This window comes from Petaurus breviceps, unplaced genomic scaffold, assembly GCF_028583685.1.
Source record: "Petaurus breviceps papuanus isolate PSGF00001 unplaced genomic scaffold, PetGlider_PUasm1.0 181, whole genome shotgun sequence".
Taxonomy (NCBI): Eukaryota; Metazoa; Chordata; class Mammalia; order Diprotodontia; family Petauridae; genus Petaurus; species Petaurus breviceps.
In genome coordinates, this window is record NW_027185784.1 from 24,218,669 (window position 1) to 24,275,827 (window position 57,159).

Below are 57,159 nucleotides of genomic sequence, written 5' to 3' on the forward strand. Positions count from 1 at the left end.
CACACACACACACACACACACACACACACACACACACACACACACACTGCCTCTCTGTCTCTGTCTCTGTCTCTCTCTCCCTCTCTCCTCCCAACACCAAAGAACATGAGATCTCCATAAGCAAAGCCAACTATTCAAGAAAACAGTGTCAAGGAACAACTCTGGGAGGGAAAGGAGACTCAGACAGAAACATAAATCCACCCACCAAAACCACATAAAGAATACAATTACTACACAAACTTGTTACCACTACATCACTATCAGGCTCAAGAATCTTCAGTGGCTAACTATGAATCTAATTAAATTGCTCATTCCAACCTTCAAAGACTTGCCCCTCATCACCAGCCTCATTTATTTATTCTTTATCACTGCTTGTGTGAATCCATCACCTCAGACAAGCTTACCTGCAGGATTAACACTCAATATGCCTGATTTACCAGTTCTTGTCATCCAGTGAGGTGTGCACAGCCCTCTATAATGCCTTCCTCTCCATTATTTCAGAGATCTTCCCAGGATAAATACTTTTTATATATCAGTGAGCAGAAATGGTAAGTTAACCGGGTTAAGAAAGGTGACCTATCCCCTACCCATAAGCATATTCCATTAAGTCAGGGAGTCTGCAGCCTGGAGATGATACATGGTTCCAGAAAAAGGTCAGGAAAATATTAGGAGAAAATCAGGAGCTGTATCAAAAAGAGAGGCAGATAAGGTGAATGGTCTGGATAAAGTGGTATGACTGAAAAAAGTAGAAGATAAAGGAAGGTTACTTTCAGGAAATATAAAGCAAGAGTCAAGGGGGCAAACAAGAAAGACAAGGGATGGAAGTAAGGTTGTTAGTTCTCAGGGGAAAACAAAAACTTTCTCTTTTTCCAGGACAAAACAAAAGAGGAAGCATAATACAACAGAGAGGTTTTTCAAATTCCAGCAACCAAAAACTCCCTTAATTGCTGCCTAATCAGGTTAAAATGTAATTAGGAAATGTTTAACAAAATAAATAAAAAGACAACAGATAATGTTAATTTGTGGTTTCTTAAGTCAACATGAGGCCAAGGGTTTTGCTTCTGAGTTAGTTTGACACCACTGGTGTAACAGATAGTCATGCCCTGAAGCCAGGAAAATTCTCTAAGATGAAAAGTTACAGAGGATGTGCTGACCTGCACTGGTATAGGTTTTCTCAAGCAGGAATTCTCTATGCCAGTGAAATCGCAGGTTCAGGTCTTATCCTATGTCCTAAGTCAAAACTAAGAAGGTCTTATTTCACATAATTTCCTTATCCCATTTTTATGACAAGCATATATGGCACAAAATAATTCACAAATTACAGAGCATTAACCATCACAAGAACATGTCAACAAGACCAAGTTGCTGTAGTATGTCTAACTACTATTTTATGGGTTGCAAAGCATTGGAAGACTTACAGGAACAAGTCGCTAAAAATACTGTGGTATGATAGAAATAATACTGAATTTGAAGTCAGAGACTGCGTTTGAATCCTCACTTGACTACTTAGAATCTCTGTAAACTTGAACAAGACTTCTTTGGCCCTCAGTTTTCTCATCTGCAAAAGGGAGCTGGACCAGATCACCTACAGGGTCCCTATCTCTTAGTCCTATAATCTCAAAACAAGGTCACTTGGTTCCAATCTCTAAGATGACTCCTGGAAAACAAATGTCATTCATGTACAAATTCACTATTTGTTATTTTATCTCTGTCTTTTGGTCAGTGTTGTTTCACATTTCTACAGAAGCCTGCATCATTTATAACTTTTTGTACAGGATATCTAAATAAGGACTTAAATTTTCAAAAGAAAACTAAATTCAAACTGTTACCCCATGAAATAGCTTTTCCCGTTACCTCAGTAGTCATTAACAAAATATTAAATTTTTTTAAAAGCTAACAATATAAAGAGATTTAAAGGAATATCACTGACACATGGATAATATATGTGCTTCATTTCAAAGTATATAATTTGAATGCTGATACTAATGTAATTTATAAAGCTATTCCTCAGAATGAATCAGGTCACAAACTTAGCATTCAAGTGAAAAGGTAAGAAAAGGCTACTTTAATTCTTAAAATTAAGAATTATTATTTGCACCTAAGCTATTATTAGCCTATTTCATACTTAAAGGGTTTTGGGGTTTGTTTGTTTTTTTACCATAGGTTCTATTCTTCTCCTCACACTTCCCACCTTCCACCCCAAGTTTCTATTATCATTCCTATTATGGGGGGGGGAGGGGGCGGGGAGGAGGGAACTGATTTAACTTGAAAGAGAAAGGGCTTAAAACAAAATTTGAGGTTTTCGGAATAAAGAGCTAACCTCTCAAAAAAAAAAAAAAAGTAATGTGACTTCATAGAGCTGAAAGAGTGCTTAGAAATCATAGAGGACAAATCCTTCCACTGTGCTCTCTAGATTACTTGTTCCATAGATAACATACTTGTTTTCATCTTTAAAATATTTTCCTTTCCCAGTTTGTTTGGCTCAGAGACCAAGTTCCTTTCTTCCCTGACAACAGCATCTAGGACCTCCTTTTCCTCCTCCATTTCCAGTGGTGGAAGAGTTGGAATATTCCTCTCTCCAAGTTGCTATTTCTAGGTTCTCCCTCTACCACCATTGTTTAGTAACCTCTCCTTCAAGATTCACTCCATCCATTTTTATCACCTAATCAAAATTTTGGTAGCTGTTGTCTCCTGAACTCCAGGACACCACCCTTCTTTTTTCAGTAAGTTCAATGTTTGACTAACAGTCTTTCTCTCTTCTTTAACTTCTAACCTGCCTAGGGAACTTCAAGATACATATTGATATTCCCTCCAACACCCTGAACTCACAGTTCCTCAACTTACTCATTTCACATAATCTACACCTTCACCTACAACACGCTCCAGTGACACTGACCTCCCTGCTGTTCCTCACACAAGACACTCCTCATCTCCTGACTCCACACATTTTCACTATCTATTCCTTATGCCTCCTCCCTCACCTACAACTCTCCCTTATCATCTTCACCTCAAAGTTTCAATGATTTCCTTCAAGTCCCAGCTAAAATCTCATCTTCTAACAGGAAGCTTTTCCTGATGACCTTTAATGCCAGTGCCTTCCCTCTAATTATTACCTCCAATTTCTCCTGTCCAGATCATGTTTGTACACAGTTGTTTTCAGGGTGTCTCCACCATTAGACCATGAACATCTTGAAATCAGACACTGTCATTTACCTTTCTTTGTATACTCAGTGCTTAGCACAAGACCTGGTACAAAGTAAATAGACTCTTAATAAATAATTACTGACTGACTGATAAACTCTCATTTTATAAGTGAGAAAAATGACACCCAGAGAAGTGAACTATCTAAATCACTAGCCAGTAACAGTCTGAAATTTATGCTTCCAGATTATTAGATCACCCAGTATTTCCACTACAACCAATTCCTAAAACATTTTCCTTCATATATACTGCAAATCCCTCAGAATCCTACTAGAAATCTTAATTTAAAAAAATAAACTTTGAAATTTGAAAACAAAAGCAGATAACCTGCTTTTCAAAATGTAGAAAAGACTGCTGTAAACTACTGAAAAGTTAGTCTGAATGTCCAAAGGCAGCAATAATGTATAATAACTTATTCAGGTATTAATAGTCACATACAGCTAGGAATGCAAGTCAATTCAGCAAGCATTTACTAATGCTTATAGTGTACTAGGCATTGTGACATGCAAGGGGTCTAACAGTTTAAATTCTACTAATGCATTCATAATGCCATACATATAGAGGGTGTTTAATAAATATCTATTGATAGACTGATTATTCAGGGTTTTTTGACCCTGTAATTATTCTAGTCAAGTGAACAAGTCATTTATTAAACATCTACTATGTACCAGGCACTATGCTCAGCAATGGGGATAAGAAGAAAAAAGAAAAGAAGAAAAAAAAAGAACCTGTCTCCAAGAAGCTCACCTTCTCTCTCTCTCTGTCTGTCTCTCTCTGTATATGTGTGTGTATATATATATACACGGATATATATATATAGATATACACACACATACATACATACATCATACACACACAGAATATAGGTGGATTCTGAGAAAAGAAGGAATTTGTAGCTTAGGAGGTTCAGAAAAGAATGAGTAAAATGCACAGACAAGTGCCATAGTGTTGTGTTCAAGTGACTGGTCTTGCTGGAACAGAACATGTATGAAGAGTAAAGTCTAAGAAAACTGGAAGGCGAGAAGGGAACAGATTTTGAAGGGCTTTAAACACCAAAGGAGTTTACATTTAATCCTGGGGGGAACAAAGCCACTGAAGTTCACTCTCAGAGGGTAGAGGGAATTTGACATGAGAAGCAGAAGATGAGACTGGAAAGACTTGAAGCAGGAAAACTAGTTAGAAGGCAACAGTACAGGCAAAACGTGATGAGAGCTTGAACTAGGGCTGTGGTTGTGTAAGGGAAAAGAAAGGGATGCATATGATTATATCTGTGAAGGTAAAAATGACGAAATTCAGCAATGTATTTATTGTATATTTAGAATGGTGAGACTGAGGGGTCAAAGAAGACAATGAGATTTAGTACTTTAGTGACTTAAGAGGGTGCTGGTGACCTCAACAGTTATAGGAAAGTTGGGGGCGGGGGGAGGGATTGAAGGAGGAAGGTAGAAAAGATTTCTGTTTGGGGCATTTTGAGTTTGAGACGTCTACAAGACATACAATTCAGGATGTCCAAAAGGCAGTTGTTAAAGTGGGACTGGAGCTCACAAGAGACACTAGGGTTAGCTATGTAGATCTTAGAACCATTTGCACAGAGATAACTGAGCTCAAAGAAGTTGAAAAGATCAGCAAGCAAGATAATACAGAAAGCAAAGAGGACGCAAAAAAGAACCTTGTATGACATGCAGGGTTAGTGGGTACAAGATCAATAAAGAACCAGCAAAGGAGACTGAGAATAAAACAGAATAAGAGAAAAGAATAACATAAGTAAAACCTAGTAAGGAAAGAGTATCTACAAGATCTGTATGAACTGATACAGAGTGAAGTAAGAAGAACCTAGACCACAATTTACCTGATAACAACAACAAGGTTAAACAATTTTAAAAGGTTTAAGAACACTGACCAAAAGCAATGAAAATTCCAGAGGACTGATGGTAAACAACATGACCCACTCCTTGACAGAGAAGTGATGGATTCAAGATGCAGAAGATATAAATTTTTTGGACATGAACAATGTAGGAGTTTGTTATGCCTGACTAGGTATATTTGTTATAAAGGTTTTGTTTTTCTTTTTTTTTTCCCCAATGGGGGAGCAAAGTGGGAGGAAGAGAAAAATATTTGTTAATTAAAAGATAAAATAAATGCCAAGAGTTATCCTGGAAGAGAGGATGATCAACAATGTCAAATGAGGCAAAGAGGTCAGGAAGGATTAGGAATGAGAAAAGGCCATCGAATTTGGCAATCAAGAGATCAATGGAGAGAAAAGTTTCAATTGAGTAATAAAGTCTGAAGCTGGAATGAAAAGGGTTTGGTGGGGGAGGGTCCACAGCTTGTGGGCAGAGGATAGAGTGCTAGGCCTAGAGTCAGAAAGATTCAACTTCCTGAGTTCAAATCTGACCTCTGACACTTACTAGTTGTGTGACCCTGGGCAAGTCACTTAACCCCGTTTGTCTCAGCTTCCTCATCTGTAAAATGAGCTGGAGAAGAAAATAGCAAACCACTCCAGTAGCTTTGCCAAGAAAACCCCAAATGGGGTAACTAAGAGTTGAACATGACTCAACAATAAGAGAAGTGGAGGCATCTAGTGAGGATAGCTTTCTCAAGGGATTAAGCCACAACCAGGAGGAGAGATTCAAGATTATTAGATGGAATGGTTAAATTAAAGGGCTTTTTTAAGGGGGAAAGTATGAGTGAGTTTGTAGGCAGACCAGTTTCTGTTTTTCTGAGATATATTAGTGCTCATGAATATTTACAACAGAGTTGTTTAAAAAGAGAAAAAAAGAAACTTAAATCTGTCAATTCAACTATGTAGTTAGTTTCAACAATAGGTTTTACAGGAGAATGAAGAGAAATGCCTAATTTATCTGACATCATGAAATAAGGAAATATCCCTATACATACCTAACATCCTAACCTAAAAACCTCTTATGGAAATCTTTCCAAAATATATAAATAAGAAAAAAAGACATTCACCAAATCCCAAAATATGAGAACCTTGATACCTGAGTAAAGTTAAGAGAAATAAATGGAAAAACTAGTTTGTGGACTATCTTAACCCCAAAGAAGTGGTATAGGTAAATACAAGGACTCCTCATTTGCCTACAGTATCTTGAAATGAGGTATTCCACTTAAATTTTAAAAGATGGTTGTCTGTCTCTATTAGAACACAAAATCCCGAGGCAGCTAGGTGGTGCAGTGAATAGAGCACCAGCCCTAGAGTCAGGAGGACTTGACTTCAAATCTGGCCTCAGCCACTTAACACAAAAACTAGCCCCATGACCTTGGGCAAGTCACTTAACCCCAATTGCCCTCCAAAAAAAAGGCAAAAAGAAAGAAAAGAAAACAAACTCCCAGAGGTCAGGAACTTATCTTGATTTTCTATCTCTAGAACCTGGTGTTTAGGATAGTGCTTGGCATATAGGAAGGATATAACGAAAGTTTTTTCATTCATTCCTAGAAATATAGACTTTTAGTTTTACATATCTTTTCAAGACTGTCTTTGCCCCTCTTTTTCCTATCTCTCACTCCATTCTGTCCCTTGTCATCTCATAGACTCCGGTGGCTTTAATTATCCCTGTACTCTTGTAGCATCTCTGATTCAATGTCCAAAATTGAATTCCTCATCTTCCTACAAAAAAAAAAAATCTATCCCAACTTATCTTCCCTTTTTATTGATAGCACCAACACTGACCCAGTTATCCATGGCTCAAAACCTTGGGAGCTGACTTTGACTCTTCCTTCATTCTACACAATCAATCAGTAGGCAAGATCTATTAATTCTGTGATAACTCTCCTTCCTTTACCTCCTTTCCGTTTTCCGTGCTGCCACCCTAAGACTAGTTACCCAACTCCTGTCTTCTAAGCTATTACCCTGTAAAAGCTTCCTAACTAGTCTAACTGCATTCAACTCTGTTCCCACCAATAAAATCAACAAATATTTATAAAGCAGCAACTATGTACCAAAGACTGAGGTAGAAACTGGGGATACAAAGACAAAAAATTTTGAAATCTCTCAAGAAGTACTCTTTCTACCAGGCCAAAACACATGTACACAAACAGTGAATACAAAACATATTTGTATCAGAATAGTTTGTTGTGGGAAAATAATTTTTCATGTGAAAGGACCCTATCACCAAGATGTCATTAACAACTCAATATGCTAATGATTTAAAATACTTCTTTTTGTATATATGTAAATCAATTCCACAAAATCTCATAATTGTTAGTTTTCAAACTATGTAACATCTTTACTTTCAAAGGAAAGCATCAAATGTTTATGACAGAAAATTATCTATACTCAGAAAAGTTTACTTCAGTATTGTAATTACAATAAAATCATGTAAGTTTAATTCAAATTGGAGATAATGCTTTTTTTTCCACTTAAGTCCCTTTCCTAGAGTCCTTGTCTCTTTGCCCTTAAATTTTCAGTTAAGTACAGTATTATAAATTTCTTTGTAAAAGTCACTAGGAAAATAAACTTAACAAACTGTTGCATAGCACTAAAAATATCAGATACCTAAAAGTCAAATAATTTGCTTTATAAACTATATCCATTTTTCTTACATTTTAATTCAATACAAACAACAAATAGAGCATAAGTGTGACCAACTGTACCAGAAATTGCTTTCAATTTTGTTTCATTTTATACATACTTTAAAAGATATTTATATATCATGCCCCAAGTTCCAAAATTATGCAATCTTATTTTAGTTTACCTGCAACCAAAACTACAGGATAAAAATGTGCTGTAATGCAGAAATAGGATATCTGAATGCACAATAACAACACGGTAGAATTAAATATTCTACCCATTTAAAGTAAAGGGCAGATATCACTCATTAGCAGTGAACAGTGCATCTGACAAATAATTCAGCATTGATTTCAACTACAAGATGATCTTTTGGGTTACTTCCAACTCTAAAATTTTATTTTGTGAATTTTCTATGTTACAATAAGGTCATCAAACTACTCGAAAACTAAATATTAAATTACCTAATCTAAGGAGCTGTCCTCCTAAAGATCTGAGAGGTTTTTCACTAGGATTGTTTATACCAGAATTTCCTACCCAGGGAGCTATTGAAGTAAACAAAACCGACCTGTCACTTCGGTATCTCCAGAACTCTGGGCACAGATGCTCGAGCAAGATTACAGTACTTAATAGCTTTCCTTTCCCGAACCAGTGGAGGGCGCCAAAGATGCTTAGTCCTGTGATGTTTTTGTAAAATGGGGGGGAGGGGGAAGGAAGGGGAGGATGGGGGGGGTGTATTTAAATGTCCTGCTGTCAATCAAAGGACATTTCCTACAATCACAGCCACCATATCTGCCACCACTTCAGAGCTTGATTTTGACAAGATATTTGCCCCAACCCAGGCCAGGGAACCCACTTCCCCTGAGGATCCCCCCAGGGTAGTGCCTGAACCCCTAAATAAGGACTTTGGTGGCCCATTCTCAACTAGTTTCTTTGTTTAAATGCCCGAGAATCCCTCCCACGCCGGAGTCCGGAGGCTGTGGCGCCGCCCTTTATTAGCCACACACTTTGATTACAAAACACACGAGTCGGCGGCCTGGCCGCCCCACGGCTGCCACAAACGTCAAAGCCAGAAACGCGGAGGCGACTCGCTTCTGGTAAAGACCTTTGCCACCACCGCGACCGAGGCGCCAAGTCCCGACACAATCGACTAAAGTTCATTCCAGTAAAACCCCGGGGGGGGGGGGGGGGGGGGAGGCGATAAGGACGGGGTCGGTCCTAGTGTCTCTCCGCCCGCAGCCCGAGCGAAGTCTCTTTGTAAAGTTTCTTTTGGGGCGAGGAGGGGGGTCTAAGGGGCCGGGAAGCCGAGCCTCCCCCTCCTCTTTTCTCTCCCCCCGCCCCCCCCCATCTTCAAGGCCCGGCTGTCCCACTGGGGTGGGGGAGGAAGCCTCCAAGTGGGTGCCCATTTCTGCCTCCCAACCTGCCGCCCCCTCGGGAGAGACCCAGCGCCGAAAACTTCCAATTAACAAGATGGAATTTTCTTCTTCCTGTTCTTTTTTTAAGTACCCGACAGACCGTGCCTCCTCATCTGTTGCTATGTTTACTTGAGCACGGCTTCCCGGGGCTGGGGCTTTCGATTGGAGGCGACAACGACGTCGCGCCCCCCGACGCAAGCACAGGGATGAAATGTTTCCATGAAAACACAATCATAATTTATTTTAACTGGGGGGGCGGGGGGGAAGGGAAGCTCGGGACGTAGAATTCTGGCAAAGCCCGAGCCCGTCCCGAAAGCAGGGAGGTCCCCCCCAATCCACCCCCAGCGGGGGGTGGGGGTGGGGGGACGGCTGGAAGGGCCCCCCCAACCCCACCCCGAGCCCCCCGGGCAGCGAGACGCGGTCCCCGGCGCCAACTCCTCCCCTCTGCCAACTTCACTCTCGGGCCCCCTTTGTTCCTGTTTGTTGTGGTGACTCTTCACCCCGGTCGCCACCTCGTCGCCAGCCGGGACCCGGCGGGCGGAGGGAGACCGGGCTCCCGGCAGCCGGTCCGGGCCGCAGCGGTCGCTGCCGGCTCCCAGCCCCGACCGTGCGGTCCCGGGACCCGGGACCGGCTCCCCGCGGCCGGGGGCTGAAGGGGAGCAGCAGCGGCAGGAGAGGGGGGTGTCGGTTTATTTACCTGCCATGGAACCAGTCCTTACAGATATCGCACTCGATCATGAAGCGGTTCACGTCGTACGGCTGCCGGCACACACAGTACACGGGCGGCGGAGGCGGCGCCGCCGAGGCCCGGCCCGGGGCCGCCACGGCCACCGCGGCTGGGGCTGCTTCGGCAGCTGCTCCTGCGGCCACCGCCGCCGCCGCTCCGGCCATCTTTAAAAGACACTCTCACTCGCTCGCTCCCTCGCCCGCTGACTAGAGCGAGCCCAGCCGCCAGCCAGCGCCGCCTCCCGCAGCCGCGGCGGCACAGCAGCAGCAGCGGCGGCGGCGGCGGCGGCGGCGGCTCAGCAGCAGCACCAGCGGCGGCGACAGCAACTGCGCCGCGGCGCGCGGACTGGCGAGCGGACGAGCGAGCAGGCGGGCGCGCGCCTCCGACCGGCAGCCCAGCAGAATCCCCCTTCCCCCGCGCGCCCTCCTTCCGGCGCTCTTCGCGAGGACGTGCGCAAAGACGCACGTTCTAGCGTCCGGCGCGCGCTCCTGTCTTCCTTGTCTGCCCCGGGCTGAGGAGCTCGGGAGGGTACGGGTGGGGGGGGGGGTGGCGGGGGGGGGGGGGGGGGGGAGTCAGCGGGGGAGAGTGCGAGCGAGACGGGGGGGGGGCGGGGCGCCTCGCCACCGAGACGGAGAGCCGCGCTGATTATTATGGTTTTCTTTTTTAAGAAATCAAAGAGACCACGGGAATTACGTAGGCAGGGGAAAGGGGATAAATGTTGCTCCTTTCTTTAAAAAAAAAAAAATGTGTTGCGCGTGGGTAACCCTGAGCGGTCGGGGTGGGAATGAAAGATAGCCCAGGAATCCCCAGCCTAACCTTAAAATGCGTGCGGGGGGTGGGGGTGGGATGGAATCTTCCATCAATTGCCGACTAACCAGCACGCTCCTGCATCTCGGCGAGTTCCCCAGCCAAGCCGCTGCTGAAATGCAGCTCGATTCCAGGAAAACTTTTTCTGTGCTTCCCACAGAACTTACCGAGAAGCCAGAGAAAGAACATTTCTGGGGGTGAAGCCGAGGGGGGCGGGGACCCAGAACGAATTTTCGTGGCACGCACGAGGGCCCAGCGGGGAGGGTCAGGAGAACCGGCGTGTATGTAGAGATCTCTGTGCTTCCCAAGCTGCGCTTCACCCAGCATCTGGTTTGAGCCTCTCAGCAGCCCAAGGAGGGAAAGGGAATCGTAATTCGCCCGTTTTACAGATGAGGAAACTGAGGGAGATTACGTGACTTGTCCGTGCAGCTAGTTAAGTGTTTGAGGCTGGATTTTAACTTAGGTCTTCCAGACTCCCAAGTATAGGGCTCTATGCAGACTTCATACTATCTAGGTGAAATCACCCCAAGGGGCCTGGCCCATTCAATGTCTTTATTGATTATCCCGAGAAAAAAATAATTGCAACCATGTTTAACATGTTCAGGTAATACAGATTAAATGAGGTGGGCGACAATACAAATCTACCATCATACCAGATTCAAAACTGATCACCCCCAGGGGCCTGGTCCGTTCAATATCTTTATTGATTATCCTGAGAAAAAATAATTGCAACATTGCTCAGCATATTTTCAGGAACTATGAATTAGATGAGATTGGAAGGTAGAATTCGAAATTATCATAATACCCAATTCAAAAATACCAAACCTGGCAGAAGGGCTATTACAAAAGCAGAATGAAATCCAGCCGGGGCAAGTTTATAAATCGGCAAAATAAGGAACAACCGATATCCAGGGTAATACAAATATAGCATTAAGGAAGATTCGCTCCTAACACATGTAGCAGAAAAAGAACTGGAAGTCCTAGGTGACAAGAAAGATATGAGGGCAATTGTGTAGAAGAGCCACCGTGGCCCTAGGGTATGTTTAGAGGGAGCTTGTTTCAGCAGACAAAGAGCCAACACTCTAGAAGTCAGATAGGTTCTAATTCCATCTCTACCGGCCAAGTTAGTTACAAGCTGGGTGATTTAGGGAGGCCTCTCTGACCCACAGTTTTTCTCATCTAAAATACGGAGACAATAGCTGTCCTGCCTGTTTCAAAAGATTCTCATAAGAATATATGAAAATATTTTACAATACAAATTCTATGTAATAATGATAATAGTTGGCAGGAATAGTGCCTCAAGATTTCCGAAGTGCCTTTGCCTTCATCTTGTCATTTGATTATATGTAAGATATTATTCAAAGATCTGTAAGAAAGGCAGGGCCCAGAAGCTAGCAAGTCCTAGAGACCATGGGAGAGGCTCTTCCAGAAGAGGATGGTAGAAGAAAAGATTGTAATCTTCTAGTTAAGCCTGAGAACTAATAAAGTAGGATGGTAGTTAGCCATGCCTCAAAGTCAAGAAAGGTTCAGTCATTAATTGGCCTCCTAACTGGAAAAAGGCAGGCTCCTAAGGTGTGGAATCCTATTTCATGTGGAGTTGGGAATATGTAGGCATAAAATGTATAAACGTCCATATTAGACTTTTTTTTTTACTGGAACTAGTAACATAAAGTAGATTAAGGAACTGCTACCACTCCTGATCTGGTAGATGTCTGTAAATTATGAGGCTACAAAGGTACAAAAATTTTCTAATGGGATAAAGAACATCACTTTTCAACTGGCTTAGGTGCTGTTAAGTTCCCCCTTAAAGTATTCTCTGAAGGCCTGTATTGTCAGACTTGACAATAAAACCCAAAGCAAAGAAACTTGGGGGTCAGTCAGAGAAGGCAAGTTGCAATAATTTGCCTTCAAAATTGAAAACACAGAATAGACTAACTGGGATATTGAAAGGACAGGGATTACACCTGATTTCATTAGTACAGGGAATTCCCAGTGAGGGAATCTCTCTACAATCCCTTTACTTTCTCTTACTCTTAGAGACCTACAGAGTTAACCCAAAGCACTGAAAAGTTAAGTGACTTTCCCAGGGTCACACAGCCTATAGGTGTCATAGTCAGGACTTCCTCCTGTCTTGGAAGCAAGCTTTCTATCCACTACAGGCTGCTTCTAGGATATTTAAATAAGAGGAAGAAGTGGAGAATCACAATAAAACTCAATGTTACAAAAGAACTAATTTATTTTTTTTAGTTAACAAGCATTTCTTTTTTCTCCCTTTTATTCCCCTTCTCTCCACTGAACAACAAAAAGGGGGGGAACCCTCCTAACAAACATGCATAGTCAAGTAAAGCAAATTTCCACATTGCCCACGTCTAAAAATATATGTTTTATTCTGCATCTTAAATCCATGTCCAATCAGTTGTCAAGGCCAGTCAATTTTACCTTCATAATATCTCTTGCATGCACCCTCTTCTCTCACCTGATAGTGCCACCATCCTGGTACAGGCCCTCACACCTATATTATTGCAATAGGCCGCTAGTGGATCTGCCTGCCACTAGTCTCTCCCTACTCCAGTTGTTCCTCCACTCAGCTACCAAAGTGAACTTCCTAAAGTGCTAATCTGACCATAGGCATCACTCCCCTCCTCCTCACACTCACCAAACTCCAATGAATCCCTATTACCCCCAGGATCAAATATAAAAGCCTCTTTTTGACATTCAAAGCCCTTTGTAAGAAAGTCTCCATGTACTCCAAAATATTTAGAGGACCCCTTTTTGTGATAGCTAAGAATTGGAAACAAATGCCCATCAGTTGGGGAATGACTAAACTGTACATGAATGTAAAGGATGACGTGTGTGACAAATACAGAGAAGTGTACATGAACTGATGCAGAATGAAGCAAGCAGAGCTAAGAAAACAATAAACACAATAACTACAACAATGTATATGGAAAGAACTACAGACCCGAAAAATCTAAAGCAAATGTAACAAAATTATAAAGATCAAACAGGATTCAGATGAAGAGATATGAGAAGACACTCCCAAACTACCCCTTCATGGAGGTGGGAGGTCCTCAAGTGTTACAAATGCACATGTTTTTGGACTTCAGTATATCAATCAGTTGTGCTGATTCTCCGCACCCCAGCCCAGCCCCAAAAATACTATTTGTCACATGGTATCAGTTGCGCTCATTTTTTTCCTTTCTAAAAAATACTGTTTGTAACATGGTATGGCTCTTAAGGATAGGGAGGAGAAGGAATATTTGGGATACAAGGAATACTTGCAAGAAACAGAAAAAATCAATAAAAATTAGTTTAAAAAAACCCTTCCTAACCTTTCCCCCTACCCCATTTTTCCAGTCTTCTTACACTTTACGCCCAATGTACTCTTCCGTCTAGTAACATTGGCCTCCTTGCTGTTTCTCAAGCAAGACAGTTTACTTCCTAACTCTCGGCATCTTTACTGGTTGTCCCCCAAGTTGTCTACCCATTAGATTCTGAACTCCTCAAGAGCAAGGACTGTCTAATCTTTCTGTCCCTAGTCCTTAGCACATTACCTGGCTTAGCTTAGGCACTTAATAAATGTTTATTGACTGACTGAATGACCATCAGGACATGGGTGGTATCTGTCCTCTGGAATCATATTCTGTCATTGCATTGATTGGAATCCTCAAGTCTTTCAAAGTCGTTTTTATTTATAATGTTATGTAAATTAAGAAACTAATTCCTTAATATGTCATTAATAGCTTTTTTTTAGTAGAGTGACAGCTAAAAGAACAGTGACAGCTACCTGTTGAGCTCTCTCCTTATTTATTATAGCTTGCTTCTAATGACTTCACAAGGATATCACCAATCATTAAAAACTCCACCCTATTCTACTTTGAATCCCTTTTCCCAATTCCTACCCTCAAAAGCTATATACAGGGACTTAGCTGACATGCCAACTTAAAGGTAATTTGGTGACTATCACAAGTTCTTTGTACACTTTAAGCATCAATATAAACGTGAGTTCATATTTACTATCAGACTGCTTGCCTAACCAGACTAGAAGGGCTTTTAATACAGGCCCAGTAACAGAATATGTGTCTTTTTGTCTGTGAACCAGCTTAGCTAAGAAAGAGAAGCTCTAGGTCACCAGGAGATAAACTTTCTTTGTCTTGGTGATTTTTCTGTGCTTTGATTTGTACTACTGATGAAATCACAGATAGCTCTAAAGTAATTTTTAAATATATACTTTTTATAAGGGGTGGCTAGGTGACAGTGTATAGAGCACCAGCCCTGGAGTCAGGAGGACCTGAGTTCAAATGTGGCCTCAGACACTTGAAATACTTACTAGCCATGTGACCTTGGGCAAGTCACTTAATCCCAATTGCCCTGCCCTCCCCCCTCCAAAAAATTTTTAAAAAATTAAATTTAATATGTACTTTTTATAGAAATATGCAAGTCATCACAAAATATTCTATTTAAACACTTAACAGTTTTTCACTATTTTATATATTTTGATGCAGTCCTGGGAGAAATCTAGTACCAGTTTACTGTTCTAGAGTAATCAAGTCCATGTCTCCACACTGCTAAGAACCACCTCACATCAGAAGCTTTTCCTTATTCCCACCAGCTGTTAGTGTTACCATGTTACAAAATTTCTTTATTTCAAAAAATACATCTTGCATTTACTTACCTGTGTACATGTCATTTTCTCCCAGTAGAAGATAAGCTCCTTGAAGGCAGGGACTGTTTTATTTTTGTCTTTGCACTCCTAGCATCTGCCATAGGACTTGGCACGTAGGTACTTAACAAATATTTATTGAATTGAATTGTCAATTCAGTTGTCAATTGTCAATTCAAAACACACATATTTGTCCAATGCTGTCAATGACCCTTCCCATCATCACCTTGCTTCCAACTTTCAAGTCATTTCTAATTTACTCCCACATCTAATCTTCACTCAAGTACTGCCAATTTTCTCCCCAAAAATGTCTTTTACATCTTCCCCTTCATTTCAATTACAAAATCAGCCTCTTAATCCACATTCATATCTCATACTTGAATGTCTAGAATATTTTAATATTTTAAGTCTCCTCCAAATTTCTGATATCAAAAAGAACAAGTAGACTCACCTTCAAAGCCCAAAAGAATTTATGAGGAACTTGGAACTATGTGCAGCATGGAAAGACCAGTTTATTTGGGCTAGTCTTTGGAGCACACTCAAATATTCCTCTACCTGGTTTCCATCCAAGTAACCACATGGAAACTTGGTGAGCCAAGTTCTGTTTCTTTCTTAGCTGATCTTAGGCAAGTAAGTATTCCTAGATGGTAGTGCCCAGGTGACTGAGTGAGGTCAGGAGAAAGTTCCTGTCAATGACCCCAGGCAATAATAATGACCAACAGAGTGGTAATGACAGAAGTACCTGCAGACAGTGTGGAAAAATAATCACTAGAGGATGGCTACAGTCTTAGTGAATGAGGTCCCTCTGGTAGAGAAGTGCCAATTACCAATTCTAGAAATTCATCATTCCTCAGAGTCTAGTGAAGAGTAACACGCAAGAGAATTTCTTAAGAATTCTATGGAGAGATAGCTAAGTGGTGCCGTGGATAGAGCACCAGCCTTAGAGTTGGGAGGACCCAAGTTCAAATCCAACCTCAGACACTTGACACTTACTAGCTGTGTGACCCTGGGCAAGTCACTTAATCCTGATTGCCTTGCCCCCTCCCCCCAAAAAAGGGTGTTTAATAAAAAGAAAAAAAAGAATTCTACAAAGGAAAAAAGGATTCCTAGGACCAGTAGTCAGGATATACCCTTTTGCTAAACATGTTCTGTATTCATGTGCCTCAAAACAATTATACTTGAAGTTTTAGTTCACTCTCCCCAAGTACTTTGTGTGAACACCCCAGTTTGGGGAAAATGTTTCAATCACATTCGACTCTTTGTGACCCCACAGACCATTGTATACCAGTCCTGTCCATGGGGTTTTCTTGGCAAGGATACTGAAATGGTTTGCCATTTCCTTCTCCAGTGGATTAAGACAGACAGAGTTTAAGTGACTTGTCCCACAGCTAGTAAGTTTCTAAGGCTGGATTTGAACTCAGGTCTTCCTGACTCTAGTCCCAGAGCTCTATCCATTGAGCAACCTAGCTGTCTGTTCTTCTTGCTAAACCTTTCAGTGCCCTCAGTCACTCTGTAAATCTATAAGTTGAAGATTAGGTACCAATCAGAAGAAGCACAGGAAGCTTCAGCATCAAGGAGCACCCTAAACTTGGTAAATCTCAGGTCCAGAATTTTAAAAAATTTGAATCTTATTAAAAAGGGCTATACAATAGAACAACATTCATCCTGCCCATGTAGTATTGGCAAGTAATGAGTACTAGAGAGCTGGGCTATGGCGGAACAATTAGTGTACTGTACATGTGACATTGGAAGGGTATTGTTCATAGAACTTTGTACGGTGAGGATCTCTTCTGCATGGGCTGATAGGAATTCCTAGTTGGTTATGTCAGATTCCAATTTGCCAATGCAATTACCTTTGGCTTGATGAGGATTCAAGGCCAGGTATCACATAGGCCAGCAAACACCGGCTGAATTTTTCTAATAATCGTAATTGCAGATAATAAAAACAAAAGCATATCTAAAGTGCTTTACAAACTTTAAAACTTATATAGGTAGATATAACTATATGTAGCTATATATGCAGCTTTATATATTGCTATTTGTTAAATATTCTATAAATTATATATAATTATATAGTATATTAAAATATAAAGCTATATGTAGCTTTGTATGTATAAAGCTATACAGAATAGATAGATAGATAGATAGATAGATAGATAGATAGATAGATAGATAGATAGATAGATAGATAGATAGATAGATGTGTGTGCATATAGCTTTAAAGTTTGCAAAGACTTTAGCAATAAGACTTATGCTACTTCATTGGGTCTTCCCAACAACTATGTAAAGTAGAAGTTATTCTTATTCCCATTTTATAGATGAGGATACTGAGGCTGAGGTCAGGTGGCTTGCCTAGACTCACACAGCTAGGCTCTGAGACAGGATCTGAACTCAGGTCTCCAGGTGCAGTGCTCTCTCCACTGCACCATCTAGTTCCCGTATTTAGTTCCCATGGAGGCTATGGCAATGCCCATGCAATTCTATAGGTGTGGCAAGAACCAAAGATGAGCAGAGTTCACATTATGTGTTGAATCCTCCCCACTTCAGGATCAGAGACACAAGACTGACCCAGCGCAGTGGGAATCAGGGAATATGAAGCAATACAATGTTATCGGGAAATTGAGGAGTTACTTTAGCTAGGAAGGAAAAGAAGTAGGAGGTGTTAGAGATAGAAGCAAGGCCAAAACCAGAGATTCCTAACACAATCTGTGAGGCAGGGGCTAGCCAGCCAAAAGACAAGATTTCGGGCAGCAAGAAAATTCAGTGCAAAAGACACAAATGAGCAGGTGAGGTACACAAAAGCTCTTTCTGGTGCTCCAAAGCCATAAGAGAACTTATAAGTTCTGACTGGTTGAACCCAATTGACCTCTTTCTCCAGATGTGTCCAAATATCTATCATATGTGAATTTTTTTCCTGTCACTATCTCCATTCCTTTCCATGGAATTTACAGGACCATAGGTTGATTCATCCCCCTGTTGGCAGGCATATGTCATCATCAAAACCACCCCCAATTTAGTAACCTCTATGGATTTTTAAAATTAATTTATTTATTTTTAGTTTTCAACGTTTACTCCCATAAGATTTTGAGTTTTACATTTTCCCCCCCTCTCTTCCCTCCCCTCTCCCCAACATGGCATGCAATCTGATACAGGCTCTACATATATACATTCATATTAAATATATTTTCACATTAGTCATGTTGTAGAGAAGAATCAGAACTAATGGTAGGAGCCATGAGAAAGAACAAACAAAACAAAACAATGAGCAAATAGTATGTTTTCATCTGCATTCAGACTCCAAAATTCTTTCTCTGGATGTGGACAGCATTTTCCATCATGAGTCTTTTAGAGTTGTCTTAGATCCTTGCATTGCTGAGAAGAGCTAAGTCTATCAAAGTCAGCCAATGCAATGACTTACTGTGTACAAGGTTCTCCTGGTTCTCCTCAACTCACTCAGCATCAGTTCATATAAGTCTTTCCATGTTTTTCTGAAGTCTTCTTGCTCATCATTTCTTATAGCACAACAGTATTCCTTTACATTCATTTATCCACAACTTGTTCAGCCATTCCCCAATTGATGGGCATCCCCTCAAATTCCAATTCTTGACCACCACAAAAAGAGCTGCTATAAATATTTTTGTACATACAGGTCCTTTCCCCATTTTTATGATCTCTTTGGGTTATAGACCAAGAAGTGGTATTGCTGGTTCATAGGGTATGCACAGTTTATAGTTATTTGGGTATAGTTCCAAATTGCTCTCCAGAATGGTTGTATCAGTTTACAACTCCACCAACAATGCATTAATGTTCCCAATTTTCCCACATCTTCTCCAGCATTTATCATGTTTCTGTTTTGTCATGTTAGCCAATTTGATAGATGTGATGTGATACCTCAAGAGTTGTTCTGATTTGCTAAACAATAGTGATTATCAATAGCAATTATCAATTGCTCTAATCAATAGTGATTTAGAGCAATTTTTTTCACATGACTACAAATTGCTTTAATTTCTTCCTTTGAAAACTGCCTGTTCATATCCTTTGACCACTTATCAATTGAGGAATGACTTGCATTCTTATAAATTCTACTTAGTTGTCTGAGAAAGGAGACCTTTATCAGAGACCCTGGCTATAAAAATTGTTTCCCAGCTTTCTGCTTCCCTTCTAATTTTGGTTGCATTGGCTTTGTTTGTGCAAAAACTTTTCAATTTAATGTAATCAAAATCATCCACTTCACATTTCATAAAATTATCTATGCCAAACCAGAAATAGAGAACATTATGAAATGCAGAATGGATGATGTTGATTACCTCCATAGATTTGACAAGTTGACAGACACACAATTGACAGGATCGTAGGTTTAGAGCTATAAGGGACCTTAGAGGTCATTGAGTACGTCCTCCCCATTTCACTGATGAGGAAACTGAGACCCAGTGAAGTGAGTTGCCTAAGACCACAGAGACAGCAAGGTTCAAAGGTGGAGTGGGAGCTCGGTTTCTGACTCCAAATCCACGACTCTTTCCACTCATCGCCTTGCCTCCCTTGTTTCATTACATTTACTTTTCTGTTCTACAAATGTCTAAGCCTTCGGTTCTTCCTCTTCTGTCAGACACTTTCCATCTTAAATGAAAGACAAAGCAAAGAACGTAAGGCTCTCTAAATTCCCAGAAGAAATATACCTCATGTGAATAAAAGATTAAATGTGGATAATAGTAAAAGCAACATAACAATAGAATTCACTCCATGCATTTCTGTGGTGGTGAATATCCTATCTCATTTGTCCTGATCTCAGCTAGCTTTAGCTATGAGCAAATAGAATATAGGGCTACAAAGCCCACTTGCCAGAAAAATTTTTAACATCAGCGTGTAAAGGAGCCAACAATTTGGAACATCAGGTCATTCATGTGGTTTGAGACTCTCTCTTTTTCTCTCTCTCTTTCTCCATTCTCTGTTAAAATGCAAACATATTAGTTGGGAGGAGTGACATATTAACCTATTAGCATTAGCATGGATTGGATGCTAATAACATTACATTTGGGACAGAACTTTATACTTTTCAAAGTTTCTTATCATGTGATCTTGACGATCCTATCAGATTAGCTACCTGTTACTTAACAACACAGGAAAGGGTCTGAAATTATAGAAAGAGGACTAATGCGTTTTTCTGGGAAAGGGGGATAAGCAGCTAGTCCAGAACATGGGGCAAGGCCCAAAGAGGGAGAGAGAGAGACAACCAAAGTGGAGAAGAGGCAGAAGATAACGTCATCTATTTTGATAGAATGTAACCTCCTGGAGGGCAAACATTATCTTACTTTTTGTCTTTGTGTCCCCAGTATCTAACCCACAGCTTGGCACATATTGTTTGATTGTTCGGTCTTGTCCTACTCTTCATGACCCCATTTAGGGTTTCCTTGGCAGAGACACTAGAGAGGTTTGCCATTTCCTTCTCCAGCTCATTTTACAGATGAGGAAACTGAGGCAAACAGAGTGAAGTAACTTGTCCAGGGTCACACAGCTAGTAAGTGTCTGAGGCCAGATTTGAACTTGGGAAACTGACTCCAGGCTGGGTATTCTCTCTAGCTGTTTAGCACATAAAAATCAGTATTTATTGGAGTCTTTTGTTTGTTTGATTGAGTGATAATTTTGTCTAAGGATGGCCTAGTACTCATTTCTTTACTTATGTCCCTAGAGGGCAAATCATGATCTGATTAACTGAGGTTGAATAATAAATATTCTAAGTGAGAATAACAAGTCACTTTCCTTTAGTGCTTGAAGGTTTGTTTCCAAAGTGCTTTTCTCACAACAGCCTTATGATCTCTGTAGTAAAATAATATTCTTCAATACTTAAAGGAACTGATTTATGTGGTGTATATCTATTGATAAAAAGTGCAGTCTTTCTATGACTTGGTAGATCATCTTTAAGAGTTGCTGTAGGGGCGGCTAGGTGGCGCAGTAAATAGAGCACCGGCCCTGGCGTCAGGAAGACCTGAGTTCAAATGTGGCCTCAGACACCTGACACACTTACAAGCTGTATGACTTTGGGCAAGTCACTTAACTCCAATTGTCCTCCAAAAAAAAAAGAGTTGTGATAGCCCAAAGCTCATATCCCACAGTAAAGTCCCAATAGCTAAGTAGCACAATAGATAACCCTGGAGTTAACCCTAGGGTCAAGGTGTGCTACCTAGCTACAGGAACCTTAGTGTGCCCCTTTCATAACCTAGACAAATCTAACAAAAATATGAACAAGAAGGAAACTATGAAATTCAATGTAATTTTTGAAAGATTAGTTTTGTAAGATCTTTAATGATTGCTTAATGGGAAGCATACATATTTTCAGCTTTTTGTGGAAACTTTATAAAAATTTACCATCTGCTAGGGTATAAAGAACTCATCAGGAAATAAAGGTAGAATTTTTAAACAAATTATTTATTGACCAAAATGTAGTAAAAATTTTAATTAATAAAGGAAATTTCAAGAAAGGATTCAGATTTAAATGAAGGCTAAATAATATAATCTTAAAGAATGAGTGGTTCAAAGAATAAAGTTATCACTAACAAAATTGACTGTTCTCTCTCCTTTCCCCTTAAAGTATGAAAAGTTTGATTTACCAAATAAAATAGGGAAAATACAATCAAGAAATTTAGAAGGAAAATCTATTTCAAATTTTTTGGAGTTTTGTCCATTTTCATTTATGTTTGATGTTTTGCTTTACATAATGCTAATCATTGAATTAAAACAATTCAATTCAATGAACATTTTTCAAGCATCTACAATGTGTGAGGCATTCTTCCAGGTGCTGGAAATAATGCTGGAAATTAACTTGTTGTTGAATATTATCAATCGGACATTAAAATAAATGAGGTTGAGATTTATTAATGGGGGCTAAATAAGGGAGAGTAATAAAAGTACCAGTGTGCTATATTCATGAGGAAAAAAGAACAATATTGCCATGGATGAGTTCCTGAAAGGTCCTTTATAAATTATATTTCCCATTGACTAACATCCTCATCTCTATTTATTTATGATTGATTTCAAAGAGAAGTAACTCTTAATGGTCATTAAGGAAACACTTACAAATTCTGAGAGCCCAGTATTTCAAGGACTCAACTTCATTGAACATTTATTAAGTATCTGCTACATATAAGGTCCTATACAAGGCGCTAAGTACTGTTCTAGGCACTTGTGAACTATATAAATAAGAATGATGGAAGGATGTGAATAACCGTACCCTGATTTATTTCTTTAGGAAGTTCAGATTTTGTGATCTTTCTCTTCTTTAAATAATTATAGTCTTTTCGGCCATTCATTTTGACACAATGATATTACTGCCTTTTATTGTCTTGAACTGCTTTTCATTTATTTGTCTTTTATTCTCAAGAAGATTATTTATCTCCTTAGTTCTCCAACTTTTCTATGTCTTTTACTTCTTTTAGAAGGGGTACTGGAGCTGTTTGTTAGTAGAGCATTCCACCACCTAGTCGGATCGCCTTGTGACTGTTGGGGGAAGGTAATTCAGGGTCAAGATAGCAGTCCTATCAAAGGAATATGGTTTTGTGATTCTCACTGGTGCTGCCAGTTTCATATATTTCACTCATTTTGCCATCAATGTAGGCAAGGCTCGGAAGAAGTACAAGGTGGAGTATCTCACCATGTACAGTACTGATCCTGAAAATGGGCACCTTTCCAACTGCATTCAGAGAGCCCACCAGAATACATTGGAAGTGTATCCTTCCTTTTTATTCTTTCTAGCTGTTGGAGGTGTTTACCATCCTGGTTTGGGGATTGCATGGATAATTGGAGGCGTACTTTATGCTTATGGCTATTACACAGGAGAGCCAAGCAAGCGGAATCGAGGCTTGGTGGGTTCCATTGCTCTCCAGGGACTGATGGGGACAACTGTGTGCTCTGCTTTCCAGCGTCTTGGTTGGATGACCCGAGGCTTGGTCCAAGGGCCTAAGAGTTGTCATTGAAGAAACAAAGGCTTAACTATCTCCTTTTGGATGATAAATCTTTAACATTCAGGCATGCTTTTTTCTTTTTCTAAATACAATAAACCTATTTGGCATTAGCCTCATACTTATAAAAAAAAAAAGGGTACTGGATTTGAAGTCATAGGATCTATGTTAAAATTCTGTCTCTTCCACTTAACATTTACCTGACTTTAGGCAAGTCACTTAACCTCTGTTGGCCTTAGTTTCTCATCTATAAAATAAGGGGATTAGACAAGATGAACTCTGAAATTCCTTCCAGCTGTAAATCTATGATCCTATAAGCCTGAACCTAGGAAGTACCTAAGCTATTATATATTAGGGACTTAATAAATACTTGTTGAATTGAATTAAGTTTGTTTTCTTTGAAGTTCAAATAACAAAGGAATAAAAATCCAATATTTTAATTGAATAACCATTCCAAACAATATAATTAGAAGAGATTTGGGCCTAGAAAAACCTTAAATAGTTATGCCAAACTGACTAGCCTGTGAAATATTGTCATTTCACATTTCATAACAGCAGAAGTATCCCCATAAAATGTTTTTGTGTGTAAGGACATTGGAAAGGATATAGATGGATAAGAGCACAGGCCAAATGGACATAAGATAGCAAGTGCTGGACCAGAGTTTAAAGCGGAGTGTAATTCTGAAGATACGGGAAAGGACTAATACTAGAGAAAAAAGTGGAGAATTCTGAGATGCTAAGCCTAATAGGCTTGGGAGAGTTGAGGAACAAGGATAAAAGATAAAATAAAAGATGGTAGAGTCAGGTTAAGCATGATACGTATTGCTACCTGCAGACTTACATTGTTACCTGAAAAAAAATTCAGATAAATTAAAAATGAGCAAATTAGATATATTTCACTTTTGGTCAGCTAATAATGAAGCCTCTTGGGGCAGCTAGGTGACTCAGTGAATAGAGCACCAGCCCTGGAGTCAGAAGGACCTGAGTTCAAATCCTACCTCAGACACTTAAATACTTACTAGCCATGTGACCTTGGGAAAGTCACTTAACCCCAATTGCCCTGCCCTCCCCCCTCCAAAAAAAAAAAAAGCAAAATAATAATAATGAAGCCTCTTGAAATATGATTCTAGATTTTCAGTTCATGCAAATCAATGAAAGATCTCTGCTTTGGGCTTTGTTGGAATCCTCATTTTTTATTTAAAATAAAAAGGACATCTTACCTGTGGATAATTAATACTTTACATTTGTGTGACAAATTCAGGGAATCCCAGTCTCAGGTTCAGCAGAGGGGAAGAAAATAATATTCCAGTGCAGACCAAGTAATCATCTAAATTTAAATAATTAAATATTTAATTAAATTATTTTAACTTAATATTTAAGTAAAACTAAGAGGAAAATCCATGTTGTATAATCCTTCCTAACTCTTCATATACCTGTGGAAAATACTTCCCCCTCCTCCTCACCTCTCTACTCCCACTTTAATGGGGGAAAAGTAAACCAAAACCCTGGGACAGACAGAGGAAGGGAATTCATTCTCCAGAAACACCAGAGGGAGGGCTGCCACAAGTTGCTACTAGAACAGCTCTCCAGGAAACTTCTTGAGACCTCAGCTGTCACTGGGCAATGTCCTATCTCTGCCATTGTCAGTCATAGCCAGCTCAACCTCCTAAGTGTTACATGCCTTGGGCCTACTTCTACCATTGTTGATCCATCTGCACAGACATCATTCTGCGGCAAAGGTGCCGCTCACCAAAGCTCTACTTTGTAGCTACTGTGCCAGGTGGAAACCATCATTGCACACCATCTCCAGATCTGCTGCAAGCTTCAGGTTTCTTTGCTGTATTCCACTTTTTTCCCATGTATCTGAGGGCTGTTGTTACTCTTATTTTAGAATTAGTTCTCTCAAGACTCCCAGGGCCACCAGGTCTGTCTTTAATCTGTCTTTTTCACAGGTTCACAGTTCTGCTTAGGTGGTCCCCAAAAGGGATCTATGATGGCTGTTGTGAGACAATTTGCCTCAGAGTTGCAACAAGGTAACCTAAAAGAATTCCTCGTGAAGTCGTAAGACACCTCTTTGCTCCTTTCCATGAAAGGTCTCCTGTTCGGGTTAGGATGTATAACTTGCTTTAGCCTGTCTTACTCTTCAGCAGCAGGCAACATGCTGTTGAACCCCACACTCTCTGGGTTTCCCATCGTCTTTTTTCTGAGGTTGAGAATAAACACAAGCATCCATCTTTATTGGTCCTTTTGATTCCCATGACGTCTTGCCATGCAAATGTCCTTGAGTGAGTCCCAAGAAGGCACCAACACACTGATGGGAGAAGAGCACAAAGATTGAAGCCTCCCAAGTGAATTCCTCCTTTCAAAGCAAAGCCTCACAGTTTACCAAATGCTTTCATCTGGAATAGATGATCTCATTTGGTCCTCACAAGCAGAGTCATGGTTAGCAATCTGGTGCCAAAAACAAGCTTGGGGGGAGATCTGAGACTTGGGATCCAAGGCCCTGTGGAGGAGAAAACGAAATACTGCAATACACTGAGGCTACTATGAGGGAGGCCACCACCAGGGTCAGGAAGCAGAAATGAGCTTGACTGGGGCAGAATTTACCTGTGATGCAGAAAGGACAGAAGGTATCTCAACCAGAGGATACTAACCTTCATCTTCATTTTGCCACGAATAGATTTCACTTAATTTATATTCATGTTATAGTCTGTGTTTCAAAGTGTGTTGGGTGGGTAGATAATGTTATCACTAACCCTAAGCGTCCCCTAGTTGCACAGCCCTAGATCCAATAGCATGAAGACATTGCAGATAGCTACCCTGTCCTGGGGCAGTTGTAACAGAAAAGGCACAGTCCATCCCCTGAAGAGTCTAGCCCATGTTTTCATATCCTAACTGATGACCCTGGACCCCTGGGATCAGAATGAACATAGTCGTAGAAGAGAGTGGAGCAACTGTTGTCTCTCTCTACCCCAGGATATGGTAGACCTTAGGAGAGAGATGCAATGGCAATGGAATCATGAGATATAGCATCCTGGGGGCCTGGGCAAGAAAGAAGTAATTACATGAAAGATACAAGGGGCTGTTATATAGGACAAAGGACTATTAGGAACCGAGATGTGGGCTGGAGGATTACTAAAGAGAAGAAGCACCTGATGGTGCCAGCTATCCAGCCAACCTGTCAGATAGGAAGAATACATAAGGCCAATTTCTAAATTTTGGTTCCCTGGACAAAGCCCTGATCTCCCTGCCCTAGTTAGGGCTCTACTCACAACAACCCTATCTGCAAACCTATAGCATATCCAAGCTAGAAGGGAACTTCAAGATTTTCTAGTCCAAAATATTCATTGTAGTCATGAGAAAACTGAAGTTTAGTGGTTTGTCCAAAGTCACACAGCTAGTAAGTGTCAATCTCTAATAGATGATTGGAGATGTAGTCCTGGATTTCAGGTTAAGAGAACAAATTAGAGATGTTCAATTTGGTTGATATCAGCATGGAACCATCAGAATGAATGGTCTCCTTAAAAGAATAAGTGTAGAGAGACAAAAAACTAGCTTTGGAACATTCCCATTGTTAGAGGGTAGGGAGACAAAGAAAAACTAGCTGAGGAAATGGGCAAAGAGTAGTCAGAGAGGTAGGTGGAGATCAAGCATATTAGAGCCTCTGAGAAGCCAAGGGGAGAGTCTCAAAATAGAAGAAAAGGCCAGTGGTGTCATATACTTCAGAAAGTTCAATCAGAATGAAAAAAGAGAAATAGCTATTGAGTTTGGCAAACCCTAATAGAAAAATAATGCTAAAAAAGTGTTACTATTTGGAAAACAAATGAAAAATAAGCCAAAATATCCCAAGCATATCCTAAACTTCAACCAAGCTATTTCTTTACATTTTCCTTTGAGCCTTTACACATCAAAGATCTGAAATATTTGAAAGGCTAAACAAAAATCTCAATTTGAAAATCAAGAAGAGTGTTCCAGATCTCAGCATGAAATAAGCCAAAATAGGCAATTTAATTTTCACATCTTCTGGAAAAATACTGAGTCATATTTCCTACCCACATTCTACAAAAATAACAGAAATCCTATGATTCAAAATTCACTCCATCACTGTCTGAAACTAACATTCAAATCATTCAGGAAAACGAGGAGAAAACTCCCAGTCAGTGAGAGAACTTTACATTATAGGTTCCTAAGCCAAATGTTACTAATGTATTTTCTGGTAGTCCAAATATCCCTACCTATAACTACACTGGATTATATATGTGGTGAATAGGCCTATTCCGAAGGCATAGGAATTGTTATGCAAACAACACAAAATTAGCAATGTCATTCATTATAGCATAGCCAAGAAAGTACAGCTAACAGTGATTTTTATTATTAATTATTATTACATATTAGAGGATTGAGAAGAGTACATCCTAGGTCACTCTCCCTGGCAGGCCATCTTTCCATTGCAAAGAAGAAACCTCCTGCCTGCAGGGTAAAAGGATAGGAATGTTTGACTTTTCTGCCAAATGAAGTCACCTGTTTTGGAAGCTGTGTTTTCTAGTGATTGCTGGGAGCTAAAGCAAATATCAGTAGAAAGGAAGAAAGAAGCATCCAGTACTGCTGAGAAAGGGAATTCCACTGTACCTTGTGCTATTGAGGAAGATGTAACCTACTGCCATTCCCAGACATCATTCTCTTTATATAAAAAGTTCATTATAATATATTCTGACAGTGTTATATAGTTTAAAAAACCCTCCTATTTGTTTAAAGAATTTTCATAGTAGTATTATATATAATTTCAAAGCTAGGAAGACCCCAAAATAATGATCAAATAAATTATGGTACTTTGTATGACTGTCATAGAATATAAAATTTTTGAACAGTAAGAAATGATGAATGTAAGTGAAATGGGGATGGAAAATATCACAACTAGCACATTTGCTACCTAGATGAGGTTGAGAACTATACCTTGGGCCCCTGATCACCTTGTTTTGTGATCTTTCCCTAAGAAGAGGAGACTTCATAGCAAACCCGACTTGAAGATTTCCAAATTTGTTGGCAGTCTCAAAAGGTCAAGAGCTCCTGTGTCCCTCAGTCAGTACTGGTTACATTGCTTGTAGGTACTGGAATGTTTCTCTTAACAGAAGATGACTACCACTGGGAGAATAAGCCCAAGCTATGCCTTGTGCTGACAGAGGACCTGGGTCTTGAGAAAATTATTTGGATAGTGCAAAAACAAAATAGATTTTAAGTTGATTTTTAACAGTCCCACAAAATGTTTCATGTTTTGATGTTTTAAGTACCAACTCCACAATACAACATAATGAGTTATGGCTTACTGTATCATTTTTTTTTAAGTCTTTGCCAGTGTTCACTTACTTATCAACTCGTGTGTTTTAAGGATATTTTTACCTTGCACATTGAGTATCTTTAGAATCCTTTTTTGGGAAGTTGGTAGACTTGAGCCAAACATAAATTTTAAATAGAGGCATAAAGAACCAGAGTGCAAGAAAGAGCCCTTTCCTTTAGAGACAAGACTTCCCCATGACTGAACTCGGTTCATGTAAGTCCGGATCTGGGGTTCCTTAGTGTGAGGGGGCATTCTAGTCTCCCTGGGGCAGCTCTAGTCTGTTGTTACATAAAGTATTCATAGAAAGGTGGGAAGATTTGTACAAACTGAATGAAAGTGAAATAAGTAGAACCAATGGAATGATATATAAAATGACTACAACAATGTGAATAAAAAAATCCTGAAAAGAAGTCAAACACTGAGTAAGTGGAAAACCACTACTGATCCAGGAGAACAAATAATGGACATAGCTTCTTTATGGAATAACAGCAAGAGGACTAGGAAGGCAGAAAGTTGCATACATTGCTAGACATTGTCATTGCATTGGCTGCTTTTGCTTTATTGTTGTTTTTTGAGACAATTTTGACAGCTATAAGAAGTATAACCAATACAATGACCAGTCACGATTCCAGAGAACCAACAATGGAGCGTGCTGTCTGCCTCATGTCAGTGCAGCTGGGTGATGCGGTGGATAGACTACCAGACCTGGAATAGGGAAGACTCATCTTCCTGAGTTCAAATCCAGTCTCAAATGCTTCTTAACTGCGTGACCCTAGGCAAGTCATTTCACCCTATTTGCCTCGGTGTCTTCATGTGTAATATGAGCTCGAGAAGGAAATGGCAAATCATTCCATTATCTTTGGCAAGAAAACCCTAAATAGTGTCACAAACACTCAGATGTGACTAAAAAATAGCTGAATGACAACAAATTCACCTCATGGCAGACAAGGTGCTACATTGCTACTTGTAGTTTTAACAAAACATTTAAATTTAAAAAAAACTTTAAATAACCGTATTCAATTTGAAAAAAAATATAACCACCCTGCTATAATAATTAGTTTACTTTAAACGTAAGGGACAACCCAAAGGTCCCTAAAATCCCTTCTCTTTGCCTTTAGGGTGTTTATTTAGACAGATATTTGAATCTAGTCACCATTGCTCTGAGCTCCCAGTTAGGGAAATTCCAAATATTAAGGCAGAAATTGAGCTGTCTGCCTAATTTTACCTTTATATCTATATCTAGTTATCCCCTGACCTCTTTGTGGTTAGAGCAAAATTCAGTTTACTGGAAATGTTTAGGAAATGAAACAGCAGATTATATTATGGTGGCTGTGGATAGACTAGCACTGGCAGGGGAAGCTGGGGAAAGAGCTGACCTTTTCTCTTGTACGAGATACCTGTGGAGCTGATGACTCTCCTGATATTTCACTTCTATGCCAAGGCTCAGTCCTCCATTGGTTCCTCTAGAGTTCCATTCTTGCTCTGAACTCTCTGATCTAAATCCTTAGAATCTCTTCCTCTGGTTCTCAGATGTTGTTGTTGTAATTCATTCCTTTTAGTCCTGTCCAACTCTGTGTGACCCCATTTGGGCAGAGATACTGTAGTGGTTTGCCATTTCCTTCCCCAGCTCATTTTATAGGTAAGGAAAGTTGAGGCAAACAGAGTGAAGTGGCTTGTCTAGAGTCATACAGTTAGTAAGTATCTGAGACCAGATTTGGACTCAGGAAGATGAGTCTATCCACTCTATCTACTTCATCACCTAGCTGCCCTAGCTCTCAAATAGCTTCCTTTAACAAAAAAATTTCTTAGAACAGGATCCATTCTCTAACACAATGGCTTTGATAGATTCAAGGAGGTGTACAGGTCCTGTTTATACTCTATTCTTATTGTTTGGTCTATCAAAAGTGTTGGATCTATCAAAAATGTTCTTACCTAACAAAGATAATTACTTTTAAATGAGTGAAATAACCATGACACCCCAATGCTTAAAAAGAGACAAATGTTCTTACTTGTTCCTTGTTCAAAACCTTTGTATCTTTTATAAGCAAAGCATAACCCCTAGTGTTTAATATCATCCATTTAAGCACCTCCTGGTTGCGAGTCATTTTGTTAAGCCCAAGAAATAAAGACAAAAATGGAACATTCTCTACCCTCAAGAAGCTTACAGGCTACTAAAGGGGACAACAAGTGTGTATAAAAGTATATGCAGTGTGATTAATGGAGGAGACTGAAGATGTAGGGATTCAAAGAAACAAATTGGAATGTGGGTAGTTGTTGTTCAGTTGTTTTCAGTCATGTTTGACTCTTTATGACCCCATTTGGGGGTTTCTTGGCAAAGACACTGGAGTGGTTTGCCACTTCCTTCTCCAGCTCCTTTTACAGATGAAACTAGGGAGTAGGGCTGAGCAAATGGCAACCACTTTATGGAAGCTGGTGCCTTTTAGCTCTCTGGCTTCTTTGTCAGGACTGTGATAGAGAGGGAAGTGGTGTCCCACGTGGATGAAATTTCCTAGGATCTTGTACCATGGTATGAAGGGGACCAAGGAGAAAAAAAATACCTGCATGAAACTGATGGTGCTACAGCACCACAACCACTGGGAGGGAACACCATTTCTGATGCTGCTGTGTCTACACAGCTTGTGCTATGCGTCAGGGCTGTCGAGCAGAGTGCTCCAAGTTCTGAAATCACCTCAGTGCATTGGACATTAATCAACCACGGAGTTTCTGTTGTAAATAAAGGGCACTGGACAAAAAAAAAGTATATGCAGAACAAATACAAAAAAACAATTAGGGAAGGAAAGCACTAGCTGTTGTGGGGAATCAGGAAAGATTGCATGTGGAAGCGTTAAAGGAAATAAGAGGCTCTCTGAGGCAAAAGGGAAGACGTAGAGCCCACCAGACACAGGAGAGAACCAGTGCAGAGGCTGGTGGCCCTTAATAGATGTTCATTCGTTATTCTCACTATCTCTTTACAGAGCTTGCATATCATCTCCCTGCTTACTATTTTTGTTCTATCATTTCCAGCATAAAGGGAATTTTGCAGAGATTTCAAGATTTCCAAAATGTTCTGTGCTTCATGGGATGACATGAAATATGTGTGAGAGTCATGGCCTGGATCCCTCCAGAAAAGGATCCTACAAGGGATCTTTAAGATCTTTCTCATTTGTTCTGGGGGGTATGTGTATGTAAGTTCAGTCCCCATATCCTGGCATTGAAGATTAATACCCTGTCATGTTTTACTTCCAAGCTTAGTTAGTGCCTGGTATATGTTGCTCAGGCTCATTATTTAGATGATGATCTTCTTGGGCAGGGAGGTAATAAACTACATCTCTCAGATTAGATGATCTCATATGTTGTGTTCCTGGTTTACAGGTTGATCTTCATGTCCCTCCCATTCTACATCTTGGTTTTCTGTTCAGGTTTACTCTTTCTTCCTTAATGTTCTGGACAAACATCTTTCAGACTTTTCGTGAATCATTAAAGGATCGAAGCCAAAGTTCTTACATTTTACAATAACAACCAATCTCCTTTATCTGACCTCTTCCTGTACTGGAGCTGTTGTCTTACTTCCCTGGAAGGCCTGGAACATGCTTTTTAAAACAAAAGGAAAGGAGAGAGAAAACAACAAAACAAAACCAAAACCAACAAAACCAAATTGTCTGGTCCAGAACTTGTTCTAATTTCCAGGCAAGGGAAGGGGGAATAAAGAAGCTGTTAGCTTGTTTGTTGACCTGAAGTTTCTCTTTGCAAAGTGCACTGTCACAACAATGAGGAGTATATGGCACGTTGAGGGAGGCCTGGCACCTCTGGTGTGAGGGCTTGCTGCATCCTTTTCAGGGCTGTTCATCCACCTTTACTGTGCACCTGTTGCCCAACTCTCATCTGTAGCTGCAGGAAACTGTAGCATGTTCAGCAGGCCACGCCCTGGTAAAACTGTCTCAGCAGACAGGCTAAACCAGGTTGAGGATATATGACACTCACCCATTGGAGAGTTAGGGGAATAGGGGAATTTGAAGACTTTCCCCAGAGGAATGAGCAGATGAGAACAATTTGTTCCAACGACCATGAAGGCAGGTGAAGCAGGAGCTGTGGAGTGCTTAGAGCTTGGTCAGACACCAAAGGGGCCAAGGTCTTCCACTGCATCCCAGGCCATCACCAGTCATCTTGGCTTTTGTCTTGCCAATAGACTTCAGTGACTCTGGGAAAGTGAAGGTGACAGCTTTGTGCAGCTTTGTTTCCCTTAAATCCAATTCATCCATGAGTCAAGACATCTCCCTGTAATGTCATTGGTCCTCTTCCAAAACAAAGGAGGAGCAGCATTGACTAACTGACTGACTGACTGACCGACCACTGCACTACCTAGAGGCCTGTATAATATCTTAAAAATAGTTGTGTGTGAGGGGTGGCCAGGTGGCTCAGCGAGTAAGAGTACCGGCTCCAGTGTTGGGACGACCTGGAGATCGAGTCCCGGGCTCAGACACTCAGCACCACACCCAGAAATAACTGGCCGTGTAACCTTGAGCAAGTTACTTAGCCCCTTGAGCAAGTTACTTAGCCCCGATTGCTTAAAAATTAAAAAAAAAAATAGTTGCGTGTGCCCTCCCCCATTTTGTAAAGAATGACAGAGCACTGCTTGATTCAGATGAAGTAAATACTGGACAAATCATCCTGAGCACAGGAAATGCTGCCCTTGACCCCAGAGGGCATCATCTGTTCCAAAGTCCTTACACACCAGGTACTTTACGTTCCTTAGTAATTATTCTTTCATGAAAAGTTTCTTTCCTTTTTTCTTTTTAAGTAACTCTCCAAAGAAAACAGTAGCACTTCTCATGGAGTTTTAACACTGGGCTGTAGCATAGCTTTTTGCATTGTTTTCCTGACTCTTTTTTAAGATGGCAACTGCAAGAGCAGCTTTTGGATGTTTTATTACTGTTTGCCTTTCTTTAGAACTTCTGTAAATTTTCCACCTTCATTACATCATTAAGAAGCAAATGTAGGCAAAGGGATACTTTGTCAGCTTCATTATTTTACTCCCTCCCCTGGTATACATCATAACCTTCCTGACCTCACCTTGGGCAGTTCTTGTCCATGGTTTCCAATAAATCTTCCATAAATTGTCTGTTCAATGAACTAAAGGCCTTTTTCTTATTCCTTCAATATCTCAGGAGGTACCAAGGTACCTACCACTTAAGCTATTTATCTAAATGTCCTAGTCTCTCTATATGATCAACCAGCCTCCTTTTCTGGTCAGACATGTTCCTGACTCTGCTTATCACCCAAAAGCTGCCATTGGTAACACACTGACATCAGCTTACACAACACCCAACATGTATCTTTTAATTGCCCATTGGATTACTTGTGATTTGAATTCTTCTGAGATTGTGGTGGCCCATGATTGATTTATAGGCATATCGTAACATCTCTGGGAAACTTGATTTTAAAGAGATGGACTTTTATGACAGCAAGGCATTGAGGATTACTAAAAGAACTTTTTAGTTCCTCAAAATCAATCCAGCATAATTTCTTCCTACATTCAGTTCAAGGATTAATTTATTGTTCATCAGTCTAAGCTAGTAACTGACTGGGATGAATATATTATTAGCAAACTACTGGAACAGACTGTGCCTCTGAGCAGTATGCGTCTCTCAATCAATCAATAAACGTTTATTAAGTACCTAATATGTGTCAGGCACTGTGCTAAGCACTGGGGATACAAAAAGTGAAAAAAACAAACAAACCAAAAAACCCTCTGCCAGCCCTCAAGAAGTTTGCAATCCAATGGTGGAAGCAACATGCAAACAAATATATTCAAAACAACTTATATTATAGGATAAATAGGAATAATTAATAGAGAGAAGAAATTAGAATTAAGTGGAGTTGGGGAAGGCTTCCAGTAAAAGATGAGATTTTTGGTTGGGATTTAAGGAAGTCAAGAAGGTATTGCAGGCATGATGGACAGCCAGAGAAAATTCCCAGAGACAAGAATGTCTTGGAGGAACAGAAAGGAAGCCAGTGTCAATGGATCAAAGGGTATGTGTTGGGGGTTAAGGCATTAGAAGATTATAAAGGTATAGAGGGGCTAGGTTATAAAGAGTTTTGAATGCCAAACAAAGCATTTTGTACTTGATCCTACAGGCAACAAACAGGGAGGCACTGGAGTTTACTGAGAAGGGAGGGGTGTGTGTGTGTGTGTGTGTGTGTGTGTGTGTGTGTGTGTGTGTGTGTGTGTGTGAGACATGATCAGATCTTCACTTAAGGAAAATAACTTGCATTCACTGTTTTTTCCAATGTCACTGGTGAGACCAATCTTTTTTTCATTATTGTAGATTTCACTGGAGAGACTTTGTAGGGTTCTGTGGCACAAAGCAATTGGTACAATATTATCTGATAACAGGAACATTTACAGAAGCTTACCATAAATAGGAAATGCTTTTATTTGGATGGCACAGCCACTTAACTTTGCAGTGCTCTAGGCAATTCAAGACTATAAAATGCAGAGAAAGTGGCAGCCTACATTGGTAGAAGTTTCCTCTCCAGGAATTTCCCTATATCAATGAAATCAAAGGTCTGGTCTCTATCCATATCCCTACCTACATTGTCACATTTGTTATAAAAGCTTTTCTGATTTTAATGTATCCATAGGAGATATCTTGTCTGAAAGTAACTTTTGAGGTTGAAATATGTATTACCCAATCAGATGCTTTTTGACAAATCAATAAACAATATACACAGAGGGCTCTTATTTTGTCTATTCTTCTCAATCAGTTGTATGACCACAAAGAAGTGATCTGTTAGAGAAGCAGTGCAAAATCCTTCTTATCCCCTCCTTGTGTTTTCACTAAGAATACTCTAAGTGTATATGCAGACCATGCTCACAAAGATTTTATTAATGAGAAATAAGGCAAAAAGAGTGGGAATTGATATTGTCATCTTTTTCTTCTTCTCCTCCTTCTTTTCCTCTCCTAATTCTTCTCTTTTCTTCCTCCTCCTTCTCTTCCTACTCCTCTTTCTTCTACTTCTTCTTCTTCATGAGAGCAACATGCATGATCTTTTTTCATACTTTTGAAATTTTCCCCCCACAGATACCTTGAAAAGTGATTTTCGTGTAACTTTAAAATTATGTACCTTCTGGCATGAAATTCTTTTTGCATGTCTCTGATCAAATCTAGCTACTCTTTCTGGCTTCATCATCTTCAATGCTATTGCCACTTCCTCACATAGCACATCGGGTGTTATTAGTTCATAGGATTTAGAGTTAGAAGGGACCTTAGACATAATCTAGTCTAACCTTATCTTTAAGGAAACTGAGGATAAGGAAACTGAGGCCCAGAAATAGTAAATAACTGGCTGAAGCTCCTGTAGGTAAGAAGTAGCAGAGCTAGGTCAGAGGTAGTCAAAGCCATAACTAGAAAAGAGTGAACAGGATTTTCTCAGGCACTTCCAGGGGAAGGAATGTTTCCTTCTTGAGTCAATCACCATCCATGTGCCTTCTACCTCCACTGTGTGCGCCACAGCTATCACAATCAGGATTGTTGTGGTATTTCCGTCCTGGGCCCACCTTAATCTCCATAAGGGCAAGCATCAGCACGCCCTCCCCTAGCACAACTGTACCCAGAGCTGGGCTGTTCTCAGTACCACCTGGTGTGTGGAGGTAGCACATTTAAACCTTGTAGAGTGTAAATGTTTCAATAAACTAGAAGTTCATCCCATTACTTTACTGAGAAGGGGTGTGTGTGTGGTGGGAGCGGGGGGGTGGGGGGGGGGGGGGGGGGGGGGGGGGGGGAAGGGGGTACTTGAAAAGCTTTACCAGGCTCTATAAGAACACTAAGATAGATTACCTTTGATTTAGTATAATAGATTTCCCTCAGAGCTATTTGTAAATCACCTTCCTTTCCTCCAGGTCTCACTTAAGTTTACCCCAAGCAAGCTGTCATTACTAAGGGGTAAATGTGTAGGTGATTTTCCATAAAACAGTAGATTATTAAAAATTCAATTATACTTTACATATGTGAAGAGACTACTATTCCCACTCAATTGTTTTTGCTCCAAGTGAGATCCACGTGGTTGGGAAAGGGAAGAGGGAAAAAGGAAGGAGTAGTTGTGAGTTTGTTGGTGTTTATAGATGGTGTCAGATCAAAATTTGGCAAAAGAAGAGAAGGTAAACAAAACTAGTTGAGATACTATCAAAAAGTTTATGATTCTCCCTATATACATTTGTCTGTGAGTCTGTAAATACTGTGAAACAAAGGGCCCCATTGATCTTTCCTTGCACAGATTCCATTAGCCTTTCATAGTCTGAGGCTTGTACAAAGACTGCTGGGCAAATGCTGGGATGAGCTTAGTCACTTAAAAGCTTCCTGTCAGTCTACATTTTCCGTGGTAGACAATGCCAATGCAAAATGATTTTCCTAGAATTCAATGACCCTTTTTCCTGATCATTAAGATGCCAGCTTCCCTATGAAGTTACTAAATACATTGTTATTTTAACACAGCAATATTTGATTATTTGAGAATGCTACTTATGTTTTATTTATTATAGTCTTCCATCCTAATAACTTATATTTATGTTTTAAAATTGGCAATGTAACTTATATATATTGGATCCTCAAAACAACCCAAGTAAGGGAATGTACTGTTATTATCTTGATTTTACAGATGAGGAAACAGATGAGAAAATGAGTTTCAGAGAGCCTAGGTGACTAGCACAGGGCCATGCACAGCTAGTAACTGAGGTGGGATTCAGACCCCCATGTTCCTGTATCCATCAATCATGCTGCTGCTATACTCTATGTTTCCTTACAACTCTGAAGATCTTGAATGACCTTAGGACACTTCTTATATAAAAGGATATTTATTCTTCCTACCAACAGTTCTAGAGTAGCATTTCTAAATGCTAATTTCATTTGATAATATTTATGATAATTTTCTAATTCTTCCCAGAATGCCTTGTAGTATGGAAATGTTTCCATAAGCTAAAAATTCATCCCATCACTTTGTTGAGAAGGAAAAAAAAAACAACCCAACACCCTGAAAAGCTTTTCTAGGCTCTGTATGAATACTAAGATAGATTACCTTCAATTTTTTTTTTTTTTTGCTTTTTGGAGGGGGAAATGCAGGGCAATTGGGGTTAAGTGACTTGCCCAAGATCAATCACATGGCTGGTGTGTGTGTGTGTATGTGTGTGTGTGTGTGAAGTGTCTGAGGTCAAATTTGAACTCAGGTTCTCCTGATTCCAGGGCCAGTGTTCTATTCACTGCTGCCACCTAGCCGCCCCCCTTCAATTTAGTATAATATATTTCCCTCAGAGTTATTTGTAAATCACTTTCCTTTCCTCCAGGCCTCACTTAAGTTTACCCTAAGCAGGATGTCTTTACTAAGGAATAAATGTATAGGTGATTTTTCTATAAAAAATTAGATTATTAAAAATTCAGTTATGATTTCCATCTGTGAGGAGTCACGTTCATGTTTGGGGACAGTTCCATCTTTTCTTTGGGATTATATCCCCTAGAATTTTGTATAAGAATTCAGAAAGCTATGATTCCATAAAGTCCCACACAAGATTAGCAGATGGGATTCTGAAGATAGCTAAGAGGTTATGAAATGAAGGAGAAAGGGGAATAGAAAAGAAATGTCCACAGATCTAGGGGCTATCCTTTAACTGTATCTTTGTTATTGTTAAGTCGATTAGTCAAGGCCAACTCTTCATGAACCAATTATTTGGGGTTTTCTTGTTAAAGATACTGGAGTGGTTTGCCATTTCCTTCTCCAACTCATTTTACAGATGAGGGAACTGAGGTAAACAGGATTATGTGACTTGCCTAGGGTCACATAGCTAGTATCTGTGGTCAAATTTGAACTCAGGTCCTTCCAAGGTCCTTCCTCTACCCTCTGTGCCACCTAGTCACCCACCTTTTAATGGGACCTAGTGGACAAGTTACTCATCTACCTTTTATCGATTCCCTAGATTGCATATCGTACTGATTTAGCAATATAGGGGTAGGAGCTAGACTCTTGACTATTCGTAGAAGTGATGTGTCAAAGATGCAACTGAACTCAAGTCCTCTGCCCTCAGGACCAATGTTCTTTCCACTGAACCATTGCTGTCCTAGATATAAAGAGGAAGTTCAGAGGGAAGCTGGTGATCAAGTGTTTGCTGTTGATTATCATTTTCTTATTAGTTATCTTACATTTCTATTTGCAGTATCTGTTCTTTTACATTACTTTGATACCATGTGTATAATTCTTGACTGTCCAGATTCAGAAGGAAAATGGGGGATTTAAGCAGTCGAATATGAACCCAAAGAAGAAGTCCTAGATATTTGCAAGTAACATCCAGGGGTGCCAAATACAGGCCATGAATACTACTCTATGATAAAACTTTATTATTCTGATTTCAGATCAGTTTAAATTCTCACCTTTATATGTGAAGAATGGGGTCCACAAGGTCACAGGGCCACGAGCAGTCAGAATACAATTTCCTTCTAATGTTATAACCTTAGACTTGATCTCTCTGCTCTCGATTTGATCTCTTTGAGTAAGTAGAGCAATAAATTCCTCGTTCCTAATCTCTGTTGGAATGAATAGACTCCGAAGGCCACTGTCGCCTACTTTACTCTTGGTCTTTTGAGGCCTAGTGGGAGAACAAGGACATAAGCAAAATCATTGAGATAAAAGGTCAACAAGATTTAATTCACAAGCAAAGAAAGTCGCAAATCTTTCTTCCTTCTCATGTGAAAATGGCATTGCCTCAGGAAGGAAGAAATATATTTTACTTTTGTGCTTGAGAATTGGAATATATTGCTTATCCTTGGAGCGATCTGGATATGGAAGTCTTTCTTGATATAGGACCATAGAATCATAGAATTCTAGTTGTAAAGGACCTTAGAGGTCATCTGGTCCAACCCCTTCATTTTACAGATGATGAAACTAAAGCCCTGAGAAGTCAAATATCTATCTAAGCTCATGTAGTTAATTAAGTGACAGATGAGGGACTTGAACCTAAGGCCTCTGATTCCGCAGTCAACATTCCTTCCACTGTCATTCTGCCTCTGAATTTTTTTTTTAATCTTCCTATTATATAGGTTTAAGAAATCATTTGGGGGAGTCAAAATATATGACTATCTAAAAATTTTTATTCATCTGAAGTAAGCCATAATTTGAAACATTTCCAGTTTTCTCATTTTTCTTTCAAAAAAGTAAATAAATATTATTCATGTCTTTTGGTTTTACATCACAATGCAAAATCCTCTCCTCCCTCTCTTGTAACACAGAAACACCCTGCCTTGTAATACAGAAAAACAAAACAAATGGGGAAGGGAAAGGAAAAAAAATGCTCTCTCTGTGCCTTTTTTCCCCCCAATTCTTTTCTACACCTTTACTTCTCTGGCGAGATCCCACCCAACTTGAACTTGCATTGGCAAATGGGACTGGAAATGGCCAAGATCTAGAATTTCATTAGTTTCTTTAGGTAGGGCAGTTAATTTAGGAAATATTGGACACTGAGTAAGTGTGAGCAGGTGGTGAAGATTTAAAGGACCATGTTTAAAGAATGGCAGTTCCTAAGAAATGACAAAAGGGATGGGCTCAGAAAAACTTGGGGTGAGTTGCATGAATTCATATAGAGTAACACAAGCAGAACCAGGAAGACAATCTGCACAATAATTGCACCACTGTGGGCAGCTAGGGGCCTGGAAGGGAAGATTCATCTTCCTGAGTTCAAATCTGGCCTCAGATATTTAGTAAGTGTATGACCCTGGGCAAGTCACCCTGTTTGCCTCAATTCCTTATCTATAAAATGAGCTAGAGAAGGAAATGGCAAACCACTCCAGTATCTCTGACAAAAAAACCTCAAACTCAAACAAAGAGTTGGACTCAACAACCATAGCGACAAATTATGACTATATCATCTCATTCCTGGATTCTGTTTGACCTACATTCATTTACCTGGTAAAGAGGTTTTAACTGTCATCTCCAATTTCACTCCCCAGTTCTTTAGTCTAAGGCAGGGGGGTTTAACCCTTTCAGTGCCATGGGCCCCTTTGGCAATCTGGTGAAGCCCATGGACCTCTCCTCGGAGTAATATTTTGTTCTTGTTTTCAATTTCAGTTATGATTTAGGGTTTTCTTTGGCAAAGATGCTGGAGTAGTTTCCCATTTTCTTCTCCCACACATTTTACAGATGAGGAAACTGAGGCAAACAGGGTTAAGGGAATTGTCCAGGGTCACACAACTAGTAAGTATCTGAGGACAGATTTGAACACAGGAAGATGAGTCTTCCAGACTCCAGGTTCAGTACTCACTTCATCCACCTAGCTGCCTAGCTCTTTTTAAATGTGTAGAATTATAGGAGATTATAAAGGGTGACAATTATAGTGAAACATAGTTATAAAAATATTTTAAAGACAAGTTCACAGGCCCCAGAATAAGCACCCCAAGTTTCTAAACTGCTGCTGTTAGCACAGGAATTGTGGGTGGTGAAAGAAAGAAAGAGGACTGGGAGAAAATGTAAGAGGATGGTCTCACAGTATATTGCATCCAGAGAAGGACCTGTGAGCTAATGCATAGTGGGAGAGGTGGCAGGACTCGGGAAGTCATCCAGAACTACAAATATACAGATACTAGATGTAAGAACAAGGTAGGGAGTTGTAACCCAGCAGACAACCAGGAACCAGGAAGAAACAAATGAAAGGGAATGATTAAGTGGTTGGACTGGTAGACAGGAACTAAAAATTAAAAAGAAAAGAAAAGAAAAGAAAAGAAAAGAAACCAGACCATTAAGTCTCAAAGCCACCTAGCTGAATCCTATTATTGTACACATGAGGAAACTGGGGTACAAGGAGGAAAGACCCTGAAGGGGTCTACTAGACCAAGCCCTTTGTTTTATAGATGAGAGGACCAGCCCAAGATCACAAAGGGAGGGATTTGAACCCAGGTCTTTTGCCCCCAGAGCCCTCATCCAGGGAAGAAAGGTTTGTGGAGATGAGATCCAACTTCAGCTTCTGCAGCTGAAGACAGGAAAAGAAAGTTGTCACCCCTGAAGTCTTTAACACTTTCAAATGATTGAACATAAGAACTGGATGTGGTTTTATTAGGGGAAATGGCTTCTGAGAAGATGTGTCACCACCTGCTTTATCACTGTACCCTAGAGATCTTTGGGTCTTTCCATGTGGCTTGTAGGTCCTAGATGTACTGTTATCTCCCCCTATTCAATGGGAACTCCTGGAGATCTGGGACTGTCTTGTTTTTCCTTTTGTAACCCCAGAGCTTAGCACAGTGACTTGGACCTAGTAAGTGCTTAATACAATATTTTCATTCATTTATTCATACCATGCTGCCTTAGGCATCAGGTACCAGCACGAAAGAGTGACAAAAGCTATCCCTGTCCCAATAGAAACATCCAGCTCCAGGGCTTGCTTTCCTCAGGCCTACAGGAAAAAGGCCTACATTGAAAGGAAGTAGTTTAAAAAAAAAAAAAAAGGAAGGAAGTGGTTATGCTTTGGCCATAGGGTTAGATAACAGATAGAAAATGAAATCCGGTCCTGCCACCTGGTCACTAAGGAAACAAGGCCCTCTCTGGTTTAGTTTCCAAAGGTGAAACCCTCCTCCCTCTCAACTCTGCCTGGGTCCATTTGGAAAGTGCATTCCTTTCAGCCACCTGTTACCCTTATTGAATTACTTTTTACTTCCTGGGTCCCTCACTAGCAACTCCATGGAACCAATCTTCCTTTCCAGCCATAAACCTAGAACACTGTTTGAGATCCTTCTCTACCCTCTTCCTTTAAAGACAGCATTGTGTAGTAGATATAGTGTCCTTGACGTCTAATGAGGAAGGCTTGGTTTCAGATCCTGCCTCTGATACTCAACTATCTATGTGGCCATGGACAACTCAACCTCTCTGGGGATCATTTTCATCATCTATAAAATGAGGAAACACCTTCCTCAGTGGATCAAATGAGATAATAAATGGATCAAATAAAAAGTACTTTGCTAACCTAAAGCCCTCTATGTCAGTTATTATTACTAGTAGTAGTATTAGAAGTATTATTTGATCTCCTTTCTTCTCTGGGCCCTCTCTGCCTGAAGAAATTTCCCTCAGTGCCTTCTCCCCTGTCAGGGTCCTGTGACCTCTGACACTGGCATGCCTGAGATAATAGGAGAGGGCTCAAAAGGTATTATCAAGGCCTCAGCTGTCAGTGATCTTGTGACACAGATTTATCACTGGCTAAATCCTTTAGTGTGCTCTGTGTCAGACACCTTGGGCAGCTCACAGCATGGCGCAGCACACAAGACATTTCCCAGGGACACACAGGGAGAGCCACCCAGGAACACCAGGCCCCTAGAACCACATTGCTTCACAAGAAAGAACTCTTACCTTGCCCTCTTGCCCTGCCTTTCCATAGAAATAGCTCTTCAATAGCAGTCACCATAATAGCTCACATCTACCTACTGTTTAAGGTTTTCTAAGTTCATTCCTCAAAAGGACCAGGAGACTTGTCCATGGTGACACAGACAGTTAAGGTTTAGAGTTGAGAAATCAGATTTCAGTCTCTTGACTCTGGGTCTCTTTCCCCTGCTTCAACAGAGAAACCAGAAGTTTCAGTTCTCCCTACTTTCCTTTCCTACCCACAGGCAGCCTTGGAGGGGTATGAAGGCTGGTTTGGGCACGATTTCCCCATAGCTACTCCCTTCTGGTTGCCCCCCTAGCTCATCTAGCCTGGCTTTGTTAGTGTGTAAAGCACTTGATGAGGAAATCTAGTCTTCCCTCACATGGAGAACTCCAATCTCTCTACCCTCCAGTACTTTTTTAGATCATTATTCATCCTCTGAATCTACTTTCTTCTCCTTCCAAATTTAACCCAAGTCAATTAAACTCTATACTGTCTTCCACTCTCAGATTCCTCACTCTACCATCCAATGGCCACTCAATACCTGGCCAAACCTCAGGCTGGATTACTGCCTTCACATGCCTACTCTGCTTCTACTAACATGCTTCTAAATGGAGCTGGAGGAAGTGTTGACTAGATCACGAATTTATGTAATCCAACTGACCTTTGCTGCAGCAAGGCAGCCCTTTTATTCCTCTTTAAATGATTCCTTATCTCACTGTCCACAGAAGCCATTGTAAACCTCTATTTTTCTTAAGCCTCCCACATATCCTCCTTTCTCCATCTCTCCCTCTTGAGGACACCACCTCTTACTTCACTGGAATAACTGAAGTCATGTAATATAAGCTCCCTTTTCTCCATCTCAAAACCCCTTAAGGTCAATTCTCATTCTCTACTCCTTTCCCCTAGATTTTGAAAATAAGTGACTCTTTTGTGGAAGTCAACATCTCTAATGTCCTCTAGATCCCAAATCTTCCCTTCTTCTACAGAAGATTATACCCTTAATCATTCACTCTCTCATTTTCAACCATTCCCTTTCTGCTGCCTTCTTTCTTACTTCCTTCAAACATTCCTGATTCTTCTCTATCTTTAAAAATTATTAACTAGATTCTATCACCCCCTCAAGTTAGCATCCTATATCTCTTCTCCCTTTCACAATCAAATTACCAGACAAAGCTGTCTACACTTCCTGCCTCTGTCCTTCTCCTCAATTGTTTATAATCTAGCCTGCAACCTCATCACTCCATTGAAATCACTTTTTGTAAAGTTAGCAATGATCTCTTAATTGACATATGGATGATATTTTTTAATCTTCATCCTTCTTGACCTATCTGCTACACTTGGCACTATTAACTGCCCTTTCTTCATGGATCCTCACTCCTCCTTGGGTTTTTGTGACATTACTTTCTCCTTGTTCCCCTTACCTGTCTGATCATTCTTCTCATCTATATCACATTCCATAACTGTGGGTACTCATTAAAGTTCTGTCATAAATCTTTTTCTCTTTTCCCTCTATATTCTCCCTTTTGGTAATCTCATCAGCTATCACAGGTTTGACTATCATCTCTCTAGGCCCAGTCTCTCTGCTGAGCTTTAATCCTGCATTACCAATTAATTGCTTATTGGATATTTCAGACTGGATGCCCCAGAGACATCTCAAACTCAATGTGTCCAAAACAAAACTTATTCTTTCCCCTCCCAAGCCCACTCTTCTTACAAACTTCCCTATTTCTGTTGAGGGTGCCACCACTCTTCTAGTATCCCAGCTTTATAGCCTTGGAATTATCCTTGACTCCTCATTCTTCCTTAACCCACATATCCAATCCATTGCTAGATCTTACCATTTCTACCTCCTTCTCTTGCACCTGTCCCTTTCTCTCTATTCATATGGCCACCACTTAAATTTAGGTCTTCTAGATTTTAGCCAGGTTATTGCAAAAGTCTTCTAATTGGTCTCTCTGCTCTGCCTTAAGTTTCTTCCCACTTCAGGCTATCCTACACATGGCTGCTAAAGTAATTTCCATGTCACTTTCATACTCAGTTAAACATTAGATGTTCTCTGGTACCTGAAGGAGAAAATAGCATCTCCTCTATTTAGCTTTTAAAGCCCTTAATAACTTGGCCCGATCTATCTTTCTAGCCTCACTGTACATTCCTCTCCCCATTTCACTTTGTGATCCAGACTCACTTTCCCTCTGTTCTTTAAACATGTCAGTCTCCATGTCTGGAATGCATACCTACTTCACCTCTGCCTCGAAGAATCCCTTCAAGACACTTGTCAAGCACCAGCTCCTACATGACGTTTTCATGACTGTCCAACTATTAGCGCCCTCCCCCCCCCAAACTAACTTATGTAATGAATGTATTCTCTTTCTATTTACTCTCTATGTAATTATATATGTCCTTGTCTCCCCTGTTGGAGTGCAAGTTCTTTGCAAGAAGAGATTGTTTCATTCTTTGTTTTTGCATGCCCAGCACCTAGGACAGTGCCTGGCACATAGGAAGCTCTTAATAAGTGTTTGATTGATTAATTGAAACATGCCCATTCTTAAGCCTTCCTTATCTCATTAGCCCCTACCAAGGCTCTCTGTGTAAATATTCCCCTCCTTTTTCAAGTGAATGTGCTCAGGGCACCAGAATTGATAGTTGTTTATGCATCCAAGTCTTTCAATATCAAGTCTAAAGTCTATTCAAAAGTGGCTTATCTAAAGTCCCTCCTTGCATTTAACAACCTTGTTTACAGAGAAACAAGATATAAGAAAAACAGTTCTTACTAACCTGGAGAAAGAAAGCTCACCCGACTTTTAGATACCTTTGACTCCTTGAAGACCTGAAACTCAGGTGTAGGATCCCAAGGATACCTTTCAAGGCAACTCCTTCCTATTGAGTCAGATATCTTGGTAAATCTGAGAAGCTGGGATGGGTGAGGAGGGAAGGGAGATAATCTGGAACTCAAAGTTTAGGAAAAAAATGTTAAATAAATTGTTTTTACATGCAACTGAGAAATAAGATATACAGGTAATGGGGTATAGAAATCTATCTTACCCTACAAGAAAGCAAGGGGGAAAGGGAGAAGGAGAATTATGGGGGAATATAAGAGAGGACAGACTAGGGGAAGGAGTAATCAGTATGTTTACCATCTTGGGGTGGGGGATAGGGGAGAGATGGGGAGAAAATTTGGAACTCAAAATCTTATGGAAATGGATGTTGAAAACTAAAAATAAATACATATATTTTTTTAAAATCTGAGAAGCCAGCAGTGGTAGCCGAGTGCAACATGCCAGAGTCCTGGGAAGAGGCCCGGTCACCCTGTCCTAGTTAGAGCTTTGCCTGGGCACTATCATCATCATCATCATTAAAGAATTTATTGAGTACCTACTAGCAATAAGACTTCATGCTGGGGATGCAGGAAGACACAGGCTCTGAACTCAGCTTAATCCCACCCAATATATTTATTGTTTGCTGCATGCAAGGCACCATAGGTGCTCTGGAGGAATTTACATCTTACTGGAGAGATACAACATGTAAATAGATCGATGTACACAGAATAACCAGAGGAAGGAATGAGAGCCGAAAATTGGGTGGATGTGAAAAGGGTTCCAAGGGATGTAGCAGGTGAGCTGAAATGGGAGGGAGGCTAGGGATTATAAGAAGAAGGAATGATGATTGAAAGCATTTTAAGCATGGGAGTATGACACAGACGGCTACATCTAGAGAACTAGACCAGTTTGACCAGATACTCATATGTATGAAGGGGAGTGATATGAAATAAACCTGGAAAGGTAGGCGGGAGCCAGACTGTGAAGGGCTTCAAATGCCAAGCTGAGCAGCTTGCAATTTGTTCTAGAGACAATGGGGAGCTGACATAGCTAGGGAACAAGCCAGGAAACAGAGGCAAAGGGCACCAGTCAAGGGCCCCAAGCTGCTCCAGGGAGCAGAGTCAGCCAGGCAGGCAGACTGACATTCAGCACTAACTAGGTCACAAACTCGTAGAGGTAACACAACTATTGACCTTTGTATCTCACTCTGCACCAAACCCAGGGCTTTGCAAGGAGCAAGAGCTTGAGACATACGTGAAAGAACCTAAATTAGGTGTGATGAAAGACTGATTGCAGTTTCCATTCCATGTGGTCCTAACCCACTCTACACCGTGTGTCATTTCCCTATTATATGCATGAGAAGGAGTACCATTCAAAGTAAAGGAGTGTAAGCCACTCCCCTGTGTGGGATGGGGGAGGAGGAAGTGAAATCGTGTTGTCACCGGGAATCAGGAAGAAAGGGATTACCTAAAATAAACTGGGAAATAGAGTTACTTTCTAGTTTATTATGACACCATAACCCTTGTTTCTACTAAGAAAAGAGAAACTGATCACTCTGGATTCCTCATTCATTTGCTAGGGGAGGGCAGAACTGCTCTTATTTAAGTTAACAATTTCCACATCTTTGGACAGCTAGGTGACACAATGGATAGAACACTGGGCCTGGAGTCAGAAAGACTCATCTTCATAAGTTCAAATCTGATCTCAGATACTTACTAGCTGTGTGACACTGGATAAGTCGCTTAACCCTGTTTACCTCAGTTTCCTCATCTGTAAAATGAGCTGGAGAAGGAAATGGCAAACCACTCCAGTATCTCTGTCAGGAAAACCCCAAATGGGGTCATGAAGAGTAGTACACAATTGAACAAAAAAGAAAGGGGGAATGAAGTTAATGTGGTATATTGATTGATATTGATGGGATCAGCCTTTGTGTGGCAACGAACAGGAAGAATGCAGACAAAGAAGGACAGGGGAAGTCGAAGAGGCAACAGTAATTCAGTAGTTAGCCTCTGTGCCTCTTAAGTAGTATTTGTTATATCTTCTCTCTTTGCTGCCCTCTCCTTGGCAGTAGCATCTGAAAACCTGTACTGTTTGTTCCTTTGAAGTTCTTCCCGAGTGTGTTTTTGACTATACTCTACTGCCTGGGAGCAGGAAAATCTGCACCTGGAGAAAGGGTTATAATAACAAAGCCAGGGTCAGGGCATCCTGCATCTCTGAGAATATGCTCTTGAACATTCTAACCCAGGGTTTTGTGTCCTGGACGCAGCTAGCAGTCTCATGAGTCTTCTGGCCCTCTTCTCAGAATAATGTCTTTAAATACATAAAATAAAATACAAAGAAACCAATTATATCAAAATAACATTATCCATAATGTTATCCAAAAAGTTCCTTACAAAAGAAACTATATTAAAATAATGTTATCCAAAAAATTTGTTTTAAACACAAGTTCAGAAGTCAGGATAAGAATGCTATTCCAGGGACAGCTAGGTGACGCAGTGGATAGAGTACTGGCCCTGAAGTCAGAAGGAACTGAGTTAAAATGCAGACTCAGACACTTATTAGCCGTGTGACCCTGGCCAGGTCATTTAACCCCAATTGCCTCCAAAAAAAGAAAAAGAACACTACTCCAACCTTAAAGTTATTTCAGTGGCAAGGTCATATAATATAGTTAGGCATTACTGACATCTCAATCTTTGCCCATGTGGTGGTCCTAGTCCAGAATGCCCTCTTTCTCCTTTCATTTAACCCAATCCTAACTATCTTTTAAGTCCCAAGGCTTTCTCCTTTAAACCTTCCCTGACTACTGTAGCTCTCATTCCCTTTCTCCCTATTCCTCTTACCTTTGGCTTGGTACACAGTCTGGGACTTAATGATACACTCCAGTACTATTTAATGTATCTTAGTCAACTCTCCTCAGCTTAGCTCCTGTAAAGTCCTTTCTGGAAGGGACCACATCTGATAAATCTTCTGTTTCCACTGAAGCATGATAGGTGCAAGTTAACCAAGGAGAAGTGAGTTAGGACAGGCTTAAAAATGGGTGTGTTTTCACACTGGGGAAGCTAAAGTTGCCAAGCTGGTAGAACAGCAACCGTAATTGTGAGCAATAGGGCTGAGGACTATACCAACCTTTCTCCCGCTCCAAGGCTGCCAGCAAGAAATGATTGTTGAATTGAAATGGACTGCGCCACAGGCAGCAGATACAAGCAGGGAGAGTCAAGACTTCTGGGACTGGGAAGGTATTCTTTAAGCTCTTCCCTTCCATGCTGCTGTGGAGACGGCATGACAGGATGACAGAAAGAGAGCTGGATTTGGACTTGGGTGACCTGAGTTTGATTCCCAGCTCCCACACTTACCAGCTAGAAGATCATGGATAAATCACAGGCTTGTTATGAGGGAAGCCCATCATGAATCAAAAAGTGGCATATAAACATGAGCTACTATGAGGACTGCTAGATTTTGATATAAGAGCAACTAAATGGCACAATAGACAGAATGCCAGCCCTAGAATCAGGATCTGAGTTCAAATCTGGCCTCAGAAGCTTACTGGCTGTGTGACCCTGGGCTAGTTATTATCCCTATTTCCTTCAGTTTCTATGTCTGCAAAGTGAGCTGGAGAAGGAAATAGCAAACTACTCCAGTATCTTCGGTGACCCATCCCCCAGAATTTGAACGTAGCAGTTTGCATATTGTCTCATTATCAGACTGTGAAATTCTTGAGGTAGGGCTGTCTTTTGCCCGTCTTTGTATCTCCAGTAATTTACACAATTGAACATGGTACTTTTAAAAAAATGCTTATTGGGGGGCGACTGGTTGGGGCAGTGAATAGGGCACCGGCCCAGGAGTCAGGAGGACCTGAGTTCAAATCCAGCCTCAGTCACTTGACACAAAAACTAGCCATGTGACGTTGGGCAAGTCACTTAACATCAATTGCTCTCCAAAAAAAAAAATGCTTATTGGCATCTGCGGGACTGGTTGGGATTTGGAGAGAGCATTATATCTGTCATGGGTACTTCCTTCAGGGGACATTTGGGAAAGAACTCTCCAGTGGGAAGAAGAAACCATAGGGAGGCATTGCCATCCTAGAAATGAGAAGTTCCGAAGGGGAAAAGGCAAGGAGGCGGTATTATGGTAATAGCTATTTCTTTTGAAAGTTGTTATATGAAGAGGAATTAAATCTATTTTGCTTGAATCTAAAAGGTAGGACCAGGGAACAATATATATGACTGGATGAAAAAACTTTAAAAGAATTTGTTGTTCGATCATTTTTCATTTGTGTCCAACTCCCAGTAACTAACTTGCTTTGGGGTTTTTTTGGCAAAGATACTGAAGTAGTTTACCATTTGCTTCTCCAGCTCATTTTACAGATGAGGAAACTGAGGCCAACAGAGTTAAGTGACTTATCCAGGGTCACACAGCTAGTAAGTGTCTGAGACCAGATTTGAACTTAGGAAAAGGAGTCATCTTGATTCCAGGGCTAGCACTGTATTTTCTGCTCCATCTCTCTGCCTTTATGAGAATTAGAAGGGTCTTAAAATAGAGAGGGCTGTCTTGGTAGCTTATGCCAATAGAATTTAAGCTTCTTGAGGGCAGCGACTGTTTTCCATTTTGTCTCTGTATGTGCTTGGCACATATTAGACAATAAACGTTTGCTGGTATGGATCAGTTTGGAAGACATGAAAGTCCCCATCACTGAAGGTCTTTAAACAGAAATGACCGTCTTCGTACACAATCACCATTTGTTGGGAATGCAGTAGATTGGGATTCATGCTCAGATATAGGTTGAACTAGATGGGTACCTTAGTTTCTTCCAACACTAGGTGACCCTGTGGCCCACGATTCTTTGTTTCATGCTAATAAGGGACCAAAAAGGGCAACTTTATTCACATCCACCCTCTGTGTCTTGGCCCTGTTGTTCATGTGGATTTCTTAGACCCTGAATGCCTATCTGCTCTTTTCCTGTTTGTCTTTCTGGTTCCTTCCTGTCTGCCTGGTTTGGCTATGGATTCTACCATGTCCTATAAATCTTGACCACTCATCTTATTTTCAACCCATTACCTTTTCCTTCCCTCTGGTACTTGGGTGGGCCTCCACTCTAGATTTCTCACCTAGTTCTAGCTCCCTGACTCCTCCTGGACCAGTAGCTTCTGGAAATGTTCCTGTGCTTGCCCTATATCCTGGTCTCCCAGATTTCCTATAACTCTTCCAGTCTTGGTTCTGTGTCCCCAAATGATTGCAGATAGGCCCCAGGGCTTACAATACACCAAAGTCCCTACCATAAAAGGCTGTGATTAGAGGTTCTGGCTAGGTCATCAGTTAGGCCCTACTGCTCCAGGGCCTTCTCCACTGAGGGCCTAACCCTATTTGGGTCACCTTAACCTTGAATACCTGGCAGGGAGTGCTGCTGTCAGCTCCTGCTGTGGATTGCTACATTTTTAGGGTGAACATTTACAGAAATAGGCAAAACTACAAACCAAGGCTTGATTTATTGTTTTGTTGGTTTATCTAGATTTCAGATAGTGGTGGTAAAAATGTTAATAATACAGATTAAACTTAATGGTATGTGCTGAAAATGTTACTGTTGCTTTTCTTCTCATTTCTTTTTCCAGAGAACCAGTTAAATATTTACTTACATACTGTTGCTGCTAAACATCCCTCTGTGTAACTTTGGAAACCCTATCTGTGGCACCTGATTCCCAAAGGCTTCTTCTGTCATGTCCTGGGTCACAAAAACACAAGTTGAAAGGGACCTCAGAGGTCATCCAACGCAACCCCTTCCTGAACAAGGATCTCCTCTACAATATCAATTAATCAATCAATAAAGCAGTAAGCTTTTTATTGAGTGCCTACTCTCCTCTGGGCACTATGCAAGGCAAAGCCAAACCCACCCTTCCACCCCCCAAATAACCCCTGCCCTTGAGGAACTTGGATCATAGTATGGAAGATATCGTGTACAAATCTAAGTACATGCAAAAACATATATGTATATATACATACATATATAAATACCTATATACATGCCTATACATATATATACACACATGCATGCATGCATTCATATCAAAGGATGCATGTGTATATGTAGTAAACACAAGGCACTTCTAAAGCAAGATATACTCAAGTGGAGATCCAGCCCTTGCTTAGAGACCACCATTAGCAGGGGGCTTGAGTGTGGGGAGCTCCCCCCCCCGCCACCAACTATTTCCTAGTCCAGCCCATGCTTTGGGATAGCTCAGACTTCTAGGAAGTGATTCCTTATATGAAACCTAAATTTGTTTCTTCACAACTTCCTGCATTGCAGGAGTTCTACTCCCAGGGGCGAGGTAGAATAATTCTAATCCCTTTCCCATGTGACAGTCCTTCAAATGCATGAAGACAGCTATTATGTCCCCTTGAAGTCGTCTTTCTTCAGGGTAAGAGGTAAAAACTGGATTGCTAAAGTATAGGCGCTAATAAGTGTGAGCTTTAATACATGCTGGGGACCAAATTTGCTCTTTGGAAATATCTCTGAAACTATAATTGATGTCACTGGGAAAATTATTCAAAGTAGAAATATTCATTTTAAATACAATTTCCAAAGATGGCATCTAAAGCCGAAATCTAACTCAAACAGTTAAAATAAAAAACAAAACCCTTTCAAAATACCAGTGCCTTTGAAGTGTTATCAACACAAAGTTGTGAGTCCTAGGAGCCTGGATTTCTGAAGCCCCAAGACAAACTTATACCATGTACCCTGAGCTCTAGGAGCCCTCCAGACCCCCATGACTCTGAAAGTTTTCCCCAGATAAAGAAAAAGCATGCTTCTGTGCCTGGAGAGTGCTAGAAACCTATCTCTTCTGAGTTTTTCTTATTGCTGAGTTCCAGAAACTTATACTCATTGGCTTCTTCAGTTTCTGATAGTCTTCCCTTCTTGTCATTAAAAAAAAAAAGTATGCTAAATTTTTTTAACAAATATAAGCCCTGGGGCGGCCAGGTAGCACAGCGAGTAAGAGCACCGGCTCCAGTGTTGGGACGACCTGGAGATCGAATCCCAGGCTCAGACACTTAGCACCCACCCAGAAACACCTGGCCGTGTAACCTTGAGCAAGTTACTTAACCCTGATTGCTTTAAAAATATATATATGTAAGCCCTTCCATATTTAAAGAAGAGAAAAGTAGGGTTGAATATTAAACTATGAATCTTACAGTTTGGGGTGTTTTATACATATATTTAAGGAGGGATTTAGATTTCCTCCTCCCCAGCTCATTTGACCTCATAAATATCAACAGATGAAGAGATGTCAATATATTAATAAGGTGATAACACCCAGTTTTGTGATAATACCTTTTACAAAGGGGGAATATTTTTCTCTTGAATGAACCAGGAGGGGCAATCCCATGGGCTGACAAGATGGTCGTGCCCACTAGCTGATTCTTAAAAGAAACAGTTCAAAAGTTTGGAGAGAGAACTAGTAATCAGAAAAGAACCCAGCACTGCTTCACCCCTTGGTGGGAAAGGGAGGGATATAGGGAAATGGAGATTTTTTTTTATGTACCTCCACCCCAGTGCCACACACACACAAAGTCATCAGCTATGGCATCCAGCAGCATAGCTATTCTTGGGAGAGGAGACGCGCTATCCAGAAGCTTGAGAATCAGTTCAAGGTATTTTGAGGCATAGCAAGAGAGCAGAGACATGTTCCAGACAGATATGCATTCAGAGAAGCACTTCAAAGAACAGGACCTCTGGCAGCAGAGAAGAGAGCCAACTATGGACTCAGAAAAAGAGTCAGTGCTGGCTGCTTAGAGTCAAGCTGTGAAGAGGCATACTATGCGTTAGCAGCCCACATGAGGAAAGATACTCCACTCATGAGAGGGGTTTTATGAGGATGCTATAGAGGAGAAAGGACTTTGAAGTCTAGCAGTGTTGGAGAAATAAAAAGCTTTGGTCACATGTGTGACCAAATATAAATAATATAAATACCTATATGCTTCCTGCTATTATATTCTGAGTTTGTTCCCACTTGCCCTATGGATACTCTGTGAATGAGTAAGACAATGCACCCAGGATTTCTCAGGGGAAATGTTTCAGGCCTTTTGCTCTCACTATGTCATCTTAGTAAATACATTTGCTAAGAGCTAATTATGCTTACTGTGAGGCACACCAGCAAGGGCTCAGGAGCTATGGGTTTAGGAGTTCATGCACACAGGGTATAGCATAGAACCTAGAAGCAACAGCTTTCCTCTGAGAACTCAATCTGGGAATGTTGAGTTGAGGGAATAGTCCAGAGGGGAATGATATACACACTTACATCCATACATGTATATTGTATGTACAACTTAACAGGACAATACATATATGCATATACACACATCTAGATCTATATTGATCATATATGTATATCTGATTGTCTATCTCTAAGAGGACAATACCGATACTACCCTGCTTGTCTGTGTCCCATTCTGAATTACCTTCTGTTCTCTTTTGTTAATGTTTCCTTAATTTCTTTTTTCTTTCCTTTTTTAAAGTATCTCTATCACAACCTTCCCACTGTCTCTTACACAACTCCCCCTCAGACTTCCCCTGCAAAAAAAAAAAAAAACAACAACCCTGTCTTATAATAAATAAGCAGTAGGGACGGCCAGGTAGCACAGTGAGTAAGAGCACCAGCCCCAGTGTCAGGATGACCTGGGGATCAAATCTGGGCTCAGATACTTATCACCCACCCAGAAACACCTGGTTGTGTAACCTTGAGCAAGTTACTTAACCCCAATTGCTTAGGGGTGACCAGGTGGGTCAGCGAGTAAGAGCACCGGCCCCAATGTCAGGATGACCTGGGGATCGAATCTGGGCTCAGATACTTTGCACCACACCCAGAAATAACTGGCTTTGCAACCTTGAGCAAGTTACTTAACCCCGATTACTTTTTAAAAATAATAATAATAAATAAGCAGAGTCAAGCAAAACAAATTCTTATATTGGCCACATTTGGAAACTTATGTCATATTCTTTTTTTTTTTTTAAAGCAATTGGGGTTAACTAACTTGCCCAAGGTTACACGACCAGTTTTTTTTGTGTGTGTGGGTGTTAATTATCTGAGACCGGAACCGATCCCGGGTCCTCCCAACTCCAGGGCCTGTGCTCTTACTCACTGTGCCACCTAGCTGCCCCAACTTATGTCATATTCTGCACCTCTAGTCCATTATCTCTTTGTCAAGAGGCGGGAAGCACACTTCATCATTAGTCCTCCAGAGTCAATCTTTCATTTTTCTTTAACCTTAAAAACCTGCTGGTTTTTCTATTCTGACTTCCTTTTCTGAAGATCAGGGCTTTGGGGGTTTCCTGGCTTCCTTCAGAGATACTAAACCTTGTCCTGTTTGTTACTGATCATTTTTTTAATAAAATAATTTAATGGCTTTTACATTTCTCAAAAGACACAATATACAACTTAGTTCCTCCGCCAGTGTTGGGGACTTTCAGGTCCTTCTGAGCCCCCACTCATTTTGCTCTGACTGACCTGGTAGGATTCAGAGGCCAGAAGAGCCCTCAATCCAAATAAAAACTATCACTGATTGGTTGGGAGGCCAAGGGAAGGAGAGACAAATGCAGTTCATTGTTGGGGCAATACAAACAGAGGTGCAGGTGACAGCTGAAAGCAAGGCAAGGTCAAAATGCTTCAATAAAGACAGATGGCATGCGATCAGCTGCCCATTCTGACCTTCAACTTCCTCCTCTTCCCATCATTTTTTCTAAGCATTGCCCCCTCCCTACTATCTTCTTCTCAAATGAAAATACCTTGGGAGGGATCAAGCATTCTGCTCATAATGCCATAAAAAGAATGTGACAGGTGGTGATGGGTGAGAGGGCAGGTACCTGACTGAAGAGCATCTTTGCCAGCATTACAGTTTTGCTATGAGATGTCCCTATTGGGGTACCTTTTAGCCCACCCCTCACCTCAAGTTGTCTAGGGGCAGCCTGGAGTTCAGAGGGGAGGAAAATCAACAGAAGGGGGCAACACCAGGATCAAACATGGCCAGGCTTTTCAAAACTGGAGCAAACACTTGTCCAGGGAAAAGAGGGAGGGTATGGGGAGCCTCTCCTATCCCTGCTGAAAAGAGGCCTGACTGAAGAGTCCTTTCAAAGATCCTTGTTTCCACCTGAGCCCCAGAAAAGAGGCCTCTAAGTCCCCTGAGCTGCAGCCCATTTTTTATATGGAATGAACTGGCAATGGTTGCCCAGGTTTGGGAGATCTAGTTAGGGAATGATTTCCAAGATCCTAGCAATGCAGCTGATTACAATCCCCAATGCTTAGGCCAGTGCCTGGCTCATTGTAGGCACTTAATAAATGTTCATTAAATTAAGGTACTTAGTATAGCCCAGCTATCTGAGACCAGAACCGATCCCTGTTAACTCAGATAACCCAGATACTAAATAATCATTAGTTATTGTTGTTATTATTACAATTTCATATAAAAAACACAGAAGGGGCAGCCAGGTAGCACAGCGAGTAAGAGCACCGGCCCCACTGTCAGGATGACCTGGGATCAAATCCAGGCTCAGACACTTAGCACCCACCCAGGAACACCCGGCCCTGTAACCTTGAGCAAGTTAACCCCAACTGCTTGAAAAAGAAAGAAAAACACAGAAAAAAGAGAATTGTATATAAAGCTATGAATCTCTATTATGTACATAATATGTATATATTATATACATATGTACATAATCATCTATTATGTATCTTTAGTATGTACTGGGATTTTTTAAAGTATATTTAACTTTTGAACTAGATAGCTTCCCAGGATCCATCCAACTCTGAAATCCTGAAATTCTATAATTTTACAAAGAGGATAATGTTTGGACTCAAGGTCCTAGTGCCTAGAGAACTAGCCTCAGAGGAGAAAGACCTGAGTTCAAATGTTGGTTCTGACACATATTGATTGTAATATTATGGGTAAGCCATTTAGCTTCTCAGTGACTAAGAAATATCACACACACTGCCTGAGGGCCTCTAGGGACCCCCTCTGCTACAAGAATCAGATTAAAAGATAATAGGGAAATATTTAACAAAATAAATTGTGTCTGTCCTTTGTTTTCAAAGAAGACCATGGCATCAGGAAAATGATGACATGACGTGCAGTTGACTTTGATTTGAGGGAGGAAGGGCTGTGCAAGGTCACCAGCCTCACTTTCTCCTCCAGAACCTTCTGGGTCCAGTGACCAGATCAGGATGACTGGAGATGACCCAGGAGGTAATGAGAAACCCTGGCCCTTTTAGGCTAAGGCCTTTTCACATATTCACTTAGAGTGAGTTAATGCCCATTCAGTGAATAGACCTCTTTAAGAAGTGAGTCAAGG

At 40.7% G+C, this 57,159-nt stretch overlaps 1 protein-coding gene and 1 long non-coding RNA gene across 3 annotated transcripts in view; both read right to left on the reverse strand.

Moving 5' to 3' along the window:
* KDM7A (lysine demethylase 7A) overlaps window positions 1-10,070 on the reverse strand; it is a 107,249-nt gene extending 97,179 nt beyond the window's left edge. For both annotated transcript variants that reach the window (XM_069087349.1, XM_069087350.1), the window contains exon 1: window positions 9,839-10,070. In XM_069087349.1, the coding sequence (XP_068943450.1) occupies window positions 9,839-10,032 (194 nt within the window). In that variant the 5' untranslated portion in view covers window positions 10,033-10,070. The remainder of the gene's footprint in view (window positions 1-9,838) is intronic.
* A 9,337-nt stretch (window positions 10,071-19,407) lies between these two features.
* Window positions 19,408-48,849, reverse strand: LOC138160666 (uncharacterized). The gene is made up of 4 exons (XR_011168188.1): window positions 48,668-48,849; window positions 39,041-39,255; window positions 24,511-25,793; window positions 19,408-19,955 (listed from the first exon to the last, which is right to left on the reverse strand). It is a non-coding gene; the product is annotated as an uncharacterized lncRNA (long non-coding RNA).
* Window positions 48,850-57,159: the final 8,310 nt, after the last annotated feature.